At 37.8% G+C, this 52,533-nt stretch overlaps 2 protein-coding genes across 3 annotated transcripts; both read right to left on the minus strand.

Moving 5' to 3' along the window:
* Window positions 1-2,415: 2,415 nt before the first annotated feature.
* NDUFS2_1 (NADH dehydrogenase Fe-S protein subunit 2 ndufs2) lies at window positions 2,416-7,728 on the minus strand. Its single transcript, XM_051218528.1, has 4 exons — window positions 7,562-7,728; window positions 4,258-4,403; window positions 3,932-4,150; window positions 2,416-2,831 (listed from the first exon to the last, which is right to left on the minus strand). Exons 1-4 carry the CDS (start codon window positions 7,718-7,720, stop codon window positions 2,657-2,659), a joined length of 699 nt encoding a protein of 232 aa, XP_051074514.1. The 5' UTR covers window positions 7,721-7,728; the 3' UTR covers window positions 2,416-2,656.
* A 1,789-nt stretch (window positions 7,729-9,517) lies between these two features.
* NDUFS2_2 (NADH dehydrogenase Fe-S protein subunit 2 ndufs2) lies at window positions 9,518-25,669 on the minus strand. Of its 2 annotated transcripts, none has more exons than XM_051218530.1 (8): window positions 25,290-25,669; window positions 21,705-21,785; window positions 19,278-19,398; window positions 17,942-18,198; window positions 15,215-15,429; window positions 13,442-13,625; window positions 12,572-12,755; window positions 9,518-9,662 (listed from the first exon to the last, which is right to left on the minus strand). In XM_051218530.1, the coding sequence occupies exons 1-8, from the start codon at window positions 25,305-25,307 to the stop codon at window positions 9,625-9,627; spliced, it is 1,098 nt and encodes a 365-aa protein (XP_051074515.1). In that variant the 5' UTR covers window positions 25,308-25,669; the 3' UTR covers window positions 9,518-9,624. The 2 variants fall into 2 exon arrangements, with proteins under 2 accessions (XP_051074515.1, XP_051074516.1); XM_051218529.1 differs by having other exon boundaries at window positions 12,561-12,755.
* Window positions 25,670-52,533: the final 26,864 nt, after the last annotated feature.

Below are 52,533 nucleotides of genomic sequence, written 5' to 3' on the forward strand. Positions count from 1 at the left end.
AGAGTTTGCATGAACTAGCCTCCAGGCCTCAGACGATACTGGTCATGGAGTCCACCTCGTTTCCTGTACGACATAAATCTGCGTTTATCTCTGGCCGCCAACATGTGAGCCCAGCGAAGGACTTAATTTCCTCAACATCTGAAGGTCCACTATGAAGATCTTCAAGGAGAGATTTACGCAATGAAGCAGGTATAACAACACGATCATTTAAACACAAAATGCCATCAGGAGTAGTGGATAACTCATACCGCTTAGAAAAAAGACAAGAAATCTAAGTTTCAGATTAACATAGCAACATTTCCGTATGGCACTGAATATACATCCAAAGTATCTACGAGTTTTTCTAATGGCAAAGTTTGCACTAACAAACAGTGTGAAGTATTAACAGGTCTATCTTGCAAAGATTGTCGAAAAATATAGTCAACGTGTTGGATTTGTTTGGCACTTCTGTGCTGAACCGTATATTCATAGGCACTCAAAGCAATACTCTATCGTTGTACCATAGCAGTTGAGGAACGTGCTAAATATTTTTCAGGATGATTAACAAACTTTAAAGCTTCATGATCGATAACAACAGTGAATTTCTTTGCGAATGAATATTTATGAAGTCTTTTAACTGCCCGAAACACAGCTCATGCTTCTCACTGAGTTTATGAATAACCTGGTTCAGTAACAATAAGTTTGCGTGAAACACAAATAACTGGTCTACCTTCCTGCTCCAAAGCTGCACCAGTACCCGCAAATGATGCTTCAGTAATTAGTACAGAGTGTACACTAAGTGAGTAAGTTTGATGAACAGCATCACTTTAAAGAAACTTTAGTATGTAGTGGCATTGGACCATAACCACACAATCCTCAAAGCTGAATACGAGATTACTCGGAAAACAGATATTCAATATTTAACGTGGAGAAATACCTAACGATGGAGAAGGTGCGGACAAGGAATTGAATGAATTGGAGTTGTTCGAATGGCATGGCTCGGCCATGCAGGCGTGGTCTCTGTTGAATATTACCTTATATCTTTTATTCATATCAAATATATTGTTCTTTCTCCAGCCCAAGCTTGTTCTTCATCATGTATAGGTAGCTGTTACGATACAGTGAGTTGGTGTAGACGATGATGTGACTTCCACGTAAGATCTCATAAATTAGGCAGTTATATCATGACGAATCTACAATTTTAGGATTAGGTCTATTATTAGAGCAGCACTAATATCATAGTAGACATAATTCTACAAGTATACTTCGTAAGCATGACTTATTCTTCACTTCGTTTAAATGAATCAGATATCAAAATATTAAATAATCAAATAATACAAGAACAATTAAGAATAAAACGGAAATAGTATTGAAGAATACCCACTAGTGAACGTATTTCTGTAGGATCTTTCGAAGATGGCGTATTTGTTAATGGAGCTAGTCGTTTTATATCTGGTCTAAAACCATTACCACCAACTAGATATCCAAGATATTCAAAACTAGAAACACCAGACGAACACTTGCTTGGATTCACCGTAATGTTCTTTTCAGCTGAACGATCCAATAAAGCGAACTCTCTGACTATGAGTTACTCTGTCAGGACCATGAATAATAAGATCATTTTGGTAAACTTGATCACCTTCACTATCACTGACTGCATTATTCATAACTTTCTGAAATATAGCTGGAGCACAACTTAAACCAAGTAGATGGAAGATGGATTTGAATAGGCCAAAAGGAATGTTAATTTTCGTCAAGATAGATGAAGTTTGATACAAAGGATTTTGGAGACAGGGTAGCCCACTCGCGTCACTTCCTCAGATATTGTTGTTTCATTTTCTCAAACTTTTCCTCTTGCAGGCACGTAGCAAACTGTAAGCGATAGTTGTAGAATAAATTACATGCTACAATATAAGATGACAAGCTAGCAAATGAAGAGACATCCATGGACTATCATCGATTGCTGACGGAGTTAGTCACCATTGATTGGAAGTCAGTGAGCGAGTTGACAATTCTCCCTTGGGCTGCTGAAACAGAACTAAGATGTTTTTGATAGATAGGTTAATCGAACCGATGTTCCTACGGAAGTCGATTCTAGGGGTAAGCTAATTTAACAGCCTAGGTTCATTGGTTAAGTGTTGACCTCAAACAACTAAGCATATATCAAAACAGTAGAGTTCAAGTATTTATTCACCCCTTATTTTGTATAAACGTTATATTTCTTATCTTATATTGAAATTTGAGAGGCTTTGTTTGTCTTAATAGGTAATCCTACGCCCCACTATGACTGCGCGAAGATCTAAATAAAGACCTATTCTCTACTAGTCTGGTTTCTTCTGTCAATAGCACGAGGGTTACCTAAAGGCACGAAACACACAACTAGTCAGAATAGGTTTCTGCGAGTTTTTAAAAACAATAAAAACCACCAGGATTGGTCCCGAATCAAATGTTTATTTAAAACATTTTATCCCATGTTTGAATATATAGAAAAAATACAACAGCCGCTATTTACAAATCAGTACATATCCCAAGACACTCAAAAATAACGAAAGATAAACTTACACAGATACAATCATAGAATTAAAGAATTAATTGAAGGACGTAGAACACTCAAAATACAAACGCGCACGAATAATCACTTCAAAAAAAGGATGGTAAGAAAAGCTTACACGAATGACTAGTGGAAAAATCTCCAAATACCCCAAAATAAGATCAGTGTAACAGCCACCAAAACCCAGAATAATATTTTATCCTGGTGACTTCGCCGTTCAATAAGACGCATAACAGTGTTTGATAAACCAAGAGTATTCAGAACATCCATGATACGACGTTGCGCCTTCTTTAAAGTCATTCTAAACAGTAAAAAAATATAAATTTATCAGTAAACACAAAGTCCGGTACAAATATGATAAAATAAGAAAACATGTTTTCTAGAAAGTTGTCGTATTACTGTACTTTGTCATTTATGCCAGCAGTCGGATGTACCGTATTTTTAGGGAGACAACTGGTAGGACATTCACTATGAACTGGCTTCAGCAAACGAACAAGTTCTTACGGACTACCTTAAGAACAAAAGCTTTAAAATTGAACGTAGTCAAAACCATAAATTTCAGAAGATTGATCCTTTTCTATTAAAACTATATGACTTATTTTATAAAGCCTCTGATCGAGTAAATAACAAGAAGTAGCTGAATCGTAGATTGAACCCAAACAATAACTAGTGGTGGTGAAGATTTTGGCATATACTTTCACTAGTAAGTTTAATTACAAATTAAGTTGAAGCAATCATACGAAACAAGTAATCACTAGAATTGTCTGAAAACGTTCAACAAAGATCCTTAACGACAAAACAACTATTACACCAAGTTTAAAAAATAAAAACATTTTCATCTCAGTGAACACACACATATCCTGGATATTTATAGGCTGAACTTGGCCCAACCTGTTTGTCATCAGGTGGAAAGAAACTTAATTCCCTCATTTGCTAACTGAAAGACTTTCGATTCGCGAACTACCACAGTCAAAACGAAATCAAAAGTAAGGGAGCATATTTAGGTAAACACTAATTATAATTGTTAAGTATTCTATCTTCATATTCACAGCCACAAAACAATGGTTTCAATTAAATTATCTGACAGCAACCGGTCCGATCCCAAACCTGACAGTAGTGACTGAAAAATACGATGAAAACGAAAAGCTAAATGACATTATGCACGAAATAGAATTAAACTCAGTCTTAGATGTTTAGAAAGGATCTAAAGAAAAGAGCTCCTGAGTCAAAAACCAACTAATATTTGGAAGAAGTATACGTATTAGTCTACGTGTGATTTTCTGTTATTAGCGCTTGGGGTCTGTGGAGCTACTTAAACCACGAATGCACGTCAAACTTGATAGGACAAGTGAACAAAACATCGAAAGTTTATATCGTATCATGAGATCCATAAAAACTTACCCTTGTTCTTGTAAAGCACTTAAACTAAATGACCCTGATATCAATATATCGTCAATTTGCTTTCCAACATTAGATAATCTTGAATAATGTTCTAAATCAGGATCCAATCTGATAATGGTTGAGCCAGACAAACCATTATTATTACGTACAGATGCATTAGTTGAAAAATCATGAGATAATAACTCTTCACGTTCTACTACGTGTCGCCATTTTTCATTCCTAGAAAAGACAAAACATTATTTACAAACAGGGATTAAAATCTTAACAGCCACCAATTACTGGAAACATAAATTCAGTGAAAAACAACAATGAAATCGTGTACTTACTTTTTTCTATCAATAACTCTTAGATTAGTTTCATACTGTTTACATTCAAAACGTGTTTGATCCAAACTTAAACGTAACTGAGAACGACGTGAATATGGTTCAACAGTTGAAAGTAAAGTTGACAGACGATCACAGTTTGAATTAATCTAAACAACCGATAATAATGAATAAAAGTATTTTTGAAACTAATCGACCGATTTAAATACAGTACCAACAGGAAAAAAGATCACGTAAATATGAAGTAGTTACGTCATAACTAACACATAATAGCACCAAAAATGAGTGTTTGTAACAAATTCGGTATCTTACTCTACTAACTTATATTTTCGATTGTCAGATTATCTGAATTTCACGTTAGTATCGTCGTTAATTGTTTTCGATTGCTTTCATCACTAGAAATCAATGCCTTTTAGGTGCTTATTAAGTTGTCAGCGGAACTCCTCTCTTGTTTTTTTTCAGATACAGAAATGTTGCTATGCACACAACACTCTACATACAACGTAACTTTAGGTTAGATACAAACCTATCAAGGGTGGGACGTTAAAGTTGAGTTACATGAAAAGTTAGGAATCACATATCTTATACTAAAAATGCTTTGTTGAACACAACTGGATTGCAGTCCAAGTATCCAAATATATTGATGATAGTGGAGTCCCGCCATGTCAAGTATGAGACAGCTATCCACCACAAACAGGGGATGACGATTCTGCAATACCGTAAACTGATTAAATTTAGATATGTACATCACTGGATATCACCTCAGTGGTCTCAAGGTTAAGCGTTTTGAGCACGATGTTGAAGGTCCTGGGTTCTATTTCTAGATATGGAGTTGTGAACGAGTACTACTGAGAAGTCCAATACTCGGGCGGTATATTTACCCGGAGCTCACAGGTTTTGATGGAGGTTTAGCTAAAATCAATTCTTGATTTATACTGTGAAAATAAAGATGTGGGATCTTAAGCATAATGAGGTTCACACGTTGAAAGGATAATTTTCATCAAGTATTCTTCATGTTGCATGCTTCACTTGTGAAGGTATTATTGTCATTCTAAATAAAACCCTAAGCACAAAATCGAAAGTAAACTGCTGAAATTTCAACTGAAATTGGTGCAGTTTATGGAGAAACTAGTACTCATTGACTAGATATAGATTCATATAATGAGTCCTACTCTTATTGTAAAAGTTAGTGATACAATCCAATTACAGATACGGTAACAGGAGAAACGAACTCTGAACTTCAGACTGAGTGGAATACAGTTGAACGCTACCACCACTCAAGCAATCGGAGAAATAATAATCAACAAGAATCAGGTTAAGAGATTAAAATAATTGAATTAAACAGACAAACGATAAATGACAGCACAAATATTGGCAAGAATCAATCAGATACTGTCAACAGAATAACCAATTGTTAGTCACCTACAAAGGAATTCTAATAGTTAACTACTTTCTAAAGCTTTTACTGACGGTATTGTCCGGGAAGACTAATAAAAGCTTCACCAATGTTAAAAAACGTTAAAATAACAGAAGAATGTATATAATTAAATTAAATATAAATATGGAATAAAACTGGATGTTAAAACGATAGATAATTGCTAATGTTTCTGATACTATTCAAGCTTTAATTCCAGTGACCTTGCATTCCCATAGGGAAAACATACAGACAAGTAACCAACATATAAATCTATAATTATGAGCAAACTAGTTTATATAGTTTCTGAGAATTGTTGTTATTTGGGAACCACTGAAAACAAATAAGTGCTAAACAGATATTCCACTCTAGTACGAAACTTCTAAGTAGTCCACCGTCCTGTCAGTGTCAAATAATGCTTAATGCATCCCGGTTTATAATACGATACATTTTCCATGAGAACCCTTGATACCAACTCCCTAGTCCCTTCCCAGATTTCTTAAATACTCCGATACTTAAGTCCCGAACGGTAAAGAAAAGGCACGAATTAAAAAGGGAAGCTTTGTTTCAAGGTTCCTTTATGTCAGAAAGCAATAGTATTTCTGGGTTTATTGAAAACTTCTGTCAACTTTTGGAAACATCCTAAATTAAGAAACAGAGTAAGTAATCATCTAATCAGAGTTTGAAACATGATCTGCTAATTTCCTCGAAGTTTTCATACCGTAAGCTGATTGGACGGAATGCTTTCAGCTTTTGTGACATAAGCCTATTAAGAACAATAATTTTCAGTCTTTTCTTATTTTCTGAATACTTTATCGAGGAATTGTTGTGTGATTCAAAAGAAACATTTATCTAACTAGGGTCTACATATCAGGCAAACTATGAAATTCAACAATCCCCACAAAGCGCATACGCTGAAACAACTTTAAATATATTATAAAATGAATTAAGTAATAAGTCAAATAAAAAAGTAAAACCATTATAATCGAAATAAATTTAGATAAGGCAGGAGTGACATACTACTAATAAATAATCATATCAACTATTCGGTAAAACGTTTCATACTATATTGAACCCTGTGAAATAAATAAAAGATATTGAAAATAGTATGAATGCTAAATTATTCTTATGGGGACTTCCTTTGAATACCGTAGTTACATAAATATGTAAATTGACATTTCTTCACATAGTATAAAAAGGATCATATAATGAATAATAATTATTATGTCCAAAACAAACCTGCAGAAATCGATGCAATTTTGAATATTAAAAAGTAAGTTAAGCACATGTTGGACAAATCAGTCGTTAATTATACGTTTCATGGGTAACATTTAATGTTGACTTAGCACACAAATAAAGATCATATCTATCACCCCTTTATGTGTTTTATTTCAATTTATCAGATTCACAATATAGTTATATGGTTAAGCGATTTGCACGTTTGAAAGATGGTGTAGGACTTGTATTACACCTATATTACTGATGAGTAACTAGTTTTTGTATTAGATTGGTTAGTCGGAAGCTGTTTCTTATTGATTGGTACATTTTTACCTGTCCAACTATATCGAACTGATTTTATGTTTATCTACGCTTATAATTAACTGCTGATTTTCATCATGTAGTAACATCGTTTGGATCAAGAATGGATTAGAACAGATTTAGTTTGAGTTGAAGACTGCTAAGCGATAATGTGGATTGGAAGTGACCTATAGTCAACACTATACTATTTATTTACTGAGTCGAAATCCAATGATTGTCATTTCTAAATCCAGTCGATTTGTGGTGTAGCACGATCTTCATTTAAGTTTACTTTATAATCAAAAAACTACAGGACAAATCGTTGCATCAATAAACAATAAACAACATATCACTGTTTACAAAAAATGAACAAACATTTTGTATATCTTGTTTTAAGCTGTAATACAATTTATTTATTTCATCCAGTTCCAAACTTGACTTTAAACTATGTATCATACTTTCTAATTGACCAATACTTTCTGAGACTGTATGAAGAAGACATTTTGTTTGGGTGGAGAGCTTATCGTAATCCATAACGATCCTATAGTCGGAGATTTTTTTAAAAAGTATGACAAAAAAACAATCAAGATGATTATTCAACCATTATAAGCAAATATTTGATAAAAAGAAAGATTACTGAAATAACTTGTCGAAAATAATTGAATCTAACAAGATAGTTAACCTCCACTAATTAACTATGAGCTTCATGCTAAGAACATTATGTCTCGTGATCAATTGAACTACAATCTGGATACATTATTGACTGGATATGAAAACGACGGCGTAAACGTAAATTTATATACCCGTTGGATTTCATATAGGACTTGATAATAAATGCAAACAAGCACACAACTTGTGTACAGTTTAGGTATAATTTTATCTCACTGTCGAAGTGGACACTTGGATTATATAGTATATGGAGACGATTTGGCGATATTTGTACCAATAGTGCAAACTAAATAAGCTAACGAAACAATTACATCATGCAGTGTATGAAATTACCACAACGAACAGTTGGATTCCAAACATTGTATCCAGTGTACATAATAAATTAACGGCCCTTGCACTGACTTACTTCGTTATTGACGGGGTAGTAACCTTCACACATTGTTCGGAAAGAATTTACTATCTCAGTATTCTGTTTAGTTACAAGGACTGCTGCCACTAAGATCATGCATAGGCTCTTCATGATTATCTACTGAATATCCAACAAGCCCCATGAGCCGTAACAACAGATGGAAATGACACACCATAGTTTCAGACAGAAGCTACTTCATCTATTGTTCCCGAGAGCTATCCATCAAAATGCGTTGAGGCTGATGGATCGGCCGATTTCCACGTTTTCTCATGGTTGAGGTTACCAACCAATCACACAATTTCTTTAATGGATACGTCAACCGCTTCAAGTGGTCTTGTCATCCCATTTCACCTTTTCAGACTAATTTAATCCATGGTTTTCTTGCTATCCTCCCTCCAATTTACTGGATTGCTATCACTTGAGCATTGTCTTGCGTTCTTTCACAGTACAACCTGTTTTATGCCTACATCGGATTTGTATACAATCTTTTGATAGGGCCAAATCAAGCTGGTCAAAACAGTTACATGTAAGGCTTGGTGGGAACAATTTAGAGTAATCGCCAAAGAGTAACATGCAGCACGACTGGCCTTGATACCCCAAATGCACTTTTTAGAGCCTGTATATTAAGGCTAGCACGCTTTCTGGTGGTCTTCTATCTGCTAAAGTTCGGCGATTGTACCGCGACTGGAATTGCACCGATTAAGGACGTCAATGTGGCTCCGGATAGCATGAAAGCATACAGCACATCTTATATTGTACGGTGGCAGTTAATGGTTTTGACTTTTGGTGACTGAGTTTAAGGTTCAAACCCCTCTCCACCTACTTCGGTATGGGGATTCGCATAGTATCATTAGACCCTACACTTAGAGTACGACTCATGGCTAAGTACCTGGTGAATGGTTTAATTTTAATCTATAAATAACATTTTGTACCGAAACATGTTGCCTAATGCTGTTGACGTAACCTGATTACATCTAAACGAGGTAAGGAATAGGTGCGAAAAAATTCCTATTCAACATATCAATATACTATTTTACTAGAATAAAAATGGGGTATTTATTTATAAACTGTTCAAGTCAGTCATGATAGCGAATACATTATTGTTAATTAAATTTGCTCTGAAATCATTAGAAGCTTGTAATTTATGTTTACAACTGATGTTACACAAATTTTGAAAATATTCATGTAGACAAATTAGTATATTTTCACATTCAACAAACAACAATCCAGTCAATGTAACAAAAGCAAAACAATCGAAAGTTCTCTCTTTTTATTGAAATACATATTAAATCAATATTACTAAAAGAAGAAACAAGTTGACTTTAATCTTCTTAAATTGTTTACTAATTGATATACAGGTCTATCGATCCACTTCCCCAAATACAATATCCAAAGTACCTAAACCAATGCAGTTATTAAATGGAAGCATAAAAAAGTAAGTAAATAAATAAACACTGTAAGTTAATTATCAATGAATTTAAATGTTGAAGTTTAGATTTCACTAAATTTTCTTTGGAAATCATATCACTTATCTAATTCACAGTTATGTAAATTCCAATTTCTTTTCTACAAATACTTCGATTCAATAGAATTCTATTTACTCATTTCATATATATATATATATATATATATATATATATATATATATATATATATATATATATATATATATATATATATATATAACAAGAGTAGGAGTAACTTGTCGAAATATTGTATTCTAAAAATTTCACATTGTACTAAACATACAGTATTGAATAGTCATTAATATCATTAACATTATCGTTATAACTGGACGGGTATTGGAAAAATCGACCACTCGGAACTGTCCTATCTGAAGGAAACTTTTAGAATTTTTCCCTTAATTATCAAATAATTAATTTGGACTCAAGGTCGAGGAAAGAGAAAGACCAAAGTATAGCGAAGCAAAACGAGTTCGGTTGGCATCGGCTTAAGGTAAACGGTGTAGGTCAGAAATGTAATTTGTTAGACTATGGATGCTAAGCTACAAACGGAACAGGCACCATATAAAGAAAATTGTGGATGGAATTTTGAACGATGAATTCAACAATTGATACTGGTCAGCGATGTCAAGCTATTATTATTATTATTATTATTATTATTATTATTATTATTATTATTATTATTATTATTATTATGCATCGAATATAAGCTAACTGTTATATCCCGACAAGAATTATGAATGGTAACTTTTGAGAACTATTTATGGACCAATGCGATATATTTGTATAATTTTTAAGTAGCTAAACTATGCATATTCATGTTCCTCTTATTATAAGCTTTATTTTAACCCACAGACTATAATTACGCAATTTACCGTTCTTGAGTTCCGCCGAGTCATTTAATTACAGTCTTCCACTTTCACAACCACTTTTGGTTAGATCTTGCACAAATGTTATTTTCCATTTTATGGTACGATGTGGTCTGTTTGGTTTTTATATAAACCCAGTATGTTTGAAATACATGATTAATATCGCAGAGGCTGAGGTTGTTGTTCTGAACTCAACAAGTAGATCTAGGCAGGAAGAAGGACCGATATGGACGATAGACTGCTTGTACGGGTTTACGCGTCATTGGTCTCTAATTGGTGGTATAATTACATCATATATTAATAGGGCAAAAGGCCACAAGTTATAACACTAACCATAAATTTTATAGATTAAACAAGATGAGATACCTACCAAAAATATATAATAAACAGTGAATATTGAAATATCAGTAAAATGAAGGGATTTCATAAATGTGTATTCCATCTATACAAAAGGCAATCCTTTTGTACAAACAAGCCAAAAATATTCAAGGCTGTATATTAGAAATGAAATCAATATACTGAGATAAAAGAGAATATTTGTGGTTCAGCATGAGAACGTTGATAGTGTTATGATCACTAAACCATCCAGCTCACAAAACACACATTCAAAATCAACATATATACACTACGGAAGGAATCAAGATAACCCATGGAATATATTTAAACTGGACATAACACCTCGATCTAATGACTTCAGTAAGTGAACGTAGTTACAGACTGTTAGGACGCAAGTTGATCACAAATAATGTCGAGGAGAAATAAGCGAAGTAATGATACTGATACATTTTGTTTTCTTTGGAAGATTTGTTTTACAAATCAATTATTTGTTTTATTTGCTAATACATATATTCTTTTGATAGGAAAAAATGATAATTGGAACCAGTAGTATATAGCTGAAATAAGCAAGTGAACACCGAAACCATTACATTTATTGATTCAATTCACACCAACAAAATTAAAATCATCATAGGGTTTGTCTTCAAAAGGGTAGTATTTAGACTATTTATAGGAAAGAAATGTACAGAGTTAGATTTAACTATTGTGTTCAAGTCTAAACGTCAATATCATTATCTGACGCTTTCTGGAGTCATTTATTGTTTTTAATTCAATATATTATTTAAATATGATTAAGTAGTCTAAGCCTATTTAGAAAAGAATGGCTTTTGATTAACTGATCGCTAATTCAGCTTAGACATAATTGATTGGTAAAAGTAATGACTAGTTTCTGATACGAAACGGTCGTAAACAAAGAACAATTAAATCTTAAAGAATGATTTTCTGAGATTAAAGGGTCACAAAAGTTGGATGACAAGCTATTTATCAGAGATAATTTGTGGTCAGTATTGACGTTAATGCAAGTTCCGGTTATCTTTTTTAAATAAATATTACGGCAAATAGAAATCTAACATGAGCTCCACGAATTACATCTATTACTCATCTCGTCCTCTATCTTTTAATATTAAAATGAGCATTTCGTCTTGTTTCCCTCTTTCATAATTTTACTTTTATACTTCGCATGGCATAATTTCTTGGTAAACATCCACTATGTACACAGTTCTAGAATTCCTAAATGTATGTCGAATGTTTCAGTAATGCTAAGAAAATTTAAGCTCACTGTAGTTGACAGGTTTTTGTTCACCTTGTTAATGACTTTCAATGTCGAGTCTGTTTGCCTAAACGACCTGTGATAGAAATAACTCAGCAAAAGTGGATATCCACCGATATTTATTGATACACATACAACATTCAAAGAAAAATACAAATTCCATAGGAAACCTCATAATTAAGCACCTTGTGAACATGGATCAATTCAACCAAAACAAACTAAGAGTTCAAAATCATCTAAATGATAAACAGAAACTCATCCTTTGAAAAATGTTCATTTTAATCACACATTAAAAATTCTAAAACATTAAATATAAAATATTCATAAAAATTATTAACAATATCAAAATTAAACACACTGAACTGTTACCTATAACTGCGACTACATCGGGTAACATAAAACCCCGACAAAGTTTATCTATTGCCGCCAAGTGAGCAAAGCCTGGAGCTTTAATTTTGCATCTGTATGGTTTGTTTGTACCATCGGAGACTAAATATACTCCAAATTCACCTTTCGGAGCTTCAATAGCAGTATACGTCGATCCAGGTGGTACCTTGATAGAAGTTGAAAAACATTGATTAAATTTTGAAAATAAAATTAGGATAAATCATAGGAAAATTTTAGTAAATCGAGCAAAATGTTTCCAAAATAAATTCTTTAAACATGTAACCGAGAACTATGAGAAACCTTTATACTAATAATAATTCCGTCCTCATCAGGGAATAGCCTATATCGAGATCCCGGAGTTCTAGTGGAAAGTCGTGAAAAATGAAGTTCAGCCATGTCAAGTGGAAGTCAATTATCCACCTCAGTCAATAAAAGATGGTCGTGAAACATCCTGCACTGACTGTAGTTAGACATGTACATCATTGGATTTCGGCTGAGTGGTTAAGGGATGAAGCGCTCGCTTGTCAAACTGAAGGGCGATCCTTAGTGGTGTGATAGATGCACACTGTCGAAGAGTCCCATGCTAGGACAAAATGGTCATTCAGTGCTTTCTAGTTTCCAATAGTGGTTCAGCTAAGATCAGCCCGTGATTAAAACAATGAAAACTTAACAATCAGCACGAAACCACTATAGACAGTCATTCAGCTATAACGTAGGACCAGGACCAGGTACACATATGCATCGGTCCAAGTTGTCATACCTCATTAGCACAACAAGATGAACACCGAATTCATAGAAGCGTTTACTATAAAAACAAACAAAAGTATTTTAAAAAATTAAGAAAACACACACCAAGTAACCTTCTGAGAATAATTTGAAATGATGAATAAGAGCTTCCATAGAACTTTTCATTTCAGCACGTTTAGGTGGACAAATTTTGGCGTCATCCACTTTGATCTCACCTTTGGGCATTTTATTAAGGCATTGTTCTATAATACGCAATGACTGACGCATTTCTTCCATACGTACTATAAATCTTAATTGTGAAATAAGAAAACACTAGTGATTAGATTATTTGAAAAAGAAATCCATATACTAAAATTGCCCAGGAAAATGTACACTCATTGCGTCTGATCTATAACCACATACATGGAATAGAACAATTGACAGTTGAAAGTAGTGACTATAGTGAGACCATAATTTATGAAAGACCTGTGGGAGACATTAAGATGACCGTGAGAAAACTCACCGGCCTACTCGGTTCTAAAGAGAGTTGTAAATTAGTATGGGAAATCAAAATCGGGATTTAGAGTTAAAAGTTATGGTTAGGAATAAGAGTAAGAGTCTATATTACGAAATGATATTATCTATAATTCCAAAATGATATTTAACCATATGGATTAATGAATATTGCGCCAAAACCCAAAACTCACTATCTTAAAACTTATTAGTTCATCCATAAATTATGGTCTCGCCTTGATTATTTCTTTTATTCACACAGAGACCTACATTCATTATAATGCACTTAACAAAGAGGAAAAGTCTGAGCTTGGTCAATTAATCATACAATACCTCAAAACCTGCTGCGAATGATATGCTGATTCAGATTGTCACAATCTCACATTTGTACACTAAGAAAGGAAATAGTAGTAATATACAATAAAGTGGGGAATTTAAGTGTGAACAATATATTTTAAAAAGTTCATATGAGATGAGAAAACAAAAAGTATGGAGTGAACCTAAATTCCACATTTGTATTCCAATTTGTATGTCTAAATGTCAAGGAAAGAATTTTACAATGCAATTTAACTGTCCACTTTTGATCCGTGAACGTCAAATTTGAAATCGTCCAGTGAAAATTCTGTTTGCTTATTTATTAGTTTATTAATAAAAACAAAGACGATTGATGAAATGAACAACAAAAAAGAGTAAAAAGAGAAAAACAATGTAAATCTTGATAGACATAATTTAAATAAAAATATAACTAAAATAGAAATCATGTCCCTTAAACATAGGTTTCCTAATTATGAAGAATGTAAAAAGAAATCTACAACAGGATAACTACTGGGTATCTTTAATGTGATTTGTGGTTTGTGTGTAGGTTGTATCCATCTTTTTGACCTTACGATTATAGGTCCACCGCAAAAGGTTTTTGAAGACTAGCATTAATGTAACAGATCAGGATCTCTTGACAGATAGTCTTTAACCTTTAGGTTAAACAGTGTGATATGACTAAGTTGAAATTACATAACAACAACAGTATTTAAGGGTACGGTAACAAAAACTGTTCTACCAATGTTTTCGAGTCCCGCATCATTTTGTTAGGGGCGATATGATGGGTAAAAGTAAAACTAGGGGTTAGGTCTTAATTAATTGACATATCAATGACTTACAAAGCAGATAACCATTAATTCCGGTCTGAGAAAGACAGCTCACTAGACATATTGACTAGAATTATATATCTTAGTTTAGAAAATTATTTTATAAATAGTAACCCGTTTTCCGTCAAATTGATTACGTTATGAGAAAATAATTCCAACAAAAAATAAATTCAAGAATACATCACGCTAATATATTTAAAAATTGTCAAGAAAATTTATACACTGTAGACAGTAATTAACTAACCGATCATAACAGTCACCATGAACACCAACTGGTACATCAAAATCCATATCTTCATAGGCATCATAAGGTTGTGTTTTACGTAAATCCCATTTAATCCCACTCCCACGAAGCATAACCCCCGAGAATCCCAAATCTATAGCATCTTCAGCGCTAACAATACCAACATCTTTAGTGCGAGTAATCCAAATGGGATTATCAAACAATAAATCGCTAATCTGATCAATCAAATCAAATACAAACCAATAATGATGTGGATTTTGTAGTTCAAGTGGATACTTTTTGTGGTGTTACATTCAGTGGGCCAGATGGTTTAATTGTGGAGCCCATTACATAAATTAGGCGCATGTGATGTTGTCCATAATGACAATGAAAGCTTCACAATTAAGCCATATGGCTCAAAGAACGCAATACTACCAAAACAAATCAATAGATTCAGGTGACAACTGGAATATAATCAACGATAAAGAAAGGACGATAAAACGTTCATAGTACATAGTGAATTCATATTCTGTCCTTCATTCTTCAGTTCTATACAAGATACGAAGGGATCGGGACTGATTAGTACAGTGTAAACAAATTAATTATAAACTAGCCTCAGAGAGATGATCGATTTTGTTTGTCAGTTCTAGGGACTCCTCTCTAAATTCAAATTAAAAATCAACTACTACGTGTGTTTCATTGTAAGCATATTAGAAATTACATCAATAAACTAATAAGACCACTGAATAATTTGACAAAAACCCAGCGAATGGAGCTATTAAATACTCAAAATAAGAAGTTTGGTGATATGCGCGCCGATAATATTGTACTTCGCAATGTAAATCATGGTAGTAATTCATTAAAAATGTTTAGAAAGATCTATTTGAATCACGCATTCAGGAAGCTTTTCACTTGGACTTAAAAGTTTGACAAAGAAATGGGAGAAAAATATGAATGCTAGGAGATTTATTCTATCATATACTAAAATTTAAGGCCCAGACCGGTTGTATTTAAAACTATCCTCCTAAATGCTATGGCTACGTGCCCTTGGGGTGGATACTAACCCATTCCTCCAGGTGTAGCAGTGTTTATATCGTCCTCTGAGACCAATTACTACTTATTTACCACCATCACCTCTTTGTTTACTTTGTTTCTGATGTTCATATTTGATTATGGTTACGATGTGGACTGTGTTGCTTTTTATTTGAACTAATTCATCTGAATGTCGTCTGCATCCACCTGAATTTACTGTTCGCCTATCGATTAGTTGCAACAAAATTCTAGAACTTCTTACTGTATTATGTTGATTTATCAAACCCCAGTATTACAGTAGACGAGACACAACAAGCTACGTAGGGACGATAAGCGAAGTCACATTTCAACAACCCATCATCTGATTATGACCAAAATGTAGATTTGATTAGTTTATTATTGTTCGAAGTTTGAAAAAGATGTTTTCTGTATTTATTTGGGGGAAAATATAGGCATACTATTAGTGATGCACAGCGGCACAACAAAATTCGGCGATCATTTTCAAAAATACCTGACAAACTATGATCTATCTATATAAACCGATACACTGATATCAGTTGTAGTTAGATATGAGTGCATTTTTATCGATGTTTTAGACTGAAACTCGACACAAAAAACAGAAATTTTTAGAAACACAATTTTAATTAGAGACCGCTAATCTCTTAACATTTTACTACTCGACGCTCTTGTTCACAAGAACATCAATACTTTGAATGACTCGTCGCTATTTATAAAAATCAGAATACCAACGCACTAATGAACGTAACATGAAAGTTATCATCAACAGAACTAGCACTACGCCCCAGTGACTCTCAACTCAGAACACGACTACCAAGGAAAAGTTTCAAAAAGGTTTTTATACAACCGACGTTAAAAGAAGAAAAATAATGTGTACTTATAGTTTTTAGTGTCTCTGGGGAATAAAAATCCAGGCTTCAAGATTCATGGCGCCTAATTTATTCGTACGTAAATCTTTAAAGTTAGAAGTGGAAATTATTGTTTGTTGATTCGGGTCGAAATTTCGGTAAGCAACCTATTTCCAAACAATACTTACATGGGAAAAGCACTCCTTACGACAAATAGGTCCGAACAATTTCCAATAGTTAACTTTTTACCCAATCAGCAGTGTATTAAGTCAGTATATACGCAAAATCTTCACACAACTATAGATGAATACGTACTGGTTTTTACAGGAACATTCAAAAGGACAATGAATATAACATACTGACCAGAATGAAACCGAATATCGTATTTCCTGTTTTTAGAGTCGATAGAAAACGCTCAGTAATAAGATCACTGATATTCTACAAGTGGAATGTACAAATTCATCATACTGGACAGGTGAGATTATTCAAGCAGTGGGGGACTTGAAGTTAGCTGAACTTAGACGGAAACTGACGGTTTTAGAAAGCCAATATCGCTGAAGATCATCTTGTTATGTCTTAAAAATAATCTTATTATCGATGAACGAACCTACACGAACATGCAACCATAAAGCCCAAGCGACATCTGCCTGAGGAAGGTTACATTCAATATTTCCGTCAAAAAATCGCATGAATATAGTCTACTCATAATTTTGAAACCCTTACCTGCAGCACCAAAATTATGTCGAGTAACAGGTGTCTAACTTTAGAACAGATAAGTAAAGCCAAGAACAAAAGGAACGAATGAAATAGGAGTGAATAATAGGTCAAATCAAGATGGCATAGAACTTACTTCATCCAACCGCTGGGGGAATTTTTGTATGAACTGATAAATATCATCCATCAGTCCCAGTGGCATATCTAAATAAACACCTCCTGGACGAATATAAGCAGCGTGCATACGAGCACCAGACACACGTTCATAGAATTCAAACATTTTTTCACGTTCTTCAAACAACCAGAAGATTGGAGTTATAGCTCCAATATCCAGAACAGTGGAACCAACAGCTAAACAGTGATTCAATATTCTAGTTATTTCAGCATAAAGAGCTAGATTAAAAAAAGAGAACAAACCTATGTTTTATAACACTTGCCTATCTATCTAACTTCTATATAATAAGAATAGTGAATTAATTGATAAATCAATTAATAAATAACCTTTGAGAGAATTGTATAATAAAGCATCAAAAGTAAACAAAACCGGTATGGTTAGAATTAGACCTACAAACCTATACATGTAAAGCGGGACAAGAAATGACAAAAATGGGAAGTATGCTACATCCAACAATATACCAAAGTCATAAGCACTATAGCTTTGAAATATCACACACATCATCATCTTGAACGATTACTGTGAGGTTTTCCATGACCTAAATATGCTTCACGGAAAATCATATATAAAAGATATAGCCGTGATTATACGAGATGAGTACAATACTGCTTTGCATTAAGAAAAGGAAAACCAAGACATGAACAAGAAATATAACCGGTAGAATATCCATATAATTGTGTAATTGATTGCGTAATTGATTCAAATAACCTAACTTATAGTTTGACCTAAAAGTACGAGGGTTTGTGTATATACACTTCTTAACTGAGCATTTATTATGAAAAATAATCAGAATTCAGATGTTGCTGCACAGTGGAATCAATTTTACAAAACAATTATGGCTCATTATAATCCCACGATGATCGTACATTCTACGTCGGATACACCGAACACAATAAAAACTTCATACTATTTCACCGAGGATCATCTGGTGCAAACAGTAGACGACTAATGACGGGCGTCGAATAGATGCAAACACTAAACAACCAAAAAAACTGCAGTGCTTACAAACTACCATACTTTTATCATAAAAATGACAATTTTGATGGAGTTTTGTTCTCTGAGCTGGATGGTTTGGTCGTGGACCTTTCATCGTTCTTCTGAACGACATCATCAGCACAAACTTCCGGTAGAAGCGAAGTATTCGAATTTCTCCACATGTAGTTCGTTTGTCCTGCAGATCTCGATGTTGGCTGGAAATGACAATTTCAGCACAGAATGAAAAACAATAAACTATATATATATATATATATATATATATATATATATATATATATATATATATATATATTCAACTAACTTCGTATATACTTTGCACGGGGAGGTACTTCAATATTGAGTAACTTCTCCACGGCCAATGCATAACACTGTTCGTTACACATCATGGAGGCATAATCCAGTCGGTCAAAATAAGGCAAAGCCTGAGTAAGAAAACAGAAACAGTGGCTACATTCCAACAAAATTTCGATCTAATAAATAGGATTGTGCTATTTACCATAATACTATCAAATACTCTTAGCTATGTACACAGTTCACAATCTATAAAAATACCTTTGAAATTTTCCCGAGTTTTGCATTATTATGATCATGTTTATATGCCTATTCAGTAAATAACTCCGGCTGCAACCCTTCTAGAGTTACTGACGGTCCAAATTCCAAATAAAGAAGGACTATGCATGAGGTCCAAAACCCCATCTCGTAGAAAACAACCTTGCTAAAAAAACGCTGACCAGAATAAACAAATCAAACCACTTAAATTCTTATCTGTGAGTTGAACGATATTCATTTAGAAGAATTATGATACATCATGGTGAAAGCCGACATTTTGGAAATCACGAAGTCGATGCCTCTTCTAACAACCAGAGCAACAATTAATATAGGTACATGAAATGTCCTGAAAATATGGGTGACCAAGAGGGTCAATCAAATAACTGCGCAAATGAGAATATAAAACTCGGCGGTTATCGGAATAGGTGAAATCAATCGGACCCAAGCTGAACAGAGATTAGATTCGAGAGATGCTGTTGTACACTGATCGTAAAGAAGAAAATGCTTCGCATACACAAGTAGTTGATAGAGTTTCATAGCACTACCTGATAGTGACCACACTAAGAATTCAGGCTTATTCTCAATAAGTTTCAGACCTTACAAGATCTACTAGAAGTAGAGGAAACCAATATGGAGAACAACTAGAAAGATACTAAAGAAGCAATATCTTCCATATGTCAGGAGGTGCTTGGCTTCAGAGGGCACCAGCATAAACAACGGATCTCTGTATACAGACCAGGTAAGACTGAAAAAGGAAAACTAAGAAGCAGTCAACAACAGCCAAACAACAGAATGGAAAGTTGAAGTACAGGCCCAATATACACAAGCAAACAAATGAATAAAGAAGAGCATGTGAGATGACTATTGGAACTACGTGGAAGAACTGGGAGGAAGAACAATAATTAACAGACTGGAAAGAGTGATGCCTCATTAATATCTCAAAACAAGATCTTAGTAAATGTGAAAAATACAGTGATTACACTACCATTAGTAGCAGACAACCTTTTCGAGTTTTTCTTAACCGAAGGAAAGATTTAGTTGACTCTTACCTTAAAGAGCAGCAAGCTTTCGTGAGAACCAATTATATAATGATCGAATCGCGGCAGTGAAAATAATTTTAGAGCAATCAATCGAAATGAACCAACCACTATAAATCAAAACCCTCAATTATCAGAAAGCATTCGTAAGCGTGGATATGAAAACCGTATGGACTTTTTCGATACTATAGAGTACCTGGGAAAATTATCATCATCATTCTGTCAGCTGTTGACTAGATTATGAAGACGTATTCGGCTCAGGAAAAAAGTAGAGTGAAATTAATACCTTGGATACGGCTGGATGACTTAAACTTTGCAGAAGACAGCCTTGATTTCGCATACACAGAAATAAATGCAGATCAAAACAGTCAATGCAGCAGCAGATTTTGTAGAAATAAACCTCAACAATCATAAGAGGAAAAGTAAGATTCGAAAGTACAACACAGCACCAAACAAGTTTCAATTAGAGGCGAAACTGTAGAAGAAATGAAAGTCTCTACGTAACTGAGCTGTATCATTGATAAACGAGGAAGATCTGGTGCAGATATCAAATCACAACTTACCAAACAAGATCATCATTCCTACAATCGAAGAATATCTGGAACTCAAAACAACTGTCACCCAAAACTAAAGCCATAATTTTCAACACTGACGTTAAAACAGTTACATTGTACGGAGCTGAAACTTGAACAACTACCACCACTAATGACCATAAACGTACAAATATTTGTAAATAGCTCTCTACTCAGAATACCTGAGATCCGTTGGTCAGAAACAACCTACAATAACCCACTCCAGCAGAGAATAAAGCAGCTACCAGCTGAAAATCAAATTAAGAAGAGACGCTCTAGGTGGATAAGACACACTACCGAAACCATTAAAATGCATCATAAGGCAGGACGTGACTTGGAATTTTTGCGGTAGAAGCAAAAGAATCAAGTCAAAAACCACATGACGCCGAGAATCTGAGGCATAAAGACCACGAAGAGCACTTATCAACAACTGAAAAAGGGCCCAGAGCAGTGTTTCTTGGAGAACCCTTTATTAGCACTCTATGCCTCAAAAGGGATAGCAAGCTTAAGCTCTAAGTTCAGAGCTTAAAATGAGCTAAATAGCAGACGGAACTAAGTTTCAATACTTACTTGAGTGTATGTTTTGTATTCAATCAACTTTTCTGTACCACGATGTAGCAGACCGATATGCGGATCAAGACGAATAATTTTCTAAAATAAGAATGAACCACCATGATTACCAATACAGCAGACAAAATTGAAGAATCAATAAATGAAATAACAATTATTTTTTATTACTGATCTGACAATCAGAAAATGGGCGAATATAACAGTTGGTATCGCTGGTACTAGGCATATTTTAGGTTCTAACTCATGTAATTCATTTAAGCAAACATACAACAGGTAGAAAGTCCTCAATGATGATTACTCAGACCTTAAAAAAAGCATCAAACGACGATAGCTATGACTAAGCACCAAAACGATCAGCAAAAAAATGAGTTTCACGACCGCTATCAGTAGGATTTTAAGAATGCATAGTCCTAATGGCAACACTAAAGACTTCTGAAACTTTTCAAACTGCCTTTTGAAAACACAGATCGCGACTGCTATGAATGACATAAACAACTAGACTCCTAGAAAAAGACCGTTTATTTCTAAGACAGCCATCAAAACATTCTTCATGTAACCTACTTACAAAATTAGTTCACAACGTGCCAAAAGATGACAATTTAATACGTACACAACGTAAGATACTGTGCAGTTGTCATACATTAAAAACAATGTGGAAAAACGAAAACAGGAATACAAAGAGTGACGCCAAGAAATAGTAGTTAGAGATCACAAAAGTACATGTTAGAGAGTTGAAAAAATATTTGGTAAAAAACATGGATTACCGTAGACAATATAAAAATAAAAACCTGATGCAACATATCGGAAGTAACGCATTGAAGGTCTAGTATTTATGAACATTACGAGACACCTTTTATAAAGTGAATACGACCAGTTTCGAACAGCACAAAATAAGGATAAACTAATCAGTTCAACTAGATATTGCAAAAAAACCAATTAGATATATGCATTCCAAAATCACTACAATAAACAGAAGTATAAAACGAAAAGTTATACTATTTGTGCAGTTTTAATAAAAAATAATTTAAACGCAAATGTATGACTGAGGATGATCATTTACTGCAACCTCATACTACAATAAAAGACTTGACCGGTAAGAACCTTTTTAGCACTGAAGATGAAGGAATGACTGATTTCCAACTGCTAACCGAGTATCGTAAATACTTCAAACCACACAAATCGGTGGAACGCTTCAGCCAACATTTAGAAATTTCAAATCATATGTGGAAATAAGAAGTGTGAATTTTATGTCATCAGTGTTTTTAAAAATCTGTTGGGGATGTGAGCTGTCTAAATACAATTTACGAAGAAAAATATATGTCGATTTAGGGTGAATATAAGATCAACTTTCAACATATTTTTGTTACATTACTTTATGGACATTTAATGCATTTTTACTACGACCTGTGTTTAGTGGCAATCACTCCATAAATTCTAATCACCATAACCTATATATAACCGACCAACTTAAGTGTATATGTAATTTTACAGGGACAATCGTCAAAAAAGCTTTCGTCACAAAGCTGGTCTTCCTACTTTAGTTAGCAGGACAGAGAAGAAGAGGATAGAAGTAGCAAAGTTCATCGTATTGAGTCGGAACTGAGGAATATTAACTGTGTCCAAACTTATAAGTATCATTAAGCATTTTTACAGATAATCGTTATACTGAAAATCAACTCAAAATTGCCGAAAGTCTCGAATATATCTGTGAAAATCATATTTACGCAGGAGGATATTTCGGATTAAATGATGACAAGCACATAAAAATTTGAGTAGAGCCCACTTAATACAGTTTACTGGTAATGCACACACTGCTAAGATAACATATTTAATGGTCAACCAATAAGTCGCAGTCAACGTGAGACTTGATGTGAATGTATATCGACGCAGTCATATTATTTGCTAGGATCTTACACCATTTACAAGACCACAGATAACTCATTTGTGACTAATTACTCAATATACAAACAGCTCATTAAAAATTTACTGTAAGCCATACAAACTTACGCCAAGTGTATCTAATTTTCTGTTCAATCCAAGTACATAGAACCGAACATAATAAATTAGTCACATTTTCATGAGAACAAATCAAACTCGAGAACGATGGAGATGCCATTATTGAGGTCTTTAAATTCACTAACGACTGGTCTCAATGACTGAAAAACATTCTTTACCACTAAATGTATTTTATTATCAATCAAGCATCTGCGGTCAAGATAATCTGAACTGTAACGTCTTGTTAAGGAGGAAAATCGTATTTTTAAAAATCTCAGCTACTGGACTTTAAGTAAACCCAACGTTTCGCTCAGAAGTCTGATTGAAGCATTTTAAAGAAAATATAGTCAAACATCGGGATTATTAAACATAAATACACAATTTATCGGTTAACTTTATGTTAAATAAGTCGTCCAATCATGTTAAAAACGTTGAAAGTGAAATTTGTTGTAGTGCGCATGAGAAATTTGCTGTTAAAAGTGAAGGAAATTATATTAAGATAACATTTACATGTACACGTATGTAGATCTGGTTCGAGGAAAATCCACTGACTATAAGTCGCCTCTTATCAAAGATTCTTGATGAATTAGGTAACTTAGCGGATAGTATGTATCAAACATGTCACAGAATACATAAAATGAAGACAAGTGGACATATGTTTCCGTAATTATATTGGACCACATAATTGTTCATCGTATATTCAGGTAAACCAACTGCTAAGAACAGGTGAAGTAATCATTTTTATCCACATAGTAAAAGATAGATTAAGCGAAGTAAAATGTAAAAAGGAGTTCCGGTGCCATGGGACGGCTAATTACGTTACATCTCTCCCGGTAATATTGTATGGATTCCAATATGTATATGGCTTTTGCTATTAGTCTCTACTCTTATGAAATAAAACCTATTTGGAGGATTCTTGTGCATTTAAACCAATGGTATGACCGGAACTTCATGAGCGTAATGCTATTAAGACCTTGTTTTCTAGATTACTCGGGTCTTCTGAGGATTTAGGAATATGCTTCAAGCGAAGTCTGCGCCCGTTCATCCTCACAATTAGCTTCTATGATGTCTCACCTACACATAAAGCATTATATTCACTACATTTGATCTCATGTACACAATCTTGATATTCTTCCTTCGGTATTGAGTTTTTTGTCTGTCACTAGCCTAGAGTATTGTCGAATTTAGTGAATATAATGATATATATATATATATATATATATATATATATATATATATATACTCGAAACTTATACGCATATAAGCACAATTAAGAATCCACAAACTTAGTAACCCGTGTAAAATAAAAATACCCTAATATAGTTTATTCTCCCAAACTATCTATCGATAGAGTATACTTTTTAGAAACACCATTTTCCAACACTAAGCTACATACAACTACTTTCAAAGGAATAACAAGCTGCAAAATTACTGAACATTGTTTTTATTTAACTCTGGGTATGTTATTTAGGCCCATCAAAAAAGGTGAGAAGAAAAGCCAGTTAATAAGCCAAGAATTAGAAAGTTTGAGTAGACTTTTATAACTTATTACATGCAGTGATCAACTATAGACTAAACAGTGCTCCTTACCTCCCCATCAAGCTCCATAATTAGTCTCAGAACACCATGCGCAGCAGGATGTTGTGGGCCGAAATTTAGATGAACGGACTGGACCTCCTGATGACTTACATTGAATAAGTCGACTAGACACTATTAATAAAAACGGTAACGAACTTGGTTGGACTGTGGTGTTTCTCTTGACGGCCTCCGGGTGGTACAATGTCTCCTTAAGTTCATCCATAAACTTTTTGTCAGGAACCCAACGAGAAGAACATCTTGTTGGTTCCTTATAGTTTGCTAACCATTTACTCAGAGACACGGCGTTTTTACATGATGAGTTGAACAGTCTACAGCCGAAAGTCAACATAACAGTAACGACAATATCAAACTACCCGCTTTCATTATTCAAATGGTTGTGGAAGGAATAGAAACTTTCACTTAACGGGCTCCCGTGTCTAGTAGCAGTGGATCACCAATACCTCCAGGCAGGAACCTAGATATACTAACCATAATAGGGGGAAAAATAAATTGGTGGCGGCTATTTAGAAAGGACAGTGGTATTTTCCTCTGAGTAAATTTGATAGTATTGATCGTTTAATTACGCATCAATACTACTGTTATCGCTTTAATTGAATTCTTTCAGTTAAAGTATTCCACAAAAGTACAGTTTTTCCTAAGAGGAGTCCATCATCTGTACTTAACGAATACAGATACATAAAACTAAAGACACTGGTACTTAGTCTTCATCGTTGAATATATCTTTGAGGATTGTTTGTATACATAGGTGTTAAGATCTTTCTGTAGCTACTGAAGTTGGAATTTTTCTATGTTTCTTTATCTTATTTATATGGAAACATAAAATAAATATGTGACGCAACTGAAACATCGTTGTGGTAGACCAGAATGCTATTTCCCGGTCGATGAGAGGATGCAGTTTGATCATTGCAATAAGTGGTATCACAATGTGTGCACCGGACTCACCCTGGCTGCATACAAAAGGTGCTGTTAGCGATTATCACGTTGATTGTGTAAAGCTTGTTATTCTATTAAGTCTCTGCCGATTCTGGAGGCGATCGAGCTGCTAAACTTAGCCAGCAAATTGCTCTCTGATAAACAGGCAGCAGATGATGATCAGAACTCTGCTTTCGAGGAAGCTGAGAACTTTATTATGGGCTCAGCTCTAGACTCAAATGAGACCATAAAGATGGACGTCATCAGGGAAACAGATAAGAATATGGATGAAGGCGTTGTTACAAGGAGAAAGAAGAAGCGAGCTGAGAAGAAACTACCTATAGACAGTACTGTAAGATCCATTTTGAGTGCTTTGTGTGTTTGTGAAAATCCCTCCATGTATATACTTGCACTTTGTTCCTATTGATCTTCTTAGTTGTACATTGTTAACTTTTGGACTACATTTGAATTGTTAATCTTTGTATTTTATTATAGTTTTTGTTTTTACCACACCTTCACTAATTCCCCATGTTTCTTCCCGAACTGCACTTATGTTGTTTTACTTTATACTAAGTCTGAGCGGCAGCCATTTTGGTTGGTTCCTGCTTTTGATTGCTTGACCTGTGTTGACTGGAATTGTGCATTTTGGTTGTGAATTGAAGCACTCTTCCAGAATTGAAAACACTGTGTTATAGAGCGACCAATTATTACCTTTTGAACGAATCTGTACGTGATCTATCCAGACAGGATAGAATAACATTTATTTGTGGTGACTGTTTAGATTTGATCAATTAAACAATTATTGGTTGGATAGCTGTGTGGTTATATTTGTTTAGAACCGCTATCTTACCCAATTACCTTGTTTTGGTTTCAAACGGGCGAGGGCGCGTATCCAACTTATCCAGGCAGCTGTCCAGCAGTCCAAACGTGGTTTGGATCCTACAAGTACTGATACAAAGTATGGTGGATCCAAGCCTGAGCAATGTAGAAGAAGTTGTCAAGAGTCAAAATAAGGTAAATGAGCGGCTCACAGTCGCACCCAGGAAAAGAAAAGTAAGAAAACAGACCGTAACCTCTGAATTAGAATCGGAGCGCAAGAAAAAGACGGTTTCAGAAATAAAAATTCCACAGCGTGTCAAGACAGACCTAGCTGAGAGATCAGTCATTTTCCATAAGATAAAAGAATCTCCCGATAAGGAACCAAAGGCTAGATTTGAGCACGACCTCAATCATATTAAGTCCTTCACAACCAAGCTACTCCCAGAAACAGTTTCCGGAGTTAGTATCTGTAAACTTTACAGAGCATGATAAACGGTGGATTCTGAAAGTCCTCAGAAAACCGCCTTTTAGTGCGGCGTTGAGTCGCAATTGACTACGATCACCACTACAGGAAGATTACGTACCAGATATTAGGTATTACGTATTAAGAGACAAGCTGCAGAAGTGGAAATAAACGGTGAAAGAAGCCTCGTTTTTAAGGGTTTTCAAATTGTAAAAGTTCGGAGCAAAACGGTTCCCAAACCACTTTCGGTGGTAAGGAAAAGTTTTCCACAGACTTAAAGGTATGCTACATAACTTCTCACAGCCTACTAAATAAAATAGTGGAGCTCAAGTCAGTGGTGGATAAAGAAAAACCGGATGTTATTGTTGTCCCAGAAACTTGGTTAACGTCTGAAGTATTATATAATGAAATTCATTTGACTGGTTTTTATTCAGTAGGACTGATAGATTAAACCGTAGGAGAGGCGAGATTATCCTGTAAACGAAAAGTATCTTAACCATTCAACCAGTTGAGACAGTGGCACACGTTGCAGCGAAATGTGAATTGGTGTAATGCAAGCTGAAATGTAGACGGAAAGATATTGAATTAGTTGTAGTATATCGCAGTTCAGAATGTGTAGTAGATGATTTCCTCCTAAGTAAAATTAAGTCCTGGTGTAACAAGGGTAAAAGCCTTGTAGTAAGGAACTTTAATGCATCGTATGTAAACTGGGTTAACTTAGAAGTAAGGTTATCTATTACGTCGTTCGATTGCAAACTGTTAGAAACCTCGATTGGATTAGCTTTATTCGGACACATTAGAAACCCCACAATATATGACTAAAGAAACTCTTCTTCTCTTTTAGATTTAGTCTTCACACACGGTGATGACGTTGGTCAAATGAATTCCCTCCAATCACTAGGGAGAAGTAACAATTCAGTTATATTATTCAAATTCATGGCTGAGACTGCCTATCATACAGTTGCGCCGGCCCGTCCTAATATATGGAAGGCAGATATGGAGGCAATCAAGTCCAAAGCATCGGCTGAAAACTGGAGAATTGACTCAAGGGCATCAGTACGAGAGGCATGGACTCATTTCAGGCAGTTATACAATCGAGTAACTCAACCACACATACCCTGGACAGTCCCAAAGAAGAAGAAGTACGGCCATCCCTGGATAGGCCAGGATGTTCGACGTTTACTTAGATAAAAGAAAAAATGTTGGAGTGTTGCTATCAGTCTTGGCACAGCAGGTACGATGGAACTAATATTTGGGAAGCCCAAAGAGAGTATGAAATGCAGTTGGCACAATCAGCACCCAAGTAGTCTAAGAGAATATTCTCGTACATAAACTACAGAACAAAGATCCACCATTGAATTCTCAACCCAATTAAAGAAGGGAGTGAATCTGAAATGATAGAGGAAGATCAGGAAAAAGCTGAGGTTATGGCTGACTACTTTGGGGCAGTTTTCACTCAGGAACCTCCTCTAGAGAAAGAACCAGACCCAATTACAGAGTCAACAAACCAGCTGTTCACCGTGGACTTCGACCAAAACGATGTGCTTAAGGCTCTTAGCACCCTAAACATGGAGAAGTCAACAGGACCAGATGAACTACACCCCAAAATCTTGAGACATATTGCCGAATATATCGCAGCCCCACTGACTGTGATATTCGATATGTCACTTGACCAAGTTGTGTTACCTATGGACTGGAAGGACGCAATTGTCCCTTCCATACATAAAACAGGACCAAGACAGCTTCCACTGAACTACAGACCTATAAGCCTTACCAGTGTTGTAGTTAAAATATTGGAAAGAATGGTCAAACGGACCATAACTTGTTAAACAGAGAACAACATGATTTTAGAAAGGGTTTATCTTGTACAGCGAACCTCCTAATAGCGAGGGAATTTTGAATAGAGGTGCTAGACAACGCTGACGATGTAAAAATCTGGCGAGTAATAACTGGAGACATAGGCGCATGCGCTCTTCAGGCAGACTTAAATAATATGATTAACTAAAGAGTGGCTGATGCCTATCAACGCGGCAAAGCGTGTCTACATGCACTTTAGGGATACAAAGGTTAATGGGTACAGCATAGGGTAACTGCCAGTACCCGAAGTCCGGTCTCACAAGGATCTTGGGGTGACAGTGAGTCATGATCGTAAGACGACGGCCTATTGCCGGGAGGTCGCAGCTAAGAGGTTTCGAACCCTCTGGACTTTAAGACGGACGTTCACTAAGTTAGATACTACCATGTTCACCACAGTATACACAACCTTAGTGAGAACTACGCTTGAGAACTGCGTTCAGGCTGCAAACCCCTGTTTAAAAGGTGACTCGGAAATACTAGAAAATGTACAGAGGGCATCTACCTGTTCAATTCCAGAACTCTGGAGTTTACCATACAATAGCGTCTGGAAAATCTGGAACTCTTTACTCTGTCCTATCGCGGACTAAGGAGAGCTCTAATTTTGATGTGCAGAGCACTGAGAAATTATATTGGACCTAACTTATTCTCTCTTTTTCTCTGTACTAGATCAGGACATCTCAGAGGGCATAGCAGGTGACTAGAAAAGCCAAGAACGAGCAAAATACCCATGGCATACAGGTTTTTACACCGAGTCATCAATACTTCAAACCTGCTGCCCGAAGCAGTGGTGTCCGCACCTTCAATCGACTCTTTCAAGAGAAGACTGGACACTCACAGAAGCGTATTAGAAAAGGAATAACATAGTCCGTAAGCCTTCTGTCCTTAGTACACAAATCTGAATCTGATAACAATATGTTATCCTTAGTCCTTTAGAATAGGTCAAGTTTTCTCTTAAAGGACTCCTGGGAAGTCGCTTCGACTAATTCAGTCGGCAGTAAATTCCAGCAGTTAACAACTCTTAAGGAGTAGAAGTCGTGTCTATATTCCGTTCTGCTATGTTGTGTCTCCGATTTCTTGGTATTACCCTTTAGGTTTGTATTGGGACTCAGCTTAAGTAGGTGTTTAAGAGGATGTCCAGAAGTGTTAAGGATACTGTAAGCCATTAGCAGGTTCCCTCTAAGACGCCTGTACTCTAATGGGTAAAGGTTAAGTGATTGGAGGCGCTCACCATAATTTCTGAATTTGAGACCTGATCAAAAGCTTTTGGAAATCAAGGTAAATGATACCAACCTTCTCCTTGCGATCAAGGATGATTATCCATCTGTCCACCGCAGTCAGCAGGTTGGTTGTACAGGAGTGACCCTTCCTGAAACCATGCTGTTGGGGTGAGAAGTTTAAGGATGGTAAATAGTCATGTATACCATCGCATATTAGGGACTTCACAATTTTTTAAGGTGTACAGATAAGAGACACTGGTCGGTAACTTGAAAGTTCGCTGCGTCAACCTCCTTTGAAAATTGGTATGACATGAGCCAACTTCCAAATTTCCGAGAGTTTGCCTCGGCTTGGAGAGTGTGAAAACACCACACTAAGCGGTGTTGCCAGGATTGAAGCTTCTTCCCTCAGTATAGCAGAATGAACCATATCCGGGCCAGGAGAAGTGTCTTTTCTTAGGTGATACAGTTTCCGGAACACCAAGTCAGCGCTCAGGTTCACTTCGGAAAGTCCTGTGCAGTTGAAGATGTAGCTCTCATCAGTATAGTTGATGTCAGCCGGTTGAAATGTCCGTGAGTATTCCTCAGCCAAAGGGTTAGCGGCATCGCCGTCGTTATTGGTCGGACCAATATGACCTAGCAGTTGGGAAACTCCAGTTTTGGCTTATCGAAGAGGGGCTACATACCGGAATAAGCTTTACGGATTGGAGACAAATTTATCTGTAAGTTTTATTTGGCACTGAAGCCTGTCTTCTCTTATAGCCTTCGTGCATATGTTCCTTATATGTTTGTATTGCCTGTACGCGCCGTTGTTATTAGTTCGTTTGTATTCTGCCCAACAGTACCTTTTGCGGCTTAGCAGGCGAAGAGTGCGGTTCTTGATGACTGTAGGTTGCTTGTAGCTTTTGGGGACCGTTTGAGGAACTGAATGATTTGCAGTACATATAAGTGTGTGCAGTAAGAAGTCCCAATAAACATCCACATCAAGTTGAGGGTGAACATCCCAAACCACCTGTTGTAGATAGTCATGTAGAGCTGGCACATTCAGCCGTTTAAAATTCCAACGCAAATTATTGTTGGGATACCTTAGCTTAGTTTTGATGACAAAACTGAAGGCTATAACGGCGTGATCGCTTTTCCCCAGGGAAGCCAGGATTGAAGGGTTGTCAACTAGAAATTCTTCGTTTGTAAATACTCAGTCTAAGCGCGACGTTATCTGACTGTTTCTCCAACGAGTTGCTGACTTCACATGTTTGTATATTCCCACCTCCTCAATGAGGTTGAAGAACCAAGCTTCAGTTGAGTTTTCACCCCCAATATACGTATGTTCCACGAAATTGACTCTCGGGAGATTGAAGTCCCCTAGAATCAGGATATGAGTGAAACCGAGACTCTTAGAGCGGGATAGTCCTTCCAGCATACGACTGTCATTCTCGATGTCGGCGGTGGGCTTCCTATAGATAACCCCGACCAGGTACCTCGAGGTAGTAGACAATCTTACAGAGCACCATACTGGTTCATCAAGATTGTTAAACTCATGGTTGTGAACTTCGTGTACCTCCAGGCAAGATCGTATGTATACGGCTACTCGACCCACAATCCCTGGTTTTCTGTCATTGCGAAACAAAGATATCCTGAGTATTTCTAGCTGGCCCGTAAACTGGGAAGATAACCAAGTTTCAGATATTCCTATTCGATGAGCTTTGTTAGCATTGCTAGGTTCACGTAGCTCATCCATTTTGTTTGGTAGACTCGCGGCGTTCATGTATAGACAGTTTATGCTTTCAATTTGAGACCCGTGAGATTCTTCCTGTTTGTCTGTATGATCCTTACGTGAATGGACAGGTAGCCTACCTATATATTGTTTGCCGAGTTGGTAGGCCCTATCCCTTACATGATTTTTATTATCGAGACAGTCCTTAAGTGGGATGGCCAGCTCCAACTTGCCTTTGCGCTTGATCCGGGCGTCATGCGGCCTATCCGGGTGCATATGGATTCCAGTTGGCAACCGACGTCTGCTGGCACGGAATGCTTCCAGAGTTGCAGGCGCCATATGGGAGAGTGGGAAAGTTATCTTCGTTGGCTGGGGTCTAGAATCCCTGTCCTTCTTGGCTAGTCTCATCACATATTAAGTCAGTATGTTTTTGAGCCTCAAGGATTGCTTGATAAATTTCTATAACCTAATATTAGAGTTTGTTTGGCTAGGGTCGGTGTTTTCCGGTACACCTCGCACAATGATATTCCTTCAGCGGAAAAACTTCTCGTGAGATTCTTTAGGGATGTTTCGGATGAGATTGCGCTCAGAATATGGTATGTCGGGCAGTATTCTTACGTTCCTATAGGATTTCAGTAAGTGACTAGCTAGCAGGTCATCCTCTACGTCGGTAGCGTTCCTAAGTGTTACACGACGTAGCCTCGGGTGATTTTGATGCTTAGATTCCGTTCCCCGAGTGAGTCGTGTGACCGTCAAAGGCTCTATTCTAGGGATTTCAAGCTCCTTATTTAATTCTGCACAGAACATTCTGTCATTTTTGTCCTGCAAACTGAGAGGAAGGTCAGGATTGTTTTTGAGGTTCATGATTATGAGAGAGTCATCACGAACCGTTATTGTTTTCCCAGGTTTTTCGGTGCGTTCAGGTTTAGCACCTTGTTGTTTGTAGGTCGAAGCGAGTTTCTGATTCCTACGATCTTTGATGACTGGACGGATAATCTTGGGAGTAGACTGTGCGGGCAAGTCACCAGTTGATTTCCATACAATACTTGAAATGTTCAGCTTAGACGGTGACGCTTGGTTCTTTTTAGCTCTGTTAACGTGCGTCCAATCACCCACAGAGGTACTGGGAACCACCGTTGCATTCAAGGTCCCTGTGCTCCCAAAAGCCCTGGTACGGCCGAGAGTGGGGAGAGTCCGCTCTCCCTCTCGAAATACTCTCACACGGCCGCGCGTATACAGCCTCTGCCAGGGAAGTCCTACTCATTGCCTTCTCGTGGCGGGGGTGTTGTTTACGAAAATGCGAGGACGAAAAGCGAATGTCCGGCGCTCTAACTGGATCCCAAACCAATGGTGCACATGGGCTCCAGTATCCTGTGGGAACAAATGGAGTATGAACCAATCGTTGGTCACCGGCTACCACAGGACTGAATCTCCTTACGATGCTCCACTGCCTTGTGGGTTAGACCTTTAGGTCAAAGGCTCGGGGTGTGGCCCCCTAAGATAACCACCTGCTTCGGTCTGGGCACCCGGGCAGTATCGCATCCCACACGCAAATGATGAACTCTCTATATCTATGGAAACTACTTTTCTCGCTTCCAACAACAATCAAATGATTCAAATGATTATTACTATTATTATTACTATTATCATTATTATTATTATTATTTACCACATTATTCCCCCTCTTTTATACTTATACAGAGGCTCGTATTTGGTGGAAATTCGACTGTATCTAAACGTTCTCGAGTCACTGCCCGGTTGAAAATTGTATGTTACCACTGAATATGAGTACTGAAGGAGTTTTCCTGAAACCACGTGCACCGTTCAAACTGGCTGCCTTCAACGTTCGCACACTTATGCAGGTCGGACAACAGATAGAGGTGGCTATGTCTTTGAAAAGTTTTAGTATCGATGTCTGCTGTCTATCCGTGACCCGTATTCAAGACTCTGGTGAAGTACTACAAATTCGCTCTCCATGTGTTTGTGGGGACAGAACATTTTGTATGTATCAGGCTCTTTATAATTGAGAATAAGACAGTCAATCTGAGATATAGATTGTCTTCCTACGCTCACCACTCAGACTCATGTTTCCAATATTATGCTGGATTAGCTATTCTACTAAGACAACCTATAACATGCTAACTCGGACTTTTACACTAGGATTGCGTGGCTGACATCGGATGGACAAAAAAAGAAAAGAAAAAAGACAATAAAAGATATAGTCACTAGTATTCTTAACACTTCACCCTCTATATACACACCCTTCTAATAAACCGCTTCCCTTGTACCAACATTGACTTCCCTTCCTTCATGTGAGCTTACTCCAACTTGTTAAACATCACAACTCATTGTTCTTTATTAGTACATTCTCTAATATGGAGTCTCTGACTTCACTTCACTCTAACAAGACATAATATGAATTTATTCTAATTTATTCTACCTCTGTCCGTTCTACTACACAATGTTAAGCAACCTTTGGCGTTCATATCCAATTGCCTTGCTGCTCTACTGTTTCTCTTTTTTTCTTTTTCAGAATCTTGCTCTGAGAGCACAGCTATGAAACTTCTGACGTTTGGAGCAAACTTGACGTACGCGTCCTCTCAAGGTCATAGTTTACAGCAAGCGCTCTACGATTTCACTTTATAACAACAGTAAACTTAATAAGTTGGGAAGCATTTTGCGAACCAACAAATGTTGTAATTTATAGATCATGCCTGTAAAAACGGTGTGTACCTGCACATGCAGAAATATATTATTATTATCTCGCTTCAAAAAGCTTGTTTTACGTGCGCTTATCCGGGGACCCTGTGGCATCTTCGTCTGGTCTTGCTGGCGTTGGTGTCGCACTAAGCGCTAGAGCTGAGGCAGCACTAGTCGATTGGGTCCCCATTAACAGTCGGTTATGTGCTGTTAGGTTAGAAAGTTCCATCAAAGTGAGAAGAAATCGGCGCGAGAAACGATGTCTTTTCGTCATCTCCGCCTATGCTCCGACAGATTGCAGCCCGGATGCAATCAAGGATGAGTTTTACCACCAGTCATCTGTTCTTCTCCAGAAAGTGCGTTCGATAGATGTTGTAGTACTAGCCGGAGACTTGAATGCCTAGGTCGGGCGTCTAGGCACAGAAGAGAGTCGTTTAGGTGGCCGATGGGGTCTCGTTTGTCACAGGTCAGATAACGGGGACCGCCTACTGCAACTGTGCACAGACCACAACCTGTTTCTGGCTAGCACTAACTTTCGGCACAGTCATCGCCGATGTGCCACCTGGCGTCCTCCCTCTGCATCTCAAGCCTGGACTCAGATTGATCACATCGCGATCAGCTACCGCTGGCGTGGTTGTGTACAAGACTGCCGCTCCTTCTGGAGTACCTATCTGGACTCTGACCATGCCCTGGTCTGCGCCAATCTTACCTTACTTTTCAGTGGCCAACGAAGTGACCGCCACCAACGGATTAATGTTAGCAAGCTGGTTGCAACTTCTGTTTCTAGTAAGTATCGAACCGAGCTAGCTTCTAGGCTAGCTACCATTCCACCGAAAAGTATAGATGAGCATTGGTTGCAATTGCATGACGCCATGAAAATGGCAGGTACAGTCAGTTGTGGGTTCGCGAAACGTCCCGCTTATAAGCACTGGGTTTCTTCAGGTTCCTTACAACTCATTGAAGCTCGTCAGTCTACTCCGGGTGACTGTGAGTTTGACCACAAACGAAGGATGTTATATAAGGAAATTGGGCAAAGCTCGCGTAAGGACCGAGAGGCCTGGTGGTCGAAGCGTGCTAATGAGCTGGAAGCAGCAGCTGCATCTGGTAATTACCGGAAGCTCTTCCAACTCATCCGAGCCACTGGCACCAAGGCTTGTGGTGTGAGTGAAACAATCTGCAAGGATGATGGGATGCCAATCACTAACATCCATCGACGTCTTGGACGATGGGCAGAATTTTTCGAAGGGCAGTCCAACTGGCCTCTGCTCCGGCAACATTGGTCAAACTGTCCTGCCCTCCATGACCGGTGATGACTGATCCACCAAATGAGGAGGAAGTCCGCAAGGAACTTCTACTCTTGAAGCACTACAAATCACCGGACCTAGATGACTTTCCTCTGGCTCTTTTTAAAGATGGTGGTGACTTTCTGAATAAGGAACTGACGACGTTGTGTTGTAGTGGCATTAGACCATAACCACACAATCTTCAAAGCTGAACACAAGACCACTCAGAAAATAGATATTCAATATTCAACACGGAGAAATACCTAACAATGGAGAAGGCGCGAAGAATGAATTGAATGGTCTGGAGTTGATCGAGTGGCATGGCTCGGCCATGCAGGCGTGGTCTCTGCTGAATGTTACCTTATATCTTCTATTCATATTAGATATATTGTTCTTTCTCTAGCCTAACCTTGTTCTACATCATGTATTGGTAATTGATGCGATACAGTGAGTTGGTGTAGTCGATGGTGTGACTTCCACGTAAGATCTTATGGATTAGGCAGTTATATCACGACAAATCTACAAATTTAGGATTAGGTCTATTATTAGAGCAGTACTAATATCATAGTAGACCATAATTCTACAGTGTACAAAGGTATGGGAGCTAGCGAGTGTACCAACGTCATGGAATGAGTCGATAGTTGTCCCTATCTTCAAAAAGGGTTCACGTCATTCCTGTAACAACTATCGGGGGATAAGTCTACTTCCAACTGCGTCCAAGCTATTGGCTTCCGTCATACTTCGTAGGTTGTTCAAAATCCGAGAAAGATTGACTTGCGAGGAGCAGGCTGGGTTTTGTTCTGGTCGAGGATGTATTGGCCCTATCTTCACCCTCCGCCAAATGTTAGAACACTGCCATACTTATCAAAGGCCAACAATCGTGGTGTTTCTTGACATGAGGACCGCCTTCCATTAGTTGGACACGACAGTTCTCTAGGACCATCTATTGAAGAAGGGCATGCCGAAGAAGTTTATTAACATCTTGAAATTTGTATACACTAACACCACAGGCAGAGTGAGGGCATACAACCACCTCTCTCCATTGTTCCATTCGAGCAGTGGGGTTAGGCAGGGTTGCCCAATCTCACCATTCCTCTTCAACTTTGCCATCGATGACATTCTGGAAACAGCTCTGATGAATGTAAGTAATGGTGGTGTGGATCTGTTGCCTGGAGAAAGACTTCTCGACCTTGAGTATGCGGATGATATTGTCTTACTGTGCGATAATGCCCAAGGCATGCAATCCGCACTTAATCAGTTGGCAATCAGTGTCCGTAGGTATGGTATGTGCTTTGCACCTTCGAAGTGCAAAGTACTTCTACAAGACTGGCAGGATTCCAATCCTGTACTCACCCTGGATGGTGAGCAGATAGACGTAGTCGAGAAGTTCGTGTATCTGGGTAGCTGCATAAGTGCTGGTGGGGGTGTGAGTGATGAGATCAATGCACGTATAGTGAAAGCCAGAGCGGCTTATGCCAATCTGGGCCATCTTTGGTGCCTTCGTGATGTTAGTCTGGCTGTAAAAGGTCGGATCTACAACGCGTCGGTGAGGGCGGTTTTGCTCTATGCTTGTGAAACCTGGCCTCTCCGAGTTGAGGATGTTAGACGACTCTCTGTGTTCGACCATCGTTGTCTCCGAAGGATTGCTGACATCAAGTGGCAACACCAGGTTAGTAATGCAGAGGTCCGACATCGTGTGTTCGGGTACAGAGATGATAATTCAATTGGTGTCACCATCTTGAAACACTGACTTCGGTGGCTTGGACATGTTTTACGAATGTCGTCCCAGAGAATTCCACGTCGTGCATTATTTGCCGACGCTGGAACTGGTTGGAAGAAGCGGAGAGGTGGTCAGTGCATGACATGGTGTCGTGGTATGAAAGAAAGCTGCAAAGGACTGGCTTGTGTTGGACCTTCACGACTCCCTGGTTGGGGTCCGAGAGATGGTGCTACACAGTGGCTAGAGACGTTATCAGATATGGCTGATAATAGAAGCCAGTGGCGATCCTGCTGTAACCTTCTTTTACTTTCTTCATAAAAGGTGGTTTTGTCTTCCTCAACTGAAAGATTTCTTCTTTTTGCACCTTTCCGTTTCCCTCATTATTACTATCATTATTACTACACTACCTTACACCAATCTCTTCGTTATTGTTCTCTTTTTTACACTCCTTACATTTTTTTCTTTCTCTTCGAATTCTGATTGTTTTGTGTGGCGCATATATATTGGCGCTCTCTTGTACCAATATTTATGTGTTCAAATAAATAAGTAAATAAAGGTCCCTGTGCTGGGAGAGAGTCCATTACCATCGACGTTATGATAGTGCTGAGTTTCAGCATGTCGTCACTAGTGCTATTGCTCCATCGATAGTAGACCTGTCGATATCCCTCTTCTTGTTTTCGTTGCACGTCCTTGTCTGTTTACTCGTTCTATGACCGTCTTCTTCTAAGTTTGCTGACAACTTATTCCGCAGATCTGTCAAAACGACAAAAAGGCAAAACTACAGCATCTGTGTTGCACGTGACACAGACCCACTTATGATCTGACTTGCTGAGTCTGTTGTAAGCAGTTTTTGTGAGATCTGTACACGCTTCGTGGAACAAAACTTTGCAGTTATCGCACTGCATGCCAGATGTAACAGCAGAACGGCATCCAGGTCGTTTACACGAATTTTCCATGACTATATTGACGTAAACGTATTACAGATGCTAGCAAAGGCCTAAGACCGTTAAAAAATACACTAAAAATGGGCAAAAACAGGTTAGGATAGACTGAAACTAGCCTTTACATGAAAAACTGAAAAAAAACCAATGGTAAATTGAGGCAAAACCACAGTTAACTATTACATTAGGTGAAACTGGAAAAAAGGTAATCTACCGAGCTTATACCTCAAAATAGATTCTTTAGATCAGAAATGGTACTTTTGTTGCGTAAGAACACAGCAAAATTTGAGAAATGCAAATCACGTTAGGACTAAACTCCCCGTTTGAAAGGCGCACGCAACGTTGTCACGAGCTAGTACAAAATGACCGGTTTCTTTGCTCTTGCTTCTTGTAGTTTCGATACAATTCCAATCGTCTAATTTTCAAAGAAACTCCTCAACTGTTCAATGGCTTTAGATCTTCACACCCCACACTTCTTATATTTTGAGAACGGGTTTCAGTCTTCGGAATTTAGCAGTAAGGATAGAAGGTCTGTCGACCCATAGTAACTCTTGCAACTTTTAACACTGTAAAGGTCCAGTCTTGCTTTGAAGTCATCAACAAAAGGTGCTGGTATTACATTTTCCGGTAGGGAATTCTAGTAATTCACTACTCCGTGCATAAAATAGAAATGCAGACGTATACAATTGGATCTCGGTTTTTAAACTTTCTCAGTGTCCACTTAGATTATCAGTACCAGATGAAAGGGAAAGATAAGACATTCTAATACCACGATTATTGTGCAATATTCGATAAGACAGTATAAGATCACACAGTATCCTTTAGCAAGATAATAGAAATAGATTGAAGATGCCACAAGTATTCGGAGATTGCCAACGCTTTGACCAGTAACATCTTTTATGACCATGCCGTCATAGCCTTCAGTTTTGTCATCAAAACTAAGCTAAGGTATCCCAACAATAATTTGCGTTGGAATTTTAAACGGCTGAATGTGCCAGCTCTACATGACTATCTACAACAGGTGGTTTGGGATGTTCACCCTCAACTTGATGTGGATGTTTATTGGGACTTCTTACTGCACACACTTATATGTACTGCAAATCATTCAGTTCCTCAAACGGTCCCCAAAAGCTACAAGCAACCTACAGTCATCAAGAACCGCACTCTTCGCCTGCTAAGCCGCAAAAGGTACTGTTGGGCAGAATACAAACGAACTAATAACAACGGCGCGTACAGGCAATACAAACATATAAGGAACATATGCACGAAGGCTATAAGAGAAGACAGGCTTCAGTGCCAAATAAAACTTACAGATAAATTTGTCTCCAATCCGTAAAGCTTATTCCGGTATGTAGCCCCTCTTCGATAAGCCAAAACTGGAGTTTCCCAACTGCTAGGTCATATTGGTCCGACCAATAACGACGGCGATGCCGCTAACCCTTTGGCTGAGGAATACTCACGGACATTTCAACCGGCTGACATCAACTATACTGATGAGAGCTACATCTTCAACTGCACAGGACTTTCCGAAGTGAACCTGAGCGCTGACTTGGTGTTCCGGAAACTGTATCACCTAAGAAAAGACACTTCTCCTGGCCCGGATATGGTTCATTCTGCTATACTGAGGGAAGAAGCTTCAATCCTGGCAACACCGCTTAGTGTGGTGTTTTCACACTCTCCAAGCCGAGGCAAACTCTCGGAAATTTGGAAGTTGGCTCATGTCATACCAATTTTCAAAGGAGGTTGACGCAGCGAACTTTCAAGTTACCGACCAGTGTCTCTTATCTGTACACCTTAAAAAATTGTGAAGTCCCTAATATGCGATGGTATACATGACTATTTACCATCCTTAAACTTCTCACCCCAACAGCATGGTTTCAGGAAGGGTCACTCCTGTACAACCAACCTGCTGACTGCGGTGGACAGATGGATAATCATCCTTGATCGCAAGGAGAAGGTTGGTATCATTTACCTTGATTTCTCAAAAGCTTTTGATAAAGTTAACTACTTGTGTCTTGTCAGTAAGCTCAAACGACTAGGTATCAAACGACCCCTAATCGATTGGCTTACTTCATACCTAAAAAATCGACACTTTAAGGTTAGGGTTAATTTCACTTTATCTCAGGCTATGGAATGTCCTAGTGGGGTCCCCCAGGGCTCAGTACTAGGGCCTCTTCTCTTCTTGATCTACATAGATGATCTTCCTCAATAGGTAACGTCAGACTTATTACTTTTTGCCGACGACGTGAAACTCTGGAGAGAGATACGCAACCAAGACGATACACAAGCACTTCAGGAGGATCTGACTCGACTTCAAAGTTGGGCAGACGATAACGGACTTACCTTTAACACTTCAAAGTGTAAAGCAGTTTATCTGCGACATATCGCAGACTACAGTTATAACTTAGGTAACTCTAGTAGTATCCCAAGTCGAAAAAGATTTAGGAGTCCTGGTGCCCCATGACTTAAAGTCTTACGCTAACTGTGACAAAAATGCCTTCCGAGCAAACCTTGCACTGGTAACGTTGAAGCGCATTTTTGGACAGTTTGACGGACGAACTTTCCATACAATCTCCAATAGTTTCATCCGTCCCCATTTAGAGTACGGAAACATAGTACTCCCCCCTCACTCCTAAAGGACAAGGTCACTTTGGAGCTTATACAACGACAAGCCACGAAATCAGTTCGAGGACTCAAATCCAAACCTTACGAGGAACGCCTCCATTCACTAGACCTTTACCCATTGGAGTATAGGCGTCTTAGAGGTGATTTATTAATGGCTTACAGTATTCTTAACACTTCTGGACGTCCTCTTAAACACCTACTTAAGCTTAGTTCGAATAATAACCTAAGGGGTAACACCCAGAAACTGGAAACACAACATAGCAAGACGGAATGTAGACACAACTTCTACTCCTTAAGAGTTATCAAAAGCTGGAATTCGCTGCCGGCCGAGCTAGTCCAAGCGACTTCTCAGGAGTCCTTCAAGAAGCAACTTGACCTATTCTTAAGGACCAATGACAGCATCACACTATGATTTACCAATTTCTTTTCCTCTTTTATTGTTAACATACCTAGGTTCCTGCCCAGAGGATTAGGTGATCCCCTGCTACTAGACACGGAAGCCTGTTAAGCGAAAGCTTCTTCTATTCCGTCTACAACCATTTGAACCATTTGAACCAAAATGTGCCAACCCAGTGAAATCAGAAGTCAGAAGTGAAGAGATTAGGAGATATATTTGATAGGCTATCAGTATATCGAGAAGTGATAAGTCTTAGCTGGCTAGCGGTTGTGGGAGATGTGAAGCATGGCGTCGCCAGTCACAAATTTAAATCCAAAGGATTTGTGAGTGTAGGTTGAATTACACTGGAATGTGCGTAAAGACACAAAACGGATGAACAAAAGAAAACGAACTTATATACCTGCGTTCTGTAAACATACAAAAGTGTGGAAACGATTTTCACAAGATGATTTTTTTCTAGAAAATAAAGATATACACGTATAAGCAAGCATATAAGCAACAAAAAGCTTTTTCTTGTTCCGAACTAAAAGATAAATATGCAAACGAGCATGTTAAAAATAGTTGGATTTTGTTTGACACAATAATACCAAACAGTTAAGACGAAATAAAACATTCTGTAGTGTCTTACGTTCAGTAGTCATCTAGAAGTTCCGGAAATACTACTCTTCTTCAAAATCGAGTTATACTGAGTCGGCTGTCAGGTGCCACCTAAATGTCGTCGTGATTGTTAATTATCGGGAAAAGCATCGCAATTATGAGACGCGTGTCGTTCAATTGTACAGGGAGTAGATCAATATTATTAGGATTTCCTTCTAAATAGGTGGTTTCAAGACGGTCAATGATGAGTTAACATTGGTTCCGTCTTCATCGATTATATGGTATTTAGTTTTGTGATAAAGGACTTTGAAGTGTCTTTCGTACTCCATATCAGGAGGTTATTGTAATGAATTGTGATGTACAAAAACATGTGTACTATATCTTAAAGCAGGTTGACCGCGGTCGAGTAGAAATGGATTCTACTGAGTCCATGCCTTTTGAAATCCTGATCATTTAAGGGTTTAGATCCCTATTCAATGAAGAAGATGAAGAATTCACATATTCCGCCCGAAAGTCAAGATGTCGTCCCGTAAACGAGTTGTGCTGCAGTGTATCGAATGTCAGCTTTCTCTGAACTGCGAATATAGAGTAACACAAGTAGAAAAGCGTCATTCTACTGTGACGGTTATAGTTAAGAGTAAAGCCCTAAGATTTCGGAAAAACTGCTCCACCAATCCGATCACCTGTTGATGGTAGGCAACCGTTCGGAATCGTGGAGTTCCTAGTAGTGTAGTAAGACAACGCCAGTCCAGGTTTGAACTGGCGTCCACGGTCTGTAGTAATAGTTTAAGGGCAGACGAAGTTTATTACTCATCGTTTAATGAAGGCGCGGGTCATTGTTTTAGAAGCAATGTCCTTGATGGGTACTGATTTTGGCCATCGTGTGAAACGGTCTACACAAGTTAAGGGGTAAGGGTACCCATTCGAATCCGGTAAAGATCCTGCCAATTCCAAATGAACATGGTTAAAACGAGCGTCAGGAGTTTTAAAAGAACCTAAGGGACATTTGTTGTGTCTAATCACCTTGGATTTACGATAGTTTACACAGGAGTGCGTCCTCCTCCTCACGTCTTTATTAATTTCAGGCCGGTAAAATCGTTCTGCTATGAGCTTGATGGTTGCTTAAGCACGTGAATGAGGGAGCTTGTGCAGCGTAAAGATGTTGTGTCGGTAATGCGTCACATAGTAAACTTTCCTTACCATTTTCCATCTATTTCATTTGCAGTCTCAGTGTCGTCGAGGACAACTTGTACCAAATACCGGTGTCTTCTATTTGAAGCTGGGCGTATTTAAGAAGGTCGATTCCTTGGAAACTGTTCATTAAGGTTATACAAGGCAAGGCGTCCACCATTACACTGTTTGTCCTAGAAATGTGTTGTTTAGCTGAAGTGAAATGTGAAATGTAGTCTAGATGTTGAGACTCTAGAGGGGAGTACTTGCCTGAAGATGAGGTTAAAGGGGATGGAAAAAGTTTGTGATCAGTAGAAAGAGTAAATTATCGGCCTTTCACAGAGCTTTGACAGCGCTGTACAACACAAAATATGGCTGGTATTTCTATTCCGGAAGTGCTACACCTTAATCCAGCATTTGCAACAATCTCCAGATGAGTGTAAAAGATTGTCAGAATGTGTTTACTCATTTTCGTAAGACTCCGTTGATTGCCGAATCGGATGCGTCGATGGCGATACAAAAGGGTGCTTATAGTACCTCTCCTATAATGAAGTTTGCTTACGGTTAGTCTTGTCAGGCCCTTCAATTAACTTATTTAGCAGACAGTGTTATCCTGACAGTTACAAACTGTCTATCTTTTGGATTTTTATTATGTCGAGTTTATTATTATTATTATCTGTGTATAACGGCCTTTCTATCCCATACACATAAACAAATGCAGGGAAAGACAAGCTATGTAGCTGCGGCCTCTGCAGCAATAGGCCGCAGCACACACAAAGAAAAAAAACAGATGATAGATGATAGATGCGTTGCAAGTGAGGACGGGATTCGGACAAGGCTGCTTACTCTCGCTCTTCCTCTTTCTTCTGGCGATTGCCTGGATTATGAGCATCTCGAAATCCGGAGGAAAGCACAGAATACAATAGGCAGCTTGGATGCAACTAGACGACTTGGACTTCACACATCTTATCCTTTTATCTTATATACATAAAAAATACAGGTCTAGAGAACTAGTGTAGCAGCAGTTTCTAAATTAGTAGGCCTCAACATACACAAGGAATAAACCAAGATCCACCAATGCAACACAGAGAACAACATCCCAATCACACTTCATAGAGAAATTCTGGAATATATGAAAGTTTTCATCTACCTATCTAGGTAGTATCATCGATGACACAAGGAAGTTCCGAAGTAAACGACCATGTGAGAACCGGAGAAGCAAGGACAGTATTCCTACGATTGAAGAACTGATATTATGGTTGCCGATCGCAACGTGAAAATGCCGCACAAACGAAATTACCAATTTAATTAGCAAATAGTTTGATGTCGATGTTAATTGAGGTTTACATTCATAAACGACTTCCCGAAACATAAGCGGGTGTGTATGACACCTGAGTGAGAACTGAAAGATTTCTAAATTTGTCAGTTTATTTGTCATAATAATACTGTCCGAAAATTTTCAGCTATCAACTATAATTGTAGAAATGTGTTTCCGATAACTTAGAATATATTCAAGTGGGTTTTGTAAACGTTAGCTTATCTTATAATGACGAAAGTGTCAGAGTTGTACGCTTTAATACATTGAGCTTGAGGTGGTATATCACACGGACCGCGCTACTGAGCGGTATTCCTTGTTAATTGAGATCAACCAATCAACAGGATATGTGGTTTCCAGGGCAATATTAATCTGTTTGTTGTCTGTTTGAAGTAATTCGTCCTTTTTAAATTATTGTTTTGTGATTACCGATTTTTGTTTCAGTTCATCGACTTAAGTCTTGAGCAATCATCATCTCTACAAATCCTAATAGTTTTTTGGTAACAAATGTTCTTTTACGAGTTATTCATCAGTAAAGGAGTAAATGCTCAATGTACGATGAATTTCAAGCTTCTGGCCATTGTTCAATCAAATACGGTTGATGACAGAATCTTGTTTCGACGATGTACATGTAATTATCTTGAACCTATTTAACTGATGACTAATGTACAAGAACAGTTAGAGACAGACGGATGAAATTTGAATATTTTCTACTGACATATGCTACTTTTGGTGGGATACACATAAATATGCATAATCAGTGTGGGAGGTGCAGTAATGATATGACTAGTGACTGAGAACGAACCTAGTTCTTAAATCACTATCGTAGTCCACGGAGACATATCTACTGTGTATTCTTTGCAAATGTATGAGGTCATTGATAATATTGAGACTACCCAATAATCTGACCACTTGTTGCTTCAGCTGCAATAAAAGTTGATTACTTAGCTGCACATAATTTATCATTTTGTGACAGTTCCTTGGTTCGATAAATGAATTCTTATGAAAGAGGCTCCTTTTTAATCATTATATGGTCTATCGGAGTTGGATCTCATTATGCCATCTCTGAATGAGTTTGAAACCTTATTTTGTAATAAAGAACTAGTACTGTCATATTTTGTCATGGTTTTTAGGAAAGACGTTTGAAAAAACAAACAAATAAACCAGAGTAAATAATCTATCACATTGGCATAGTTGAAGTAATATACATAAAGTTTGGAGTTTGATTTATTGGGATTTATTAGAGTGTAAAATGTCTTCAACTTCTGATTTCGCGTTAGTACATAGTCTCTTAACCTACTGGCTTAGTACATGTAAACAAACTTATTTACAGTGTATCGGGTAAAAAACAACGAGAAACATATTATTTATCAGAATGAGGTTTTGAAGAGATTGTAATAATTTCAACAGTTGAATTTATCAATCGATCTAAGATAGACCAGAATTGAAAATCTGGAAGCACTGGACGGTCGTTTTGCCATAGTACTGGACTTCTCAGAAGTGTGCAAACACGATCCCACACACAGGAGATGAATACAGGACCTTCGGTCTCGCGAGTGAGTGCTTAACCTCTAAACAACTGAGCCGGCATCCAGCGGTGTTAACGTCTAACTAGGACGAAAGGACCGTTCAGTGCATCCAGGTTTTCAATGGTGGTCTAGCTTTGAGCGACTCATGAATTCAAACATTAAAATATATTATCTATCCTAGGTATTTTGTGGTGAATGAAGATAAAAACATCTATTTTACTTGTTTAATTCATGTAAATTTAAGAAGCAAAAGGTCCGATTAAATTTGTGCTCCATTTAAAATCTAATTCTCGAAACAGTGAAATTTACAGCAAGCAGAACTAGATGAGGAGAAATGAGCGTATTGTATTTGGAATTCGAAATCACTAGGAAATCAAGTACAAAAGAACCATTCGTTCGTACACATACTACATGCAGAGTCTGCTGCTACACTGGCTGTCTCTACTCGCATTTGTTCATGTGTATTAGAAAGAGGAATTAAGTCATCTGTGGAGTCCAAGTTGTCTAGTTACATCCAGGTTGTCTATTGTATTCCGTGCTTCTGTTGAGATGTGAAGGTTTTCATAATCCCGTCAACCACCAGAAGATAGAGGAAGAGTGAGAGTGGGCAGCCTTGTCTGAGTCCGGTCCTCATTTGAAATTTTATTTTATTCTATTTTGTTATCATTAACCTAATTTCCACATCCGTTATTTGCTTGTAATTTTCCGCCTCTTTGCATTCTTCACTATCTAATTATTTACACACATCTTATTACGTAATGATTTTAATGTTTTGTGATTACTATTCCTAGTCTATTTACCCATGTTTGACCTTCTATTTCCAACGATTAACTATTGATAAGAGTTTTGTTATTGTATTTTATTATTCTTACTATTATCAGTTCACCTGTCTTCTTACTATAAACTTGTACTTTTACCTATTATGTGTAGAGACTTATTCTATTTCATTGTGATTATTGACCCATATTGCCTTGATTGGTTTACATTTTCGTATAAATATTCATGTATATTAGAGTAAAGCCTGATGACGATCTAATTGAAAACAATTGTTCACTTATATGTGTTGTTCTAATTTTCAAAATGAAATGCATCTGTCAGTTGTCCTTCATGCACGACTTCACAGTGTAGTCCATCATATGAATCACGTATGATGTTTAAGAAATTTGCAGAACATTCTTAGACACTATGGTGTGCCTGAAATGTTCTCCTATCCAAAATGTTAAATGCCCTCTCATAGTCAATGAATTTGATGTATAGTGACGAGTTCCATTCAGTTGATTGTTCAGTGATAATCCGTAGTGTCGCGATTTCGTCAATGAACGACCAATCCTCACGGAATCCGGCCAGTTGTTCTCGAAGCTGGATGAGTATTGAATCTTTCATCCGGTTCAGTGACACTGTTGAAAACGTTTTCTTGATACCGATAGAAGTGTGATACCTCAGTAATTCACACACATGCTCGGGTCTCCTTTCTATGTTTGTTCTTCCCGGTCTGTCGACACCTATTCCTCCTCCAAAATCCCCCTGAATAAAATGTGGAGCATCTTTGCAGTTTTTTCCGTTCAAGAGTTTTATGAATTGCTCTACCCACCTGTTCCTCCTGATTGTCTTGTCTCCTTCGTTGTTGACCAGTCTCTCTGGTTTACAGTATTTCCCTACCAGGTTTCTGAATGTATTATATAGCTGTCTTGTATTTCCTTCTCTTCCAGGTCTTTCCACAGTCATTGCTAGGTAAACATTGACATTCTGTGCTCGACCTTTGGTAAATGATCTCTTCTTGCCCTTTGTTTCTTGAATCCTGTCCATGGGTTCTAGTAGAGATCTCTTCATTATGATGATGCTTCTTGAGGCCCGGAACACCCTGATAGGTTCAATTTGGTATTTCTTTGACCAATTTCCAGTTGTTCTTCATAGTGATTACCTTTTGTCTGAGTAGATCTTGTAAGGCTTCGAACCTGTTGTTGAAAGCTATCGTTAATTCGTTGAGTTTGTCAGTATCTCGAAGGAAGACTGTAGTAAACTCTTGTACTGATGTTTCTCTAGTTGTCTATTGTTTTTTTAGCTCCAGTTTCATCTCGACCACAACCAGGTGGTGATCTGAATCTGCATCAGATTCTCTCCTCATTCTCACGTCTTGTATGGACCATCTGAATTTTTCGTTAATGCAAATACGATCTAATTGGTTATTTGAAATGTCATGTCGTAAGAACTATGCAGTTCTGTGTATGTGTTTGTGTGGAAATATAGTGACACGTATCACCATTTTGTTGAATGCATATGACATTTTCATAGTCAATATTGTCCATTCCGACTTTGACCTGTAGGCCTCCCATCAGGATGGTCAGATCGATTTTCGACCACTCATCTATGATTAATAGTCTTCCATAAAACTGATATTTATCCTCTTCGTTGCTGACATTGGTGAGTGCATAATATTGGATAACACTCACTGTGATCCCCACCTTCTTCGTTCTGAAGGATGTTTTGACGACACTGGATCCATAAGATTCCTATCCTGCAAGTGCTTGTGTGTGCGGAGAACCTTCTTCTCTGTGACCAGAATACAGCAGCATCTCTCGAACGTAATCTTTACTGTTCAGCTTGAGTCCAAATGCTTTCGCTTATTCCGAGCACTGTCAAATTGTATCTTCTCATTTACGCAGCCATTTGATTGACCCACTCGGTCTTCCGTATTGTCCGGACCATTTATTTTTTCTTTGGTTGTTAGAAGGGGTATCAGCATCGTGATGTCCAAAAATGTTGGCCTTTACGATGATACGTCATAGTCCTTCTAAATGTATATTGTCAAGCTCAAGGTTTGACTTGATAATCTCAAATAAATTTGGCACTTGGTAGATCGCCATAAATAAAGATATTATGTTTGTCATATTTCAGTAAGTAGAAAAATTAGATTTTCTGACGTTTCGTGACTCGATGTAAGTCATTTCTTCAAAGAATAAATAACCGAATTACGAATATAGAATTTAAATGGTTTAATTTAGTTGTTCTAGTTATCAATTTTTCGGAAAATTCGTTTTCTACAAGATGGGGTTACTGATCCCATGCCCAACCCACCTTCTGTATTTGGACTTTGAACATATAATAACCCTAGTTTATCTATTGGTGTAATTCTCGTAACAGTGCCTTAACTTTACAAAAACTTTTGTACAAATTTTATCGAACAGTTTCCCAATATTTGTGCTACTGAAGCGAATTAAGGCAAATTTTGCACACTAACTCCCATATGAATTTTTGACAGTTTTTTCTAGTTTTTATTTATCTGGTCATGTAGTTCTTGGAGGCTGCATTTCTAAATTTGCAAATACCTAAAATTGAGCTGATAAAGAAGATTGTAGATCACCAACGTAGATGATCTATGTCGGATGATCGGGGGCCTACTCGAGTTAGACGGGATTGGTGTGACCAACAGCTAAAGTCGAAGTCACGCGTCACAGTCAGCACCTTACTTGGATTAGCCCCTCGTCGTATCGAGGTATTATGGATACTATGAAGATCGTAAAACACAAAGGACCTTGTTACGGAAATATATTAGTCCTAATAGGTACAAGCAAATCTGCGACCACCAACGTCCACGGCGTACGATTAACTGATGTGTGTTCAGTCAATTGGTCAGCTACAACGTAGAACCAGGTACACAGATGTGCTGGTCCAAGTCGCCTCACTTCATTAGCACAACAAGATGAACACAAAATTCATAGAATCAGTTACTTCAATAGTAGTAAAACCAAAACATTTAATATAAGGATATGATACAGTGAGAAAGAATTAGTTCGTAGAAAGAAAGGTGTGAGGTAATTTTAATCTGACAGTTCAAGGGAAAACAAAGAGTGTATGCACATACGCGATTGTGACAGATTATAAGCCATATCACCCAGAGTCTAAAACCATTGATCACGATAGTCACGCGGGTCCCAACTAAGTAGTCTGCATCTACCAACATGACTCAGACTACAAGTTAGTAACTTCAAGCACTGATGCCGTGTTTTGATTTGGCCGCCCCTCACTTTCTTCCAACCACCCCCAACACTAATCAGCATTGCGCGTCGTGGCAATCGGTGTAACACGTGACCCAACCATCTCAGCCCATGAAGACATACAACCTCATCAATTGATTTACCATCATTCCCTAATATTCTGCGTCTAACCTCGCTATTACTTACCCGGTGATTCCATCAGATGCGAGCTATACTTCTGAGACATCTGTAGTCAAATACTAGTAGATTACGAGCATCTCCTACTCTTAATCGCCATGTTTCGCAGCCGTGAATTAAAACAGAACGAACTGCCGCATAGTATACTCGTCCCTTAGTTGATAAACGGATATCTGGCCTTTGCCATAATTGACGTAAGGTGGCAAAAGCCATACGAACTTCTTGAATCCGTGATCAGATTTCGTCAGACACCAACCTATTAGAGCTGATCAAACTTCCAACATAAGTGAATTTGTCAACGTGTTCGACTACTTCACTCCCTATCCTTGTTTCAGGTGTTGACGCAGACCAGTCCTGAAGCAACAACTTGCATTTCGAGGGAGAGAAGCGCATTCCAAACATTCTGGCATTGTTGCATAGTGCTACCAAAATACTCTGCATTTTATCAGCGTCTTCACCAAACAGGACTATGTCATCTGAGTATTATAAGTAAAAAATTGGACTTCCTGGTAGATCAGTGCTCGAGAATTCAGTCGACAATAACGTTATTTCCATCAGTAGGTCTATGATGAAATTGAACAAAAAAGGAGATAGTGGATAGTCTTGACAGACACCACTTGGGATCGCGAAATCAGATGACAGTTCGCTATAAGCTCCTACTCGACTGGTAATGTTTGAGTGAAGAGCCTTCACAAGGTTTCTGTACTTCTGAGGTACGCCTTTCAATGACAGACACTGTCACAGTACTTCTTGGTCTACAAAGCCAAATGCTGCTTAAGTCAAGATAAACTATCATCGCCGGACGCCGATAAGAATGCCTGTGTGCCTAGAACCTGACGAATGAAGAATATGTGGTCGATGCAGCCACAACCAGGTCTGAGACCAATCTGATTTTCTCGTGTATGCAGTTAGGCGTCTGACAATTATCGAAGCTAGTATTTTAGATGCTATGTTAGTCAAGCTAATTTCTCTATGGTTATCACAGGATGATTTTGACCCCTTCTTATATATCGGGACAATAAGTGATTGCGACCAGTCAGATGGGATTACGTTCACCTTCCGGATTTTAGCTAAAATATTAGTCAACGTAATCGTTAAAGCTGGACCTCCATCCTTAAAAAACTCTGAAGCTAATTCATCTGAACCAGCTGCTCTTCCTCGTTTCAGATTAGCTATAGCTTTTTGAACTTTATTTGGAGTCGAAGGGGGGACTACTTCAATATTCCATTCAGGCTGTTTGGGGATGGTGGATAGTTGTAGAGTAGTTGAAAGCCAGCTGAACTGCTCCTTAAAGTGCTCCGAACATCGTTCTAAACGTCTCAGCTGAGTACAGATAAGTGTGGTCTTTTTCCGAGATCGTCTCACTTACACTTGACTTCTTAATTCCACTTTCTTCTATTAGTCTGAAAAGCTGTCTGATGTTAGCTACGGCAGCTACCTTTTCCATCTCTTTTGCTTTCATTGTGCACTACTGCTCACGGTCGTTCCTTAGACTTTTGGTTAACCTAGATCTGATTTGTTTCCGCTCTTCATCGTATTTACAACCTGATGGGATGAGTTTACGAGAATCTATCAGTGCAGTAGACTTAGTACGATTCCATTGGTTTTTCGTGACCCTTTGGTTTAAATCATTAATATATGTTGCTGTGGTTCCCACAGCTGTTTGTATAACTTTCCAAGCAACATCTGGGTCAGCCTTGTTTTCAGAACTGCCTAAGTTTGACCTCAGTTGTTCTTGGAATATACTTTTGGCTTTCTCATCATTGAGTTCAACCCTAGTAGATCTTGTTAATGTGACTTCTCTGTG

The sequence above is a fragment of the Schistosoma haematobium genome, chromosome 1 (genome assembly GCF_000699445.3).
Source record: "Schistosoma haematobium chromosome 1, whole genome shotgun sequence".
Lineage (NCBI taxonomy): Eukaryota > Metazoa > Platyhelminthes > Trematoda > Strigeidida > Schistosomatidae > Schistosoma > Schistosoma haematobium.

Excerpts from the sequence above, each read along its gene's own strand:
- NDUFS2_1 (XM_051218528.1), bottom strand. The coding sequence starts at position 7,720 with ATGGATTACGATAAGCTCTCCACCCAAACAAAATGTCTTCTTCATACA. Across the intron at positions 4,404-7,561 it reads TAAAACAAGATATACAAAAT|ATTAATTCAAACTGTGATCG; the intron begins GTTTGTTCATTT and ends TCGGTTGTTTAG. Across the intron at positions 4,151-4,257 it reads AGAGTTATTGATAGAAAAAA|GAATGAAAAATGGCGACACG; the intron begins GTAAGTACACGA and ends TGTCTTTTCTAG.
- NDUFS2_2 (XM_051218529.1), bottom strand. Across the intron at positions 18,199-19,277 it reads CCGTGCAAAGTATATACGAA|CTCTTTATGCTGAAATAACT; the intron begins GTTAGTTGAATA and ends TTTTTAATCTAG. Across the intron at positions 15,430-17,941 it reads TCCCCCAGCGGTTGGATGAA|ATTAGCGATTTATTGTTTGA; the intron begins GTAAGTTCTATG and ends TTGATTGATCAG.